At 40.4% G+C, this 67,003-nt stretch overlaps 1 protein-coding gene across 3 annotated transcripts; it reads left to right on the plus strand.

Moving 5' to 3' along the window:
• The first annotated feature begins 21,039 nt into the window (after window positions 1-21,039).
• Window positions 21,040-56,220, plus strand: RIPK2 (receptor interacting serine/threonine kinase 2). Of its 3 annotated transcripts, none has more exons than XM_075213756.1 (12): window positions 21,040-21,588; window positions 30,379-30,532; window positions 34,823-34,978; window positions 37,100-37,251; window positions 41,120-41,169; window positions 41,854-42,015; window positions 44,815-44,894; window positions 45,213-45,305; window positions 47,804-47,881; window positions 49,072-49,126; window positions 50,181-50,267; window positions 54,596-56,220. In XM_075213756.1, exons 1-12 carry the CDS (start codon window positions 21,341-21,343, stop codon window positions 54,886-54,888), a joined length of 1,608 nt encoding a protein of 535 aa, XP_075069857.1. In that variant the 5' UTR covers window positions 21,040-21,340; the 3' UTR covers window positions 54,889-56,220. The 3 variants fall into 3 exon arrangements, with proteins under 3 accessions (XP_075069857.1, XP_075069856.1, XP_075069859.1); XM_075213755.1 differs by having other exon boundaries at window positions 21,043-21,588; window positions 54,593-56,220; XM_075213758.1 differs by having other exon boundaries at window positions 21,361-21,449; window positions 54,593-56,220.
• The last annotated feature ends 10,783 nt before the right edge of the window (window positions 56,221-67,003 follow it).

The raw sequence follows: 67,003 nt of genomic DNA on the forward strand, positions 1-67,003 counted from the left end.
AGCTGTATTGAAACATTTATAACCCTCAAAATCAAAGTAAAAATAACATTTATAACAATTCTTAACAATTAATATAATTTAATTACTAAAAATACCTGGCTGGGATAAGTGATAATACCATTAAAAACTATCACAGGTACATCCAATGACCTTCTAGATCATACAACCGGCTAATTAGCCATCACCTGACATCAATTGTAGTGGTGTTGACAAAACCAACAGTTCCTTGAGAATTCCACGACTAGTTGTGCACGGTAAGGCAAAGAATTCACCATGTTTGGGAAGGTGATTTCAAAAGGGCCCTGGGATAAAGTTGTAGAAAGGCACAAAATAGGAGAAGGGTATAAAAAGATTTGAAAAGGCTTTTACTCTCCCACTGAATACCATTCAATGCATTATTGGTACAGTACATGGCCCCTGCCTCCTCTCTGGTGGCCCCTCCTTCAAACATACCGCGATGGGACCATCATTCCTCCATACTTTAGCCACACAGTTTGTCAGGAACAAGGAGAAGCATCAGGTATGTAGGGGTAGAGGGAGAAATAGGAACAGGTTAGTGGGGGTAGATGGAGAAATAGGAACAGGTGAAATGGGGTAGAGGGAGAAATGAGTATAATTGAAGGAAGATACTATTGAAAATAAGGGTGATGGTTATGAAGATTGGGTTTGCTTATGAGGGTGATCTTAATGAATTAAATTTCCATGAAGCAACTGTGGAAGATAATGAGGGGGTTAATGAATATGAATAATGGGGGTTAATAAGGGTAGGGGGGAGTTAATGACTATAAAGCAGTTCATGATTGTGAAGTGGTCAATGATGCTGAATAGCGTTGTTATGATGATGCAGAAGGAGTTAATTATTTTGAGGAGGGGTTAATTAATGATGATGGGTATGATATTGTGTGGCAGTCACAAAAATGTCATTTGTATTACTTTGAGGCTGATGCTCTCTGTATTGTATTGTGGTCACTAGGTTGATCTCTTTATTGTGTGGCGGTCAGAGAATGCTCTCTCTATTGTATTGTGGTAAAAAGAATGTTCTTTGTATTACATAGCGGTCTCTAAGATGCTCTCTGTGTTGTATTGTGAGTACAAGTTTGCTCCATGTATTATGGTCACTAGGTTGATGTTTGTATTGTATTGTATGGTGGTCGCTAGGTTGCTCTCTGTATTGTATGGTGGTCACTAGTTTGCTCTCTGTAATGTATGGTGGTCACTTGGATGCACTTTTATATATTGGTCCCTAGAATGCTATTTGTATTGTCTATAATTTACTAGGATGCTCTCTGTTTTGCATGATGGTCATAAAGATGCTATCTGTATTGTATTTCAGCTCTCTGTATTGTACAGTATATCTATCTCTAATATTGGCCACATTAGCATGCAAAGCAGTATAGTACTTGCAATACATGTTGCCGTTAGGTCAGAGTACCATTGCATGTTGCATTAGCCTCACCTACCAGTGATGTGACTAGGGATAACTGTGTGCTAACTCAACTTACTTTTGTGTTTATACCGCCTACAGTTGATTTGGAACCCACCTACATGAGGACACTTTCAGAATGCTTTCCAGGGCCACTTTAAGTTGCCAATCATTTGGTTGGTCTCTCCCCCTAGACAACAAGGCCTGGTGCTTGGTAAAGTGGGATGTTACAAAAGGGAGGTAGGATTTTCTTTATATTCTTATTTACTTATGTAACCTCCTGTCACTGTGTGTAGTGTGGTGTGCAAAGGGTACACAGTGCACCTCCTTCTCAAGCCCTGGCTAGCTGATGGGCATGGGTGTAAATGATCAGGGGGTCCCTGCACATGCAGGTGTTTCTTTGTAGTTAGTGGGACACAGGGGATGTCACTTTGGTGCAATGTAATAGAAGTCACAATAATTTGGGCGCCAGACCATCTCTATGATAAACTGAACTTTTATTTACACTCCTCTTCCTCCAGCACGATAATCATAATGGTTGCAGCAATAAAGAAATATATGTACATCTCCTCACTCTCTTCAGCACAGTTCTTAATGAGCAATATGAATATGGTTGCAAATATCTTATTACTCCTCCTGCACAGTTCTTAATGTTATCCAGATGTTAAATAACATAAATCATAGGTCTCTTACACTCCATACTCACTGCAGATCACCCTCCTCTGCAGGGGCACTCACATGGATGCTAATAGGCAGGCAGCTTCTCCTCCATGCAGCTCTGACACACGCTGTGTACCTCTCAACTGCAGCTCACCCCTCCTCTGCGGGGATAATGTCTCCTGTGCTCTGACACTTCACTCTGTGTACTCTCAGCCTCAGGATCTGACAATACAGCTACCATGCCTCTTGTAGCTACCCTCCTCCAGGGTGTCTTCCATGCGAAGTGTCCCCACTCTCTTTTGGGTTCTCTATAGTGACATGGAGTTCTCCCCCTCATCCAGGGCACACATTCCTTGCCCTGGCTCAGTCACCACGCTCAGACTTCCAGGCAATGCTAGGTGATCCTGGAGCTTCCACCCCACACTCTCCCAGGTCCCCAGCTACCATCTCTCCTCTCCTGTGTCTCCTCTCTCTCTCCCTGTGTCTCTCTTCTCTATCCCCCCTTAATGACAGCCCCTCCTTCCTCTCACTCAGTCTCACAGGCTGGGCTGTGTTATCACCATGGTAACCAGTTTATGTAACTTTTTATAAACTTCTAGCTTACCCTCTAGGTGACCCCTCCTGTATTCACTGAAGTGCAGGGTTTTACTAGAACACCACTAGGGGGGTGTTACACTTATTTATTCCCAATCTGACGGGCAAGATACCTCACACAGCGTGCAGTTTGAGCTATCTTGCCCCTCACAATCACCTCTTTTTCTTACAGTATTTTTGTCAGGTTTTCTGATGTTCGGTAAAATTTAGTGCAATAAGTTTCACACTTTGTATTTTTTACTTATCAAAAAGTTGGGGTGGTAATTTGTGTCGCTTTGTAAAGCAGAGTTTTTTCACCAGTTTGGCCTGTAGTATGTTGGACGATTTGGAAACCGCAAACAAAATTGCATAAATAATGCAGTACAGTAAATTTCACTTGCAGTGTTATCCAATAAGCAACATGCTACAGACATCAAACTATATTACTGTTTGTAATATGTAACAAGGGAGATTGCAAAATTTTGTTGAAAACAAGAACCAGGAAAGAAACTTCTACCTATATCAAAATACAGCAACTTCACTCTAAAGAAATAATATCAGTTGTAGAGAAAGTACTCAATATTGGGCAATAATGTTTGCTATATTGATAGCTGATTTAATATTTTTGCAATATTGCCATTTTAATGTCTTCGGAAAAGTAAATTCTTCCAAATTTCCACTAGATGGCACTTGAAGCCAAGTACATTTCTATTAAAGAGGAATTAAATTGTATTCTCTTATACAGTCAAGGACAATTAGTTATGTCTTTATACACTCATCAGGAATCTTGGGATGACTCCAAAAATAAACATAACGCTATGATTATTCCCATATTCCGTTTCACTTTGTTTCCTAATCACAAACATAGATTGTACATTGTCTGGTAACACACTAGACACTTTTCATGTTTGGCACTCATTGGTTTTACTATGACACTGTTGCAAATTTTGCAATCAATTTAAATTAACAGCTTTACTTGTATTACTTTTGCTATCTGATAAATTTACGATTTAAAGGTGTCTCATTGCAACAGAAAATTGATGTGTGTAATGTGAATGGCAGATATTAAAATAATAGGAAACAAGGCCTTGATTCCCCATATAGTGGTGAAAGTCAGATTTCTTTTCATGATCCGAATTGGATCTTAACTTGATAAACTTCTTACTTAAGATTCCCGGACAAAACCATGTTACAATGCAAGGGGTGCAAATTAGTTTTCTGTTTTGCACATAAGTTAAATACTGACTGTTTTTTCATGTAGCACACAAATATCAACTTTACATTTCAGTGTACAAATAAGCTATCAAGTATTTGTGTGCTACATGATAAAACAGTCAGTATTTAACTTATGTGCAAAACAGAATACTAATTTGCACCCCTTGCATTGTAACATGGTTTTGTCCAGGAGTCTTAAAGAAGAAGTTTCTCAAATTAAAATGCTTAATAAATCAGGCCCGAAGTGTGGATATTCATAATGTCTACATCATAATGTTGACAGTCATAGTGTCTATGCGCCCTGTATTCACATATATCATCATCTATGAAAACGGTGCTACTAATCACAGCTTTTATTCAAAATTATCCTTCTTTGGGGATTCTTTCAGGCCCTCACCCAAAGTCCCGTCAGATAAAAGGTGAAACCTCTCTGAAATCCTACTTGATAAATGACCAACACTTTCCATAATTGCTATGTAGATCCTGAGGGGGAGGAAGGAGAGAATGTGGTGTCCACTTTTATGGTCAATATGATGTTTAATACCAAATATCTCAATACTTATGAGAGAAGACAGTGCCATAAACAGTGTATTCCTTAATTGAGGTGATTGCTGATGAACCGTAACATAAAATATTAAGAACATTGTGTTCACAGCTATAATGAGGTTGATAAAAAGCCTCCAATAGCCAATGACCAACAAGGAAGTCCTGCCGTAAAATAATTGATAATATTCAGATGTGAATGGAATTGTTTTAAAAGGTAAAGGAAGATAAAATGACTTTCCCACTTTTCCCTTATGTCAGTCCTGCAGGAGACAACGGGACCCTCATAGGTGAAATAACTAGTCTTGGCCTGAATATTGATGTCACGTTACTGTATAAACACCCTGCAATAATATATGTTACTGTTTCTTTAAATGATCACACTCCCCTGCTTGTTTTCTACCCAATTAGCAGTCCTGAACAATGCAAAGTGGACAGAGACAGCAGATTAATGACATGAAAAAGAGGTGATAGGAGCTGATTGACATCAGATGGAGGAAAAGGGAACTTTGGTGACTTAGGACATGGTAAAAGCACAGACCTGGAATCATACGTAACTAGAGATAATTTTTAATTTGTGCGCTTCCCCTTTATGGAATGTAGAACATGAGTGAGGTCATGTTGTGATGTCACAATGGTAACTGCTGATATCAGGGCTCTGCCATTGCTGCCTCACTAATACACAGCCACTGACAGACAGATGCCAGCTGAGGTAAGTATCTCATCAGAGACATGGGCCTCTCACTTGGATGTGCCTGCAGACTTGGAGCTTGACTACCCAACAATATGACCTTGAGCTTGTTCCTATCATTGGAGGTTCTAGCAGGGGAGCGCTGCTATTGCGATACGTTAGTCATTCGGGTAATGCGGTGCTTCACAAAAGGGGATGACTGTCCTCTTCAGCACATTGCGCAGCTTTGCAGGGGATGGGAATTGGGTAGGAGCGAAGAAGGGAACACATGCTGTATAGTATAATGTAAATGTCATATTTGATTATGTTTGGTCATTTAACTCTGCATAGCCTCTTAGTGTCCAGAGGGAAGGGCGGTCCTTCCAGCCATGGTTCCCCAGAGGTTTCCTCCACAGGGGGTTTTTCCTCTCCTGAGTGCTGAAGGACGACTCTTTGTGAGTCCAGAGGCTTCCACCATTTTGGTCCTCTTATAGGACATGTTTGTAAGAGCCACAAGGCAGTTTTATAATGCAGAGCAGAAAAATGACATTTTACTTGTGATAAAAGCCCTTAATAAATTAATTTAAAAAAATATTTTGCTTGATTGTGTCTTTGTTTTATTAATGACTGCACTCAAAAGGTGATGAGACGGCAATGAGGTCTAAGAAGGTAAATAGGACCAGAGCTGGTAATGGAAAGTAATACCAGGGTGGGGGAGGTAAAAGTGATAAACCTTCAGCTGAGAAGGTCTGAGAAAGGGGAAAGGGTATGAAATCTGTAGGCTGAGAAGATAAAGACTAAGATGATGATAACAATGAGATGTGATTATAGAGAGATGTGAGAATGGATGGATGACTGAGCAATATGTGGTCAAATATTGGTAAGTAAATGTTATGTCTGTAGGTATAGGAGAGATAAATGACAGGTAATAATAACAATATCATATACACCTGTTACATTCCTGCTCCTTACAGAATGGAGAATATGGTTCTTACTCTGCATTTGCTTTTATCCACTTTTCTCCTCTGTTACAGTTTCAAAGTGAGTTGGATGGAAAGTATAAAAATGGATCTAGTCACATCTTACAGTAATTCACAAAACACAAGATCTGAGCAAAACATAAGAAAATAAAAACCAAAACATAAATATGTTAGTTTTTTGATACTTACAATACGTTACAGACATTGCATTCTGAATTGTATAAAATATGTGAATGAAGCCCACCTGGATTATGTGGCCCCTCAGGAGGAGTGTGATAAGGGTCCCAATGACGCATAGTTTCTTAGTGTGTAGCTACGGTCAAGATTTTAAAGGGACTTCAAACCTGTATTTTGTCCGTTTTACATGTTTAATATAAATCTTAAGGAAATAATTGAATAGAAATATTCTTGTTATAGCACTTTATATAACCTCTATGATGGTTCGGCTACTTGCCCATCTCACCATATAGAACAGTTCCATTGTTTTTCTTTCTTTACTCCAGAACCTCTTTGACATCGTTCAGATTTCCCCAACCAATAGAATTGAGGTTTGAATATCTTCTCACAATACAGAAAGTTAGGTGTGTGGCCTATTGGTAATGTGTGACATACTTGGAGGTGGGATATGATGTTATTGGTGGTGTGTTCAGGTCCAGAAAGGACAGAATACAAGGCAGAGAACAGGGAAACAAGAATCAGATACATCCGCCTATAGTTGCTGCACAGGGAGATAATGTAACACTTTGTCTAACATATATATTCTGCTGGTTATAGTCCTTTTAAAGGCTAATAATTAAGCTGCTTTTCAATGTTTTCCTTAAAGGGGATAGATACACTGTCCATATCACATTATTTACCAGGGACGGTGGGTGTACCTGCAGAAGAGGGAGTCACATGTGTAGAATAAAATCACATTAACGACGCACATCCGCTCACAAAACCATCCCTTTGGTCTGGTACACCCCGCTGCTGCCCCCTGGACAATTGCTCATAGATGCTATACCCGTCCTTTATACCAGCTGTAAAATAAGAATTCCTGTCTGTGCTGGTCTATCATAGGTCAACCGAGGGTGGAGTTTCCTAGTACCTGGAAACCCCCTCCAAGCCTGAGACACTGTATAATTGAGGTGGCTGAACCCTGCTCCTGCTTCACACAGCTCTACTTGAAAAGGGAGAGCTGCGTGCACCTAACAGTAGTGCACGCAACATAGCCCATGTATATTATGGAGATAGGAAGAGTTGGAGAGCAGCCACGCCCCCATGCATGCTGGTCACGCCCACTTGTGGTGTGGTGTGGTGTGGAAACCCCCCTCTACAAATCCTGCATTTGCCCCTGTCTATACCCACCAATGAGACCGCTTCCAGTCTGTGTTTAACTGCATTAACAAAATAGTGGCTGAAAATTTAAACTCAAGCTAGAGATGTGTGAGGTGTTCATTAGTAAATAGACTGTAAATGAATGTTAATGATATAAATACTAAAGTAGGAAGAAAAACAGTTGAAAACTACATGATTTTACCTGTTTTCACTATTTTTCATGTAATCCAAATCCAAAACCAAAATCAAAACACATGGGGCCTGAGTCATTAAAGGAATGTAAGGCAAAAAGAAAGTAAATGTTCTTGGGGACACACTATGTTACAATGCAAGGGGTGCAAATTAGTTTATTATTTTGCACATTAGTTAAATACTGGCTGTTTTTACATCTAGCACACAAATACGTAATAACTTTATTTTTACACTGAAATTTAAAGTTGATCTAGGACATGCCCTACCCCAACTATAAATCTGTCCCCACATTTTAAATTTACCTCCCCCTCCAATGCAACATGGTTTTGCCTAGGTGCTAAGTTACTCCTTTTTGATGCTTTACTAACATTAATGACTCAGGCCCATGGAGTTTTTTGGACAAAGCCAAAACATGAAGATGGTTTTAGAGTCAAAACCAAACCTCAAACATTAGGGTCAGCACACATCTCTAATGATAATAACATGCTGTTACACCGACCAGCTATTTTCATAAGCTTACAGAACTATCGGCAGAGGTCTTCACCTATAGTAGCCTCCTTTCCCGTAGAGCTGGATATGCTCACAGGTGCTCAGATGCCCCCAGGTTTTTAACTCAACGTAGTGCAAGCTTATGAGTAATGCCGCAGCACGGGAATAGGAGGTAATGACAGCAGGTAACGTGGTCAGGAACAAGCCAGGGTCCAAGGGCAGGAGAAATCAGCAGTCGGGTTCAGCCTACGATTAGGGCAGCAAACAGGGGTATCCAAGTGACAAGCAAAAGTCAGGGTCACAAGCAAATAATCAGAAGTCCAGGAACATAAGCCAAAGGTCATACACAGAAAGCAATCCAGGAATAAGCACAGTAGAAAGGAGCAGGTCAGCAGCCAGGAACTGAAACTATAACCAGCAGGGAGGCTAAGTTCTCCTTGCCTTATATACAGTAATGGACCAATGGCAGCCTAGGAGCGAGCCCTGATACCAGCAGCCACCTAATTAATTAGACAAGCCCCTAAGGGCTAATGAATATATAAACTTAACCTGCGCACGCAGCCGGCACTGACAACCACCAGGACGCAGCGCTACAACTCACTGGAGTCCCGACCGTTGCCTACGAAATGGTTGGGATGACATCAGCGGAAGTGACGTCCCGGTCGTCATGACGACGGTCGGGACATGTCCGATGACCCGCCACGAGCCATAACTCTGGCGCACAGTATTCACATATATCTTCATCTATGAAAATGGTGTTTCTGCTCTCAGCTTTTCTTCAAAATTATCCTTTAAAATGACATGATTTTACCTGTTTTCTCAATTTTGTCATGAAATCCAGATCCAAAACCAAAATTAAAAACACATGGGTTTTTTTTTTGGACAAAACCAAAACATGAGGATGGTTTTAGAACCAAAACAAAACCACAAACACGGGGGTTAGCACACATCTCTAATAATAACAACATGCGCCCAGTATTCACATATATCATCATCTATGAAAACGGTGCTTCTGCTCTCAGCTTTTCTTCAAAATTATCCTTCTTTAGGGATTCTCTCAAGCCCTCACCCAATGTCCCTGCAGGTTAAAGGTGAAACCTCTCAGAAAGACTACTTGATAAATGACCCACACTTTCCAAAGTTGCTATGTAGATCCTGAGGGGGAGAACGGAGGAAGGAGAGAATGTGGTGTCCACTTTTTTGGTCACTATGATGTTTAATACCAAATATAGTGCCAATAGTATATATATTTTATAGTATAGTATATTCCACTAGTTTTTCTTAATTGAGGTGATTGCTGATGAACTGTAACATAAAAAATTAAAAACAATGTAGTCAGTGCTAAAATCAGGTTGATAAAAAGCCTCCAATAGCCAATGACCACCAAGGAAGTTCTGCCGTAAAATAATTGATAATATTCTGATGTGAATGGAATAGTTTTAAAAAGAGAAGGAAAATAAAATGACTTTCCCACATTTCTCTTATGTCAGTCCTGCAGGAGACAATGGGACCCTCATAGCTGAAATAACTAGTCTTGGCCTGAATATTGATTTCATGTTACAGTATAAACACCCTGCAATAATATATGTTACCGTTTCTTTAAATGATCACACTCCCCTGCTTGTTTTCTACCCAATTAGCAGTCCTGAAAGTGGACAGAGACATCAGATTAATGACATGAGAAAGAGGTGATAGGAGCTGATTGAAATCAGATGCAGATGGCGGTTATGGAGACATGTGAATCACATGTGACTAGAGATGTTTTTTAATTTGTGCGCTTCCCCTTTATGGAATGTAGAACATGAGTGAGGTCATGTTGTGATGTCACAATGGTAACTGCTGATATCAGGGCTCTGCCATTGCTGCCTCACTAACACACAGCCACTGACAGACAGATGCCAGCTGAGGTAAGTATCTCGTCAGAGACATAGGCGTCTCACTTGGATGTGCCTGCAGACTTGGAGCTTGACTACCCAACAATATGACCTTGAGCTTGTTTCTATCATTGGAGGTTCTAGCAGGGGGCGCTGCTATTGCAATGCCTTAGCCATTCATGTAATTCGGTGCTTCACAAAAGGGGATGACCGTCCTCTTCAGCACATTGCGCAGCTTTGCAGGGGATGGGAATTGGGTAGGAGCGAAGAAGGGAACACATGCTGTATAGTATAATGTAAATTTCATATTTGATTATGTTTGGTCATTTAACTCTGCATAGCCTCTTAGTGTCCAGAGGGAAGGGCGGTCCTTCCAGCCATGGTTCCCCAGAGGTTTCCTCCACAGGGGGTTTTTCCTCTCCTGAGTGCTGAAGGACGACTCTTTGTGAGTCCAGAGGCTTCCACCATCTTGGTCCTCTTATAGGACATGTTTGTAAGAGCCACAAGGCAGTTTTATAATGCAGAGCAGAAAAATGACATTTTACTTGTGATAAAAGCCCTTAATAAATTAATTTAAAAAAATATTTTGCTTGATTGTGTCTTTGTTTTATTAATGACTGCACTCAAAAGGTGATGAGATGGCAATGAGGTCTAACAAGGTAAATAGGACCAGAGCTGGTAATGGAAAGTAATACCAGGGTGGGGGAGGTAAAAGTGATGAACCTTCAGCTGAGAAGGTCTGAGAAAGGGAAAGGGTATGAAATCTGTAGGCTGAGAAGATAAAGACTAAGATGATGATAACAATGAGATGTGATTATAGAGAGATGTGAGAATGGATGGATGACTGAGCAATATGTGGTCAAATATTGGTAAGTAAATGTTATGTCTGTAGGTATAGGAGAGATAAATGACAGGTAATAATAACAATATCATATACACCTGTTACATTCCTGCTCCTTACAGAATGGAGAATATGGTTCTTACTCTGCATTTGCTTTTATCCACTTTTCTCCTCTGTTACATTTTTAAAGTGAGTTGGATGGAAAGTATAAAAATGGATCTAATCACATGTTACAGTAATTCACAAAATAAAAACATAAACATTAGAGATGTTCGCTTACCCCCGTGTTTTGATTTTATTACTTGCTTTGCCCAAAAATCCTGAAAGATTTTGGTTTTGGATCTGGGTTAAATTAAAAATTGTGAAAAATAGGTAAAATGATGTAGATGTGAGATGTTTTTACTCCTATATTACTATTTATAGCCTTAACATTAATTTCCAATCATTCCCCCTCTATTTTTTAATGATCTCTTAACAAATGTCCAAATTTTCAACAATTTTGTCCAATGTCTGCAGCGATCTGGCTGGCTCACCGTGTGTGCCCCCCCCCCCCCCCCCCCACCTTTCACAACACCTTTACAGCTTACCCACTTAACTAAAATAAAAACACAGAATCATGTATAAGGTTGGCAATAAATGGAGGGCATATTTTATTAATTTAAGTAACTTTTACATAACCTTTGGTGGTGGAGAAAGGGCCCTGTGGGACAGCTACCAAGCTGATACAACGAGATAAATGTGGGAACTGGTGAAACCGCCGTACATCCAGTAACAGGGGATCTCATCTCAAAACTATCATTCGCTAAATTGGCGTCAGAGTGACTGTACCCCTTTTAAACTCATGCTGCCCTCCCTCACCGAGCCGGACAGGGGACCCTCCTCACCGAAGGACCAAGGAGTTACTGGTGCCTCTATGGGAACTGTGACCTGCGGCCAAACAAACACTAGCGCCTAACTAATCAGCCGCTGAACGCAGTGCCTTCCTACCGCGAAAATTGGTTAAAAACATAAACCACTACCACCGTAAACAAGGAGTGGGTGGGCGGGATCTTGTGATGAAGAGTGAAGAAACCAGGGAAGTGCAGCCACCAATATGAAACCAGGACCCTCCCACAACAACTATCATTGGTCGGGCCAGCACTGATGTTAACCCCTAAACTTTAGGGGTTTGTAGCAGAACTTACACTTACCTTTAGGGCCTACAGGTAAGTGTAAGTTCTGCTACAAACACTGTCGCCCTTTAAATGCGTTCGACCTAAGAGGCCTCACTTGTCATAGTGGCAAAGTAGCATCAATAATACATGGCAGTTTACTAATTATATTTGTTTGGGGGGGGTTGTGCTGCTCACACTCAAATACAACACCCCATTTTTTGCCTGTGTAATAATGATGTCACTGACTGCCCCTAACAAAATTACTTTGAATCCAAAAGCAAAAAACTTTACATTTTAGAATAAATGGAAGGACTTTCACTTACACATAGCTATTCAGTCCAGTAAATTATCACAGCATTAGACTGATAGCAGAATTTTGTTGCTAATATAAGAACTGTGATAGCAGCTTTAGAAAGTGTTGCAAGAAATAATAAATAAAATAGTGTCATATTGCAGCCATAAAGAAGGCACAATATTGCTGAAAGGGTAATTATATGCTGCTAATAATCAATGTAAGACACCTTTATATAGAGAACACATAGGATCAATAGGGGACAATGAATTGTTCTCCCTATGAGATTCTGGTTTTAATTCCCTGTTTTCCTACTTACTCATTTATTTAAATTAATATTTCGCCTTGTGACAATGATATGACCATATTGATTAAATTTTAATTTTATACAATAAAGCTTATAACTTTTAATGTTGTAATTAAGGATAAGATTTGAGTCCATATACTGGTTTATATACGAGTGCCTCCAATATCAGGAGTTTCTTTTCTTCCAATTTTTGATGTAACACAAGGTCATTGTTCTGGGGGAGCACTCCCTGTGCATTAATAAAGGGATTGTTATGAATAAAAATAAAATAAAACATATAAATACAAATAAGGGACATATACCAATATCTAGAAAGTTGTGGTCTCATTTGGATGCAGATATCTCACAACTTCTATTTAGATTTTAGAAGAAAGAAATATATTGTTTTTCGGGGGGGTCCTGCTACACTGCTGCTCACATACAAGATGTCACTGACTGCCCCTGACAAAATTATTTTGAACTCAAATAGAAAAAAACTTTAGATTCTAGAAGACAGAAATATATTGGGTTTTTTTGGACGTTCTGGTGCACTGCTGCTCACACTCAAACACAACACCCATATTTTTGCACGATTAATAAAGAGGTTACTGACACTGCCCCTCGCCAAATTTAAAATTAGTTTCATAAGATTTTAAAAGACATAATTGTTCTTTGGTCAATGCTGCTCCTGTTTTTTGCCTGCTTCATAACAATGGGCCTGATTCATTAAGGATCTTAACTTAAGAAACTTCTTATTTCAGTCTCCTGGACAAAACCTTGTTACAATGCAAGGGGTGCAAATTAGTTTTCTGTTTTGCACATAAGTTAAATACTGACTGTTTTTTCATGTCTTTGTAGTGTGAGATTAGTGGGGGTTATATCAAGAAAGTGATCACACAACTCTGTGTCCCTACTTATTCAACATATAGAGTCTGTGTCAGCCTGTGCTAGCCATTGTCTATTTGTTACAAGTGTTTGCACAGTTTTGTTTAGCATAGTAAGAGTTACACGAGAGTTGAAAAAAAGGTGAACAGGAGGGGAACATTCTACCTGGAAACACCGCCAGAGGAGGACATGAAACATTCACCTGAAACTCCGTATTTTACTTGTGATGTTTTCATGTTTCCCTGACTGCAGGCTTCACACCTCAAGACGTCTGTTCTGAGCTCTTATTTCCTTCTCACCTCAAGAACTTTTGGTTTTATCTGTCTGTTTAGTTCCCAGCAACATCCCCTCTGGTAATCAGCCTGCTGTGCAAATTGCTCAGCCACTCCCTCCGCTTGCAACGGCTTTTTCAGTCTTCTGTCTAATCATTGTATGTTCAAACCTTCTCAAGATTTTGCCTGGCATCACAAGTATGAAGAGTTGAAACTGAGTTTTAACTGGATTTGGACTGGACTTTGGCCCACTCTCCTATTTCATGAGTCTACAAGGACTCAATTCCCACATCTCCTGTACCTTATTGCTCTCTATTCAACACTTCCACCCATTTCCTCACATGGCTTCCCACATAAGTACTCTGTACTACATGTCCAAGCCTATCCCCTCTATCCACTGTCACCCCCCCTCCATCACATATTACCTTGTCCCGCCCCCCTGAGCATCCAATCCCACCAACCTTATTCCTCTCACTCACTCTGGAATACAAGATCTGTCTGCAATAAGCTTACTCCCACTCATGACCTCTTCCTCTCACATTCCTTTGATCTCCTGGCCCTTGCTGAAACATGGATATCCCCCTCTGATTCAGCTTGCCCTTCTGCATCTCCCACAGGGGTTTCTTGTCCTCCCACACTCCTCGTCCTGGGGACCGCAAAGGAGGTGGTGTAGGTGCCGTCTGTCTCTTGGCTACACCAGTGTTATCCCACTGATCCCTCCCTCTCCTTCTCCACCTTTGAAGCTCTTTACATCCGCCTCTTCTCCCCTCTCCACCTTCGTGTCTCTATCATCTATCATTCCTCTGGCCCTTCCTCACAGTTTCTTGATAACTTAGCCGCCTGGCTTTCCTATTTCCTCTCTTCTGATCTTCCCACTATTATTATTATTGGCAAAATTTAACATCCCTACCGACTCTCCTACAGCTGCCTCTAAATTCCTAACTCTTACGTCCTCCTATGGCCTCTCTCAATCGACAACTTCTGCCACCCACCGTGATGGTCACTCCCTGGACCTAGTGTTTTCCATCTCTGTGACATCTCCAACTTTTCCAATTCTGTCTCCCCCCTCTCTGACCACAATCTCCTTTCCTTTACCCTCTCTTTACCCATTTATTATCTTTATAGCATTATTTTTTTATTTTGTTATTCATCATAACAATGGCATGACAAACTGATTTTTTTGGGCGTGTTTTGCCTCATGTATGTATAATGCTAATATAGCAATCAACCACAGGATGGCTTTGTATTGATATGTATAGTATGGTCACTGACCCCCGTGTTTTGGTTTTGGATTCGGTTTTGGATCTGGATTACCTTCGTGTTTTGGTTTTGGTTTTGCAAAACCGCCCTTGCGTGTTTTGATTTGGTTTTGGTTTTGTTTTGCTTTGCTATTTTCGAAAAAAATACAATTTTTTTGGTCTGAAATAACCTAATTTAGTGCTCCACCAGCAGACTGCATAGACTGTAGAACTAGAAATTCGAATATACAAAGAAATAGACAAAGGCGGTTTGGTATCTGTCTGCATCAGATCCCCTCTCCACTAGGAGTAAAATAGAAAACTATTCAGCCGTTATATAATCTAGAATATAAATAGAAATTGAGAAAGGCAATTTGGTATCTGTCTGCATCATAATCATCAACATCCTCATTAGCGCCCTCGTCACCTCCACAAATCTCCCCCTCATCCTCTTCTATTTCCAAAGTGGCATCCTCAATTTGTGTATCAGCGGCTACACTCGGGTTGTTCAGGTACACATCAGCAGAACTGCTGAAAGGGCCCTTCTTTATGGGTACACTAACAGAATGCTCACGATTAGACATCCCACTGTTGGATGGACTCTCCACAGGGATTGGTGTCATTTGTGAATCAGAGCAAACATTATCCTCTAATGCCTTACTGTTATCTTGCAGCTCGGCTTTGACGCGTAACAGTAGTTGTGCACTAATTGTAGACTCGGTTTTTGGGATCTGCCACTAATAGGCAAAGGTGAAGGCCTCATTCTCTCTTTGCCACTGCGTGTGCAGAATGGCATGTTGGCAATTTGTTTTTTATCGGCACTTAACTTTTGCTCAGTAACACTTCTTTTTCGCTTCAACACAGTAAATTTTTTGGGGATTTTTGTTTTTTGGACTGATTTCGAAACACTGTGTAGTTTGACATCGCCTTGCCCCGATGACGTACTGGAAACACTAACATCAGGACTGGTGACAGAACCTGGTTGCTCACTCTGATCATATGTGGACTGCTTTGAATCCATTCTGAGTGCAAAGCACTTGTAGTGGAAAAATTATTTGGTAAGATACTGCTGACAGATATGACTTTTGACAGCCAGAAATATTTATGCACAATTATGGGGGAAACCCCAAAAGCACTGGGGAGTGCTAAAAATTATTTGGTAGATACTGCTGACAGATATGACTTTTGACAGCCAGAAATATTTATGCACAATTATGGGGGACACCCCAAAAGCACTGGGGAGTGCTAAAAATATTTGGTAGATACTGCTGACAGATATGACTTTTGACAGCCAGAAATATTTATGCACAATTATGGGGGAAACCCCAAAAGCACTGGGGAGTGCTAAAAATTATTTGGTAGATACTGCTGACAGATATGACCTTTGACAGCCAGAAATATTTATGCACAATTATGGGGGACACCCCAAAAGCACTGGGGAGTGCTAAAAATATTTGGTAGATACTGCTGACAGATAGTAATTTTGACAGCCAGAAATATTTATGCACAATTATGGGGGACACCCCAAAAGCACTGGGGAGTGCTAAAAATATTTGGTAGATACTGCTGACAGATATGACTTTTGACAGCCAGAAATATTTATGCACAATTATGGGGGACACCCCAAAAGCACTGGGGAGTGCCAAATATTAAAAAAGTAAAATACACCTCTATCCTCCTCTCTTCTCTAGCGATTTTTGTTACAGCAATTGGAATAAGAATATTGTATTCTCTGTCCCTGCTCTAATCAGCCTGTGACTACACCCTGCTCTCTCCCTCTGTCAAATGGCGATGGATTGCTGTGGAGGCGTGTATTTATAGTCTTGAAGTATCGCGAGAACTGAGCCACGAGATCCGACGATGTCACGATGACGTTCGGCCTCGATTTGGATTCGGAGCGGGCGGGAGCTCGGTACTCGGATACCCAAAGTTCGGGTGGGTTCGGTTCTCGGGGAACCGGACCCGCCCATCTCTAGTTTCAGCCTAGCCCTCACAGGGCATGAAATGAAAAGCATACAGCTCCCTATATTTAAAATCACAGGGTCACATTGTTTAATAGAAATATACACACACTCTAGCATTCATAAACACACATGTACCTTGGAAGACTTCTGGATGCAAAATTACAATGAAGTACAGTTTGTTTCACACAGCTATAAACACTGCAAAGCAGAGTGGATGCTTTTATAGTTTTCTTCTCGGGAAGCTAATGAGGGAATATATCTATACAGATTTATATCAGACTGGGGATAACAAGATTTATTTACAGAACAATAGAAGATTATTTATATATGACATTTTCAGCAACCGTCACAAAATTTCCTTGTTCCAACAACCCCTTTAAAGTTACAGTACATTAAGTTGTGGTGCACAGAATACCATACATAAGCCAGCATCAGTTATTAACGGAACTGCATTCCCACTTGCTTACACCACTTTTAGATTAAAAAGAGTCATCATTTGTAACCAGGGGGATTATGGTACAAAATATGTAGTGCCTGATTCATTAAGGATCTTAAATGAAGAGGATTCTTATTTCAGTCTCCTGGACAAAACCATGTTACATTGCAAGGGGTGCAAATGAGTGTTCTGTTTTGCACATAAGTTAAATACTGACTGTTTTTTCATGTAGCACACAAATATCAACTTTAAATGTCAGTGTACAAATAAGCTATCAAGTATTTGTGTGCTACATGAAAAAACAGGCAGTATTTAACTTATGTGAAAAAAAGAACACTCATTTGCACCCCTTGCAATGTAACATGGTTTTGTCCAGGAGACTGAAATAAGAATCCTCTTAATTTAAGATCCTTAATGAATCAGGCCCGTAGTTATTAGGTAGAGAATTATTATGACTTTATTTTTCATGAAAACCTACTATTAGGCTGTTCTTAATGTGTACTGTACATACATTTGCACAGTTGCTCCTGATAGCAAACATGTGTTTTAACATGCATTCTCAGCCGTCATCACTGGTATTCAGGACTTAGACTAGCCCTGTAGCTGGAACATACAGCAGAAAACCTGGTTAGGTCTTTCTGATAGGGTTAAGGATGAATTAACCTCTCAAGACTACCATCTACCCTGGACGATCTGATTTCCCTCTTTAAAAAGTTGGCATTTGCTTTTGAGAATGTACCCAGGAACGAGAACCGTCTCGTCGTGCTGCAATTAAATTAGCTCCCTGATTTCACCCCTACAGTTGAGAAGGAGCCTATGCAGCTAGGATGCTCCCATTTATCTGCTGAGGAGCATGATAGAATATTTAAAAATGATTTCTGTCTGTATTGTGCAGAAGCTGGTGATGTTATGTCCAAATGCCCAAAATGTCCAGGAAACACCAGAGCTTAACCCACACAGGAAAGGCTGGGTTAGGAGTCATGAGCATCTCTCTTATTTACAATGTCAATTAATTCTCCATTCCAATTACTATATCATATTCCACCTGTTCCATCTCCTTTCCAGCTTTTTTGGAGTCTGGTACTGTAAGGGTTCCCAGTATGCAAACCAGTTGAAAATGAAAACAAGAGTTCTTCATTTAAAGCAACAATCACACAGGTAAATAACTTGATGCAGACAATGGTAAATACAGATAGCACAAATCCATAGGCACTATAGATAACAGATGCAAAGAAATCGATAATACAATGGCAGCAGATATTGGCAGTAGTCATTGTAACAATAGGAAACAGATACTGCACTGAATAAGCAGCAGGAACTGAGTGCTGCACCGGTAGCAGCTATGGCAGACACTGGATAATCCACAGGCACTAGTTAGTAGGGGACTCCACAGAAGAAGTACACACGAGGCTAGTTAGTAAGCCAAGGTCAGAAACTGGGAGATCCACAACGGTACCAAGGAGCAAGCCACGAAATGATAAGCCAAGCAGAAGTTTGATATGAGGAGATCAATAGGTACAGTTCACAGAAGTACTCAGAGTGAGACCAGGAGCAGCAAACATTTGATGAACTGGCACCAGTCTGTTGGAAAAGGCAGACCATAAAGGCCAGGAACAGGTGTTCAGGGTCCGGGACAAATGATGAGGGCTTAACACCTTGCAGGCAGGATCTAGTGCAGTCAAAGCAGCATTCAAAGAGGAGATGAGATACAGCAGACAAAGGCAGATCATGACAATCTGTCTGCTCATCGTTTCCACAAAAAGGATGTACTCTCTCATCTTTGCAAACATGATTTATACTGGAAACTCGAGAAATGTATCTTTGAACAAGAAAAAAATTCTTACCTTGGGTATATTGACACTGGAATGGTATTGAAGATGTATCCAGATAAAGTACAAGCTATTATCAGTTGGCCCTAGCAATCTGGTTTGAAGGCGATTCAACGATTTTTTAAGTTCACCAATTATTTTCACCAGTGTATTCAAAGCTGTTAAACCATAGTGGCACCCATTAACACTGTCTCCAAGAAGTGTGCTAACATAATGGTATGGTCTTCTGAGGGGGTCTGATACATATGTTCGACAGTTACATGATCGACATTCATATGGTCGACTCCATAATATAGTCTGGGTTGAAAAGTTGACAATAAGGACATTGACTGTATTATTACGTTGACAATTTGAATTTAGACAGTATTATTAGGTTGATAATAATAACCCTAACCCTATCTTTAACCATAACCCTAACCATATAATACTGTCTACATTTCAATTGTCGACCTAATTATACTGTAAACATTCAAATTGTTGACCTGATACTGTTGACATTTGAATTGTCGACTTAATAATACTGTCGACCATGTGAATTGGCGACCTTCTAATATTGGCGAAATTAGAATTGTCGACCTAATGTTGTCGACCAAATGAATGTCTAACCCGTGGACATCTGCTTTCTGAGTCAAATCGAGCTCTCCACCTTAAAAACAGCATTTGTTTCAGCTCCTGTACTTAGACAACTGGATCCCTCACTTGCATTCTTTTTCGAGGTTGAAGCCTCTACGGTGGGGTAGGGGCTATTCTCTCCCAGCTGTTTTCTTCAGGAAAATCTCATCCATGTAGGTTCTACCCCATGATCAGAGATGCAGATCTTGTGCAGAACGGAGTTGCCGAGTTGGGAGATATTTTAAGACAAGAGAGGAGATTTATGTTGATGCAGCTTTGCTGATGGCCTTGTAGGTTAGTAAAAGTATTTTATATTGAATTTGGTAGAAAACAGGCAACCAGTTAGAGACTGACAGAGTGATTCAGCAGAGGAATAACGATTTGCAAGGAAAATCAATCTTGCCACTGCGTGAAGAATAGATTGTAGGGGTTTGAGTCTGTTTTGGGGAAGACCAGTAAGGAGGGAATTGCAATAGTCAATGCGGAAGATGATAAGTGCATGAATTAAGGTTTTTGCAGTGTCTTGTGTGAGATATGTGCAAATTATGGAAATGTTTTTTAGATGTATGTAACATGATTTAGATATAGAGTCAATGTGGGGAACAAAGCATAGATGTGAGTCAAGGATTACACCTAGGCAGCGAGCTTGTGGGGTGGGATTTATGGTCATGTTATCAACAGAGATAGAAATGTCAGGTATGCTCTTGTTGGTGGGTTGGAATATTATTAACTCTGTTTTAGAAAGATTAAGTTTGAGTTGGCGTGAGGTCATCCAAGATGAAATGGCAGAAAGACAATCAGTTACACGGGACAACACAGATGCCGAGAGATCTGTAGTAGATAAATTTGGGTATCATCCGCATAGAGATGATACTGAAATCCAAAGGAACTTATTAGATTTCCAAGAAAAGCGGTATAAATAAACTGTAAAAGGTGTTGGTAACTAAGAGGTTTGTCTATGTGTTTTGAATATTTAATAACAACAGGAAAAAGTATCCTACTTCAGCTGCGTCACAGTCTGGGGATTTTTAATAATTTGGGGCATTCCAAGTGTTGATAAATTTAGCCTAAGGAATATGTCACTTGGTACAGCAAGCAGTAGTGATGGGGAAATTATCTGACATTCCCTTAAGTTGCGAAATCTTTGTTTAAAATAAAATTTGCATTTCCTGCAGTCTGACAGTGACTGTTGGGTTTCCTGTATTCGGATTAGGAGAATACAATCTGCCTAGCACAGACACACCTATCAGATTAACAGCAGTGTCTTGAAGCTGCACTTTGTTTTCATTATTGCAATTTACAATCTATTCTCCCCCCAGTCTCCTACTCTCCCCCCAGCCTCCTACTTTCTCCCCAGTCTCCAAGGTGTGAGAGTAGCAACAAATGTGGCAAAACAGGAACTGCTAGTTTTCTTGTTTCACTTTCACCTAGTGGACTTGCTGAATGACACAAGGGTGTTGGAGAGGGAGGGAGCTGTGTAGCTTTTCTAGTTCTATCAGGAAGAGGATGTGTTTTATATCAGTGTAACAAGGCTCCTCTGATACACTGGACTGGTGTTACTGACCGTGCTTTGCATAAAGGAATTGTTTCACAAGATGGACAGCAACAGTAGTAGTAGCCAGGAACTTGGGTCTTCATCTTCTGGACATTACCAAGGGGACAGCTTGTTTACAGAGGCTGCGAATATTAGCAGCAATCTACAAGGTATTTCCTACCACAAGCTGACCGATCTAAAGTTTATTAACAAGGGAGCTTATGGGACAGTATACAAAGCCTTTAATTCAGACTGGAGGATACCAGTGGCTGTAAAGTTCTTCCCAACAGAGCGCCATCTAGTGGAAAGGTGGGTGTTATGCACTACTACATTTCTGTGATCACTGTAAATGCCTCAAAAAGGGAAATGGGGAATTTATTTTAAATTGAACCGGAGTCTAAACTACAGTGCTTGTAAGTGAAGCGTTTATATTCTTAAATGCTTTAAGTTTTGGGTAGGTGGATGTCAGTTCTTTAAAAATACATTCTTAAAAAAAAAAAACAATGTAAGAACTAATATGACATTAAGGGGTAAATATATCAACCCTGCTAAAAAATAAAAGTGTGCATTGTACATTCTAGAAAATGATAGAGTGCTAAATCTGATTAGTTGCTATGGGCAACACCTCCACTTTTCCTTTTTTAGAAAGTTTGATTAAGCTACCCTTTAATAACAGCCTTATGTACATACATATATTTGTAGAGGTTCTCATTGACACTCCAGGTGTTTTTAAGTTTTTCTTGATTTAATAATATTTTTATTATAATGCATTATTTTGTTCAGTCACTTAAAAAGACAGGCATATATTTTGTTGAAAATGACTAATATTGATACACAGATGTTAGAGGAAGGCCATATTATTCTCCAAGAACAGAGTCTCAAATTCTCTTGAGTCATTATGTGCTCTGCTATGGTATTTAACAACAGACTTTGATAAATGGGATAATAAAAATGTGTTTTAGAGAAAAAAAAAAATTTTTTTTTATTAAAACCTATTTAACGTTCTTTACAATATCAAAAGACAAGTCCAGCCTTGATCGTCCAGGAAGTGTGAATAACTGTGGTTGAAGAACAGGAAAGTGAGTGGTGACACAATTAACACACTGGTGCCCATACATTGCTGTGTGCCCATACATTGCTGTGTGCCCATACATTGCTGTGTGCCGATGGGCTATATGATACTCTGACAGTTGTTAGTGTAGCTTGCAGAGTATGCAATGAAACTAGTGCCATTACAAAGACTGATGACCAGACCCGTACAATTTTTTTTTACTCCCCTAAGCCACCTTCATCCCTGAAGAGCTCCATGGCCCAACTCAGTACATCCCAAAAACTAGTTATAATTGAGATGTTTGCCTAGCTCACGCGGAATTCATTTCTGTGGGTCACAATGCTGAAATGAAGCACAAGAATTCAATAACTGCAACAAGTGGTTAGTGGTGGAAAGCAGTGGGACATGCAGGATAGGTTCTGATGGAGCCAGATTATAAAATAGGGTCAGGCTGAGATGAAGCACTTAGTCCAAGATCCAAAAATTCAAGACCAGTACCCAGATGAAATTGCATCCAAGACCAGCCAAGCCCAGTTAAAACCAAACTGGTATCCTCAGGAGACAGGAGATTTATCTGTTTTCCTAGGGAGGCTCATAAGGGTGCTAAAACCCTAGCAGAATGATCCTGGAGACGAACCTCCAACTCAATGCCATTATCCTGTAACGGGATGTGCGGGTGGGGATCTGGTACGGAGACTCACATACAAATGCTAGGGGAGCAAGCCAAGTATATTGCCATGGGTCAGATAGTTCCAGGGTGGATGGAACAATTGCATTTACTAGTGACAGAGTTAACCCACTTAATAGCCAAGAAATGGAGTAGCAGAATTCGATTAGTCCCTCAAACCCTCTCTTAGGAAGCTGCTTCAGTAGAGGCTCATTGCGGAGTGTCCCAGGAAAAATACTTGATGCCCGGGAATAAAATGGAAGCAGCCTTTTAATTGTTACCAATTCTCCATAGTTGCTTTCATTTGTTGAGTATCCAGTGTAATCGGGTTTAAAACTGGTTCAAACATAATTATCCATTACTTTGATGATTTCTTCTTTGTAGACCTGGTAAGGCCTGATTCTTGATACATAAATATATCTTTTTCTGGTTTTCTAAGAAATATGGTATACCTCTTTCAACAATTATACAATTTCTAGGTATCAAAACGGTTCAGTTAAGATGGAATTTAGATGGCAGAATATCAAAATTGGCAAACTTAAGTGGTGAATTAATCTTGCTTTAACTACCAGAAAGATTAGACTTAAACAGCTGCAATCACTAATTTGCTACTTGAACTTTCCCGTTAGGGTTATGCCCATGGGCAGAGATTTTTCAGAAGTCTGGTAGCTCCCACGGTAGGCATTAAAAATTAATTAACATAGTAGGAATTCATCCAAAGCAAAAAATGATTTCAGAGAGTGAGATTCCTTTTTAAAGTGTAGAATTGTGTATAATGATTGTTGCTGTTGGTAGCAGAATTTTGTGATGCTCTGCATCTGTTCATCGGGGCTACTGGACCAGTGGTTACCGTATTTATTGGGGAGGACACTGGAGTGTTCATTAGCTTGGTTGAATCTGGATTGATGAGAATTTAATACTTTATGGGGGGAATCCAATTGGCTGCGTTACTTTCGTCAGTAACGTTAATACAGTAATTTTAATGTGGATTTCTGCTTCGAGCAAAGATCAGCATTACAAATTACCATACTAGCAGTAATAATGCACACTAATACCATAATAATGGTAATAGTGCGCAGCCCGCGTTACTTTCGGCAGTAACGCAACCAACTGAATTCCCCTCTAACAGGTATTTCCAATACTAGCGACAATAAAGATTTCGTGGCGTAAACTGGCTAATAGATAAATATTTTTCAATTAATATGGGTGTTGTTTCAATGATTAATCATTAAACCTCTGATTCTCCACAGTTGTAAGATTACTCAGACATTTAGGGGCAGATTCAATTAGCAGCAACGTTGTGAAGAACATCGTGACTGTGGGATTTCTACAGAAATCTCTGCTGAATTTTCCTTGCATAGGTTCGAGGAAAACTGAGCAGATATTTTACTATAGTAATGGTGAAAACGCACAGCTGCGATGTTCTGAGGAACATCGTGGCTAACTGAACTCTCCCCTTAGTGCTGAGAGCACTACAATATAATATATGGTGGAAAACGTTTGCCTAGAAAGTTTTACGTAATAGCTGTTACTATGTCTACCCTACAATGGTATGCGTTTTGGCACTTGGGGGCACATTTATCATGTATCGGAAAAAACAAGAAATACTTATCAATCCTTATCGCATGGATAAGGATTGATGTATTTCTCAAATTTATTAAAAATAGAACACAGAAACAGCAGTTCCGAAAAACTGCTGTTTCTGTGATAAAAAAAAAAACATACTCACCACTGCCTCTTCGGTGGCGCTGTCTCCGGATCTCCTCCTCTTCGTGCACTTTCTCTTCTTCATGCTACTGCGCATGTGCCGACCGGAGAACTTGAGGCTGTGACAGGGAGGGATCACAAGATCACTCCCTGCCCATGCGCTGTCCAGCTCTGCTCTCCGGAGCAGAGCTGGACATACCGAAGAACAGAAGTTTTACCAGCATTTCCTATGATGTACGCCAGCTTCAGCTGACGTACATTAACTCAACAAGTTCCCGAAAAAAAGATTTTTTCGGGACTTGTTGGATTGCGGCCAGGAGCAGTCACCATTCTGTTGAATGATGACTGCTCGCAAAAACGATCAGGAGTGCAAAGCAGCAGATATCGATGATATCTGCTGCGATGCACCTTTAATAAATTTGCGGAGAGCACATCCTGGCCTAATTTACACGGTAAGTGCACGATAGTGCACTACCGTGCTTTCTTAAATATACCCCTTGGTGTATTAAGTGGACAGACAAGCCATCAGTTGTCCAAATCATTCACAGAACTAAAATATTGTTTGACACCTGAATTCACTTTCAAGAGTCACTTGATCAGCATATTGCCAGGCTGTGTATGAACCGCTTCAACTGCATGTATTAAAGCTAGCCTGTCAGTCTCTGTTCTTAAAAAGAGAATTTTCCATTCATTGTAAGCATTGACGGAACAAAAAATATTTTACAAAATCCAATCACATCAGGCAAATCATGAAGGGCTTACAAATGCAAAAGTAAACTGCATTTTAGAAAGAAAGTGATGTGTTTTGGAATCCATTATATGGAACATATATTACGAAAAACTTTCCGCCAAATCACATAGGTTTACAGACAAGCAGAATTTTGTACTAACTTAGGAGCACATCGTCATTTCCATACTGTGACAAGGCCTGAGTTATGTACATACTCAGGCCCGGCGCTCCCATTAGGCAAGGTTAGGCACTTGCCTAGGGCGCCGGGCTCTGGAGGGCGCCACAGAATGGTAAATGACTTTAAAACTGTGCGGCGACCGCTGACCATACCTGTCACGGCCGCCGCACAGCATTCAGATGCACGGGGAGAGGTGAAGAGGCTATTGCTCACCACCGCCGCCTCTCTGCTCCGTCTCCTCCCCTCCACTTACTAGTGTCAGTGAGTGAAGGGGAGGAGACGGAGCAGAGAGGCGGCGGTGGTGAGACAAGGTAAGGAAAGACGGGGTGAGGGGGGAGGAGGGCGCCGATTTTTGCGGGGGGGGGGGGGGGGCGCCGATTTTTGCGCAGAGGGGCGCCGATTTTGTAAAAATGCCTAGGGCGCCATGGACCCTAGCACCGGCCCTGTACATACTTGCCAACATTTGGTATCTTCCCTCCGGGCACTGGACTCTAGGGAGACCCTGGAGCCCATTGCAAGGGGATTGGCTGCACATATTGTATCATCGTGGTCCTGCTGCTCAATGCCGAGGTTTATGGCATAATACAGGGGGAGGGTGGGACACGATACTCTCTGAATCACGTCATTAACCCCCACCCCACCCCATATACTTCACTAGGGAAGTGGGCAGTGTGCATGACAGTGCACTGCTCTCCCGGAATTCCTAGAAATGAGTCTCCCGCACATTCTGAGAGTAGGTAACTATGGTTATGCACCAGCTTGAACTGGTAGAGATCAATTTGTCCTTTTAATGGGAAGCATCTTGTGCCTTCCAGTAGTAATTAAGTGGTGAAGTGTCTTTTAGGCAGACTTTGCCCAATGTAAATGTAAAGCTTTAAAATACATAAGTGCCTTATGTTATTAAATCAGCCTCAATATCTTCTTATTCTCATTATTAATTTAAGCCATTAATGAATCTGAGCAGAAATGAATTTTAGGAGAAAATGGCAAATGTGAATTTAGTGAGAATGGTGGTTTTAGTGGTAGGCAGTTTGACTTTTACACCTTTCTACAGTGTGATTCATGAGAATAGACATAGTCCTTAGTATTTGCTGGGCAGACAATCTACACACAGGTGCACAAGCAAAGTGTTTTACTCATGGTATCTAGAGAACTTCGGAAATCATCTTCACAGACAAACTGTAGTTGATGCTGTTAACTGAAACTCCCAGGATGTTTGTAGTATTTCATGTTTACGAATTCCTCTAAAGAATCCAGTGACATAGTGATTTCTCAGCGTCGCTTCATAAACCATAGACTTGTTTAATGTGCTGTCTCAACCGTTTGAATGGGCAGCTCCCTTTTCACTTGAGTACTAAGTGTTTCTCATAGATGGTCACATTCAGGGCTGCCATTAGAATGCCCAGCAGCTTTACACATACACATTCCCCCTCTGCCCAGCAGCGTTACACATACACATTCCCCCTCTGCCCAGAAGCTTTACACATACACATTCCCCCTCTGCCCAGCAGCTTTACACATACACATTCCCCCTCTGCCCAGCAGCTTTACACATACACATTCCCCCTCTGCCCAGCAGCTTTACACATACACATTCCCCCTCTGCCCAGCAGCTTTACACATACACATTCCCCCTCTGCCCAGCAGCTTTACACATACACATACCCCCTCTGCCCAGCAGCTTTACACATACACATTCCCCCTCTGCCCAGAAGCTTTACACATACACATTCCCCCTCTGTCCAGCAGCTTTACACATACACATTCCCCCTCTGCCCAGCAGCTTTACACATACACATTCCCCCTCTGCCCAGCAGCTTTACACATACACATTCCCCCTCTGCCCAGCAGCTTTACACATACACCTTCCCCTTCTGCCCAGCAGCTTTACACATACACATTCCCACTCTGTCCAGCAGCTTTACACATACACATGCCCCTCTACCCAGCAGCTTTACACATACACATTCCCCCTCTGCCCAGCAGCTTTACACATACACATGTCCACTCTGTCCAGCAGCTTTACACATACACATTCCCCCTCTGCCCAGCAGCTTTACACATACACATTCCCCCTCTGCCCAGCAGCTTTACGCATACACATTCCCCCTCTGCCCAGCAGCTTTACACATACACATTCCCCCTCTGCCCAGCAGCTTTACACATACACATACCCCCAGCAGCTTTACACATACACATTCCCCCTATGCCCAGCAGCTTTACACATACACATACCCCCTCTGTCCAGCAGCTTTACACATACACATTCCCTCTCTGCCCAGCAGCTTTACACATACACATTCCCCCTCTGCCCAGCAGCTTTACACATACACATTCCCCCTCTGCCCAGCAGCTTTACACATACACCTCCCCCTTCTGCCCAGCAGCTTTACACATACACATTCCCCTTCTGCCCAGCAGCTTTACACATACACATACCCCTTCTGCCCAGCAGCTTTACACATACACATACCCCCTCTGCCCAGCAGCTTTACACATACACATGCCCCCTCTGCCCAGAAGCTTTACACATACACATGTCCACTCTGTCCAGCAGCTTTACACATACACATGCCCCCTCTACCCAGCAGCTTTACACATACACATACCCCCTCTGCCCAGCAGCTTTACACATACACATGCCCCCTCTGCCCAGAAGCTTTACACATACACATGTCCACTCTGCCCAGCAGCTTTGCACATGCACATGCCCACTCTGCCCAGCAGCTTTACACATACACATGCCCCCTCTGTCCAGCAGCTTTACACATACACATGCCCCCTCTGCCCAGAAGCTTTACACATACACATGTCCACTCTGCCCAGCAGCTTTGCACATGCACATGCCCACTCTGCCCAGCAGCTTTACACATACACATGCCCACTCTGCCCAGCAGCTTTACACATACACATACCCCCTCCCCATTACCCCTTCTTCTTACCTTTTTATCCCCCAGTGACAGCACAGGAACAGAAAGATTTCCAGCAGCTCCTGCATGGTGTACCATGTGACTCCTACAGTGATTCTATGCAGAAAGCCTGTGCGGTGTATGCAAGGCTGTCACATCACATACTACTCACTGCAGCCGCACAATCCATTCATAGAATACTGTACTATAAGCTGTAGTATATCTTTCTATAAATGAATGATGCAGCCACAGTGAGTAGTATACAATGTGACAGCCAATGTTCAGATCGCACAGGCTGTCTGCACAGCATTCCCACTGGACCACCAGGCATAAAGAAGCATAAAAAAAAAATGGTGGTGTGCATCGTGGGCCCGGGCCCCCTGGTGAGCTTGGGCTCCATAAGCTAGTACCCCTGTACCCCCCTGATGGCGGCCCTGATCACATTACTTCCTCATATCTATACAGTAACAGAGATACAGTATTCAATATGCTTTGGGGTTATTTCCTATTACTACACAAAGTATATGCAGCCATTCTGTGGACTAAACCAACTCATAAAAGTGCATAATGTCTGTGCACTAGGAACCCAGAAGCACCTCCGTTATGTTACTGATTCATAATGCATTGATTGGCTGCAAATTTGTGGGCTGGACCAATAGAGGTAAAAAGCTGCATTCTCATGATCATTGAGTGGCTTCCTCCACTGTACCTTATTGACAACATGCCTGCATGCTCACCTCAGATCACTGCACACCACAGATCACTTTGGTTTTACTCTACTGCACTTCTGGTCATCCCACCACACTTGTAGGTGCTTGATAATATTACAGTCTTTGGCTCTGCAAACTAATTGTGTGCCTATATTAGCAGGAAGATAGAAAATTTAGATGTGCTCTTACCTCACCTTTCATGTAACAAAACTTTTTCAATCTACTCCTAAAATACTGCTTGGATTACAGTGAGGAGACACTGGCATACCTCCCATCTTTCTGGAGAATCGAAGCAAGACTCTTACCGAAGGGAGTGTGGCCATGTTACAATAGGGGTGTGGCCATGTCATGATGGGTCATGAGAGGGTGAAGGGGTGTGATCAAACCTCTAACTATCACAAGGAGGGCTCCTGGAGATCAGGGGCAGGAGGGGCGTGTTGGGGTGGGGTTCATGGTGTTGCATCATCTGGCCACACCCCCTAAACAGCAACCACCCGTTCTGACCAATTGTAGCAGGGGGCGGGGCCACAGTGGCATGTGATTCCTTCCTAAGCCCCGCCCCCGCCACATTAATATTTAGATTATTAGGATCCGGGAGGTTGACCTGCTCTCCCAGGAGTCCGGGAGAACTCCCAGAAATTCGGGAGAGTACCGGACATTCCGGGAGACTAGGCAACTATGTCTAAATTACTAGGAAGCTCTTAACTCCCTCTCCTCAAAAGACCCTTTCATTGGCATTTGAAACAGGGGCAGCTGTGCGCGGCAACCGTTCACCACTGCAGCAGTGAATGGGGACAGGGTCCTCACATCAGGACTGTCCCGCCTAAATCGGAACAGATGGGAGGTATGCACTGGGATATTTAATGTCTGTTTGTGTTTTTAACATATTTTATACATTTGGTAAAGTGTTGTTTTCCACAAAAGTGCAGCTGGAATGTGCCAAATGTTCGGCATTAAAAGTAAAGGGTGAGATGTGATCTCCCCCAGCTCTGACATAGCGCTAAAGCATGAAGTGCCCTAAAAATAATCACTCCTCAATACTTTATCTATGGCGTCTTATTATAAATCATATAGAGTTTATACGACACGTATGCAGCATGTTTTATTATGATTGTTTATTTTATGGACTTTTGCTGTTTTTCTGCAGAGAAAGAAACAAGATCTTAAAAGAAGCAGAAATATTGCACAAAGCCAGATTTAGCTATATTCTTCCGATTCTGGGAATATGTAATGAGGAGGAGAATCTCGGCATTGTGACAGAGTACATGACCAGTGGATCATTAAACCAACTGCTACATGAGGTAGGAATGTCTTCAACTTACAAATATATTTATATATATATATATATATATCACAAATAATAACAGAATGGCGCTCAACCCATCACCCAACATTCACCTGATAACAAAACACGCTGAAAACAATAATGGTCACACTCCCATGTGTATAGAAGGTGGCTGCCAGTCTCCAGGTGACTAGATGGTAAGTCTGGTATAAGTAATGATCTGAAAAAGGAGAGGGTGGAGAGAAGTGTGCTTAATACTGTAGTTTTTTGGTAAATGAGACCAGTAATGAATAACTATAAGTATTATGCGTACCCGGAGTAGGTGAAAGATAGGTACATCAGTATAGAAAACTCTTGTCGCCGTAATACCAACAATGCTGGATTTTGATAGTTCCAGTGTGTGGGTACCTGTGGCTGGATCACGTAGAAATAACTTATTGTAGATACCTATTTTAATTAGGAGTGCAGTGCACCTCTGTATATGATTGAAAATGTACTTATATTTTTATATTGGTATGTGTGGAAATGTATTGTCTTCTGAGACAGTATGTCATATTTGGATTTTGCAAACTGTCTGGAGACACGTAATCTCATGTTAAGTAGACCTTTCATCGCTGAGAGGCAAAAACGTTTGTTGAAAGACAGGAGGAGGTAATTATACTTGCTGGAAGACTTCCTATGTAAGTGATCACAGATGAATGTGGATTTTGCAAGTTAAATTGCATTCAAAGCAAGATTAGAGAAATGTTATATCCTGATGTTAAACATTTAATAGAAAACCTCAGACTTAGTGGTGCCGCTAGCAGCAATGTAAATAGGTGCTAAACCCCTCCAGGCTGATTTTATGGGCAGGCTGCATGAAGCACCTGGATTGGTTAGAGGGACAGGAGGCTGGATTACCTCCTGCCAGGGTATCTGTGTAAATCTGTATAAAAACTGCACTATTTGACCATGTATCAGTAATGTTATACCATCTGTACTTTCTGGATATTACTAGTACCTCAAACTATTGTGTAACTGTCCTTTTTAGGACTTCCTGAGCTAATAAACATTACTGCTTAAGGAGCATGCTTTGAAGGCTACTTATTCCTGTGACCTGCAGATTAGACCAAATCTAATCCGTTATCCGGCTGTTCTGAGGTTGGAACCCTGCATCTAGTACCAATGCTCTGCCTGCTACCTGCAAGGGAGTACCCTAGCAGCGAGAGTTACCCAGAAGGATGTGGTCCTAGGTGCCAGTGATGGAGCCTAGTGGCGACAGCAGCAAAAGCCCCTCCTACTGCAGTTAGAGGGAGCATTTGGGATAAAGAAAAGAGGACGGTGGCAAGGCAAGCCCAGCCGGTCCCCAGCAACACAACAGACAGGATGGCATAGGAGGTCCATCCTGTCACAGTACCGAAAGAGCAAAACAGAAAAACCAAAGATAGTGTAGTAATTCTTTGCAAGTTAGGTGGTAAGAAACACCCCAATACCTTATGTGCTTACCAGATATAAAAGAAAAGGAGGCTTATCTGTACTGGATCCAGTGTGATGCTGATGTCCATGGAAACTAAAACAAGTGATATTAGAATTGCTTATCTGTATAAACAGTCATCTTGATTATATGTCTTAGATTTTCAGGAGTAATCAGATGAAACTGTAGTCCTTATGCTGTGGTCCAGATAGGAGTTAATCAGTCCCATACACATTGGCGATCAGTTTGTAGAGAGTTTGTTTCCGATTTCTCTCAACCCGTTTCGTCCTTGTTAAGACTTCATCAGGAGTATATATTGTATGTATAATGTTATCATTATATATCTGTTAGGACCCCTCCAGCCAGTACGACAAAAAACCGGAGTCTACTCAGAAGTCAGAAGACTTGGCCGCAGACAGCTGAGGGTCGTGAGTAGTGCACTGACTGGGGAGAACCCAGCGATAGCGTATAGGAGCAAATAGCAGAGTGAGGTCCAGGCAAGGGTCGAGGCCGGCAGCAGACAGAATATCCAGTAAACAAAACCGAGGTCAGAGGTCACAGGCAAATCAGCAGCGTAGGAGTCCAGGCAAAAAGGTCTAGGGGCAGAGGCAAACAAACGTAGTCGGGTATCAGGCAAAGGTCGGCAACAAATAATCAAATCCAATGGTAACGGGGAACAAGGAATACAGCAGGCTAGTATGCAGCAGAGCAGGAACTATAACCGGCAGGAAGGCTTTGCCCCTTCCTGCCTTTAATACCAGCATGGTCCAATGGGAGAAAGGCAGCCCCGGGTTAGATAATTAGCCAGCTGGCTCCTTTTGTATTTGCGCACGCGCCCGACTGTCCTGAATGCCGGAGCGCGGCGCAGCACAGTAAATGCGTCCCGACCGTTGCCTTGGCAACGGCCGGGACAACCCGGAAGTGACGTCCCAGTCATCATGACGACGGCCGGGACGCGAGGGCAGAGAGTCGCGGTGGTGCCTGGAGCCGCCGCGGCTCATGACAATATCACCATATCAACATCCTGTTGTGTTGCAGACATATTTACCTAGCTACTTCTTTTCCGGCCATATAACACCCACTATCATTGACTCCTGGAAGAGAGCTATAATTAATGGTAGACGTAAGCCCTGCTTCCCATTCAAGGGTCTAGTACTGGGAGTGTGCAGTACACATGGCTTCTGGCTAATCTGGGTACAGCCTCTGTTTACCCAGGAGCTGCATTACTATATACTGTATTAAACCATAGTTTCCACCTGTCTCTTATATCCAGGAATAGTCGTAGGTTTTAAAGATTTGTCATTGGAAATTACCCTCTTTAAAATCCTCTCCAAAAAAGTACACAATTACCAAAATCAATAAACATGACAAGAAGGGAGTTTGTAATTGTAGCAGATTGTATTGTGCATCTCCTGCATGAATGCAGCGGTTCAACAGCAGTCTTGACAACTATACTAAATAGGGGGTTTGAATCCCCTATTGAGTTTTTACTATATTTACTGGCGGTTCATGGGCACAGTCTCTCGAGTGTGGGGGGCCCAATGGAGGGAATTCCTATTGATGGTGTACATGAAGGGTGTGACTAAAAGCAGGGATGGTCCACAGGTGAATAACCCCATTAATCTGTCTGGTCGTATTTCCCACCTAATGCTAGGACTTAATATGCCAATAAGCAGAAAGAGACAGACTCAGCAGCATTATAGCTGCAACCAAGTAGGTGGACCACTAAAGATTTGGGTCATGAAGGAGGTAATTAAACAACCAAATCCATATGAGATGTTTTATATACACCATTGTAGATTGTGTGTATAATTTTCTCATAAGCTACCTGTTCAGGATTTTTGCTTTATTTTGTTAGAACAAACACATGCTTATTTAAAAACAATGTATATGAATTATTAGAAACATTTTGGAAATGTGATAGGTCATAGTGCTTAATACCATCTTGTCCAACAATGTGTCACCCTTTCATTACCAAACAAGGTTAGTTACACTATAAATAACTTTGTAATACTTAGTCTAACCAACTGACTAATTTATTGTTTTCCTCCCCTAAACAAATGGTTAAATTTGCAACCTGTAAATTCAGTTTCCTTAATGGCAGCACAGAGAGAAGTAATCCCTCACCCCTTGTGTCTAGCTTCTTTGGTGGAAAGTTATAGGTTAAACTAAAAATTCCAAATCCGTGCCAATGTCTGTGTTAACACGTCTGCTCAGTTCCTATTCCTCTTAGTAGATTCTTCCCCTCTCGAGAAAATTTTACAGATTACTTTACCTTGTCCTTGATGTCAACTAAATAGGCAAACTGTGCGTTCTGATTCCAAAAAGCATCCATTTAAATTATTAAAATTAGATTGCATTTGACTGTGTAGAACCAAAAAATAGGTTGTCCAAAGACAACTATTGGTGTGAGGCGATTGGCTGACCCCAAAGTAGAGTGTAGTCCTGTTTAGCAGTGTTTCTCAAAGCTGGTCCTCAGGACCCCTAACCGTGCATGTTTTCCATATCTCCTTGCTTTAGCACAGGTGTATTCATTACTGACTGACACATTTTTAAAGATCCACAGGTGGTGCTAATTATTTATGATCTGGAAAACCTGCACTGTTAGGGGTCCTGAGGACTGGATTTGAGAAACATTGTTGTATAGCAACTCTGCTATTGCAATCAGTTCATGCAACCCAGAGAACAATGTGTGCCAATATTGCCTATAAATCCATTTGTCAATTGAACCAGCTGGGTCACAGTATATGTCGGGAGCTATTACATAAGTGTAGGTAGGTAAATGTGTCCTCTCTATGGAATAAAAAAAAAAAGTAATAAATGTTTGTTTCTTTTTTATTATTGTTATTTTAGGAAAACCCTTTGCCAGAGATTGTGTGGCCACTAAGGTTTCGGATTCTGTACGAGATTGCTTTAGGTGTAAATTTTCTACATAATATGAGCCCTCCATTGCTGCACCATGACTTAAAGACACCAAATATTTTGCTAGACAACGAATTCCATGCTAAGGTAGGTTTTTAGCTACTACAGTAAATCTTCTTAGTGATTTTGGGCCTGATTCAATAAGGAAAGTTAAGTTAAAAAAATTGAGTAAGTAGTCTCCTGGACAAAACCATGTTACAATGCAAGGGGTGTTACATGAAAAAACAGTCAGTATTTAACTTATGTGCAAAATGCAAAACTAATTTGCACCCCTTGCATTGTAACATGGTTTTGTCCAGGAGAAAACGTATTCAATTTTTTTACTTAACTTTCCTTAATGAATCAGGCCCTTCATATGAAACAACCTTCTCCATTCATAAAGTGGCAATTCATTAAGATTTGTTTATATTTAATCCTCGTACCTTCTTCAGTAAACAATTTACTATGAAAATAAAAACTATTTATCCATGGTTCTGCGCATGCCCCCACTGATATCATACCCCACCCCATGATATCCTGCTTAGTCCCTGCAACAAAGTCATATCCTCAATCTATTGTATGTGAAGATGATTATTAGTCATAAATAAAATAATAGGAGTAAGATAAAGATAAAGCAATGACGGGGAAGATAAAACAAAGAATGGCAACTCTATTGAATGTTGAGCTCTGCAAACAGCCTTACTATAACAAGAATACTTTTATACATGCATCACTTAATATTTACATTAGATATATGTAAAGGGAGAATATAAAGTATATGATTAGAGTGCCTTTAAATAGAGATAGCAGGTAAAAGCCAGGAGAGGTCAGCATGTTGTTTTTAGATGTGTTTGACTAGGTCAAAGCAACAACTGAATTCATTCTTCAAAACTGGGAACATATAAACAAGCAGGAGATAAAGTTGGTAGGGCTAGAATAAGCCAATCCGATAACTGCAATGTGTACAGCAGCACAGAGTATTTAAACCGGGTGTCCATGTGTAGGCAAGTAGGAAATGAGTAGGAAATGGGAGGACTAGGATAATCTGACATCTAAAAACATTAACAACATCACATAATAGTGATGTGAGGCTCCTATACAATTGGCGCAAATAGATCAAACACATTTCTATATGATCATACATCAAACTTGCTTTTTTTTAAAGTAATTAATGAGCTTCCATTTCCATTAACCTCAATCTGGCTAAGAATCGGGGCAGCTACAGTACTAGAATGGCTGGAAAGAACATTGTAAAGAATGGACATAAAACAAACATGGGCAGTCATATACTACTTGTATGATATATCTCTATGCTAAATACACTCTCAGTCTACACAAACATTGTTTGGGTGATGGTAATGTTAAAACAATGGACTATGAGTAATAAATGCTGTGTTCAAGACCCATTATATGTATCTTACAGGGATTGTCCACACTGAGGGCCTGTTAAACATAGAGAATGTTTATTTCGGCACTCTCTCCAGCACAATGGACATAAGGAAAGTGGAAAGTTGGACCTGTCAGACAGACAGCTGTTTGCATGTGATAAGATCTCGTTTGATCAGTTTGGTCAAGTCACACAAATCGACCAATAATATGTGTTGGCTCATCATACCTACTCAAAACCACCAGATTTAATTGACCAATAAATTGTATTATGTGCGGGCTCCTTATATCTGATCAAAATCCAATGTGACGGAATTCAATTGATCCCGCATTATAGAAATTTGGTTGAACAATAACTCCTACAGCACTATGTGTGTGTGGTTTAGCATGACACCTGAACAACCACATCAACACAAATTGCTACACTTGGGTGTCTTAATTGCACACTGATCTAGTTCAAAGGTCATGCCAAACAGCCAAATTACTGCATGTCTGAGCAGCTTAAAATTAGCTTTAAGACTAATTGTCAGAGCAGCAGCACAATTGTTCAAGTCCTTAAAAACATGAACATAAAGACCTACTTTTTCTTAATGTTTTGTTTTGGCATTTCTAATATGTGCAAGTCCACTGGAGCTCTTCAAACGCCTTGCATAGCAATTGGGTCTTATTTCATGATATCTTTTGTTACATTTACTCAATTAGTCTGACTCACTAAGTTTTTGTGCAAAAAATGAAAGTGCTGCAGCCCATTCCATGAGGAATATATGGCATATCAATTAAACACTAGAATAATGAGGATTATATGTATGTTGGTTGTAAATCAGATGCATGTTTTTATTTCAGATTGCTGATTTTGGGCTCTCTAAATGGCGCTTATTGTCACAATCTTTCAGCGATCAAAATCCACCAGGGGGAACTATTATTTACATGCCCCCCGAGGTGTATGAACCAAGCATTAAAAACAGCCGAGGAAGTGTTAAACATGATATGTACAGGTATTTTTGTAACCATTTTAATAATAAAAAACTTAACTTATTAAACTTATTCTTGCTTATGCTATTCTAATAATAAATGCCCATACTATATGTTTACTCTGAAAATGTAAACCTTTCAATCTGTTTCATAAGTCTTTTTTTTATGGCTTACGTAGAGCCCTTTTTGGTGTAATATGTAATAATTGTTTCTTACATACAGCGCTGCTCTGATGTGGATTTTGTTGTGTAGAGTGGAGGGAGGTAGCAGCGTACTCGCACCGTGACAATGATAGATCTCATCACCATCCATGCGTGCTGTAGGTCCACTGAGCATTACCCCTCTGGCTGATGGCTGAGTGAAGGAACAGAGAGGAGGCAATCATGGAGGAAAGTGGGGAAATATATCACAATTTCCTCCATATTTTCCTTAGTACATAGGTCCTATAATATTTAGCTAATCTGTAACATTTAAGATCAAATAAAGTGTTAGCATTTTTTTAAAGGGTCAGTAAGCATCGTCATCATCACCATTTATTTATATAGCGCCACTGATTCCGCAGCACTGTACAGAGAACTCACTCACATCAGTCCCTGCCCCATTGGAGCTTACAGCCTAAATTCCCCAACACAGACACAGAGAGAGAGAGAGTGACTAGGGTAAATTTTTTATAGCAGCCAAAGCATACAGTATACGTTAACCCAAAAAGCATCTTATAACTAAACAAAGGTAAAACTCTAATGAAAGGACAATATCATATTTCTATCAGATAAATTCCATTTGTCTGATATAAATATGCTACATCTGATCAACCACATATGGCAGGTCTACCATACATCACAGGCATCCTACAACACAGTCCTGTCCCCTTCACTCGGGTCTGGGATCCTTGGACCAAATACCACGGTTCCCCTCCACCCTTGGCGTTCTGATCATTCTTACATAGCTGGCGCAACGTTTGTACTGCTCACTCCTACACATAGACGCCATAGCGAACAGTGACTTCCCCTTTAAATTCCATTCTCTTCTTTTTTTCCTCTATCTTCTCTTCCCACCCCCTATCACTTTCTCCATTTACAACATTGTTTAAGCACAGCTATGTTTACTCCTCTCGATGCCTTACATATGTCTACATCTGCTATCTTACATTTCCTAAAGTGCAATTCCCTAATGTCATGTGTGCCTGGCTCAACTGACCAATCTGTATCCAGTTATGCTGTACTTACTGTTGTAAAATGTACTAAAAATAAATATATATATATATATATATATATATATATATATATATATATATATATATATATATATATATATATACACACACACATATATATACTACATCTGTATACTGAATATTCACTTTGTGTATGTGTTATGGTAAAACAAGTGATGTGCAGAGCCTGTTCTGATCAATGCAGACAAAATACAGGCCTTGCTCTGCTGGCTCCAGTACAGTTCAGATCATACTCTGTTGACCCCAGTGCAAGATTATTCTGTTCTCAATAGCAGGTAGACCCTATGTGCTGGTGACCCCAGTACACCCACATGTTCATGACCCCAGTACACCCACATATTCATAAACATAGACTGCACGCCCACCCCATATAACAGAGAATCAGATGACCCAAAAAGGAATAAGGAGGAGAATAATGATAAAATTCCTTTACCGCTGCTTTATTTTGGATACTTTAATTCTACTGCAAAAGGCATTCAAGTTACAGATAGAACAGAAATGAATTTCTTGCTGACCCCTGGTCCCTACAGTCCCACTTTACCTAGCTTCATATTCCCAAAAGGAAATCCCCTCTCGCCCACTCCCAGCGTGCTCCAGCTGTTGTTGAGCAACAAGTTCCAGCATACCAGGCACGGTAGGGCTTGTTCCACAACAACTGGAGGGCCGTAGTGTATATAATACTGACTAAACCAAAGTGCTCCCCCATCAAGTGTTATTAAACATGCTCTACCTACCATTACTTACAGGCTACTTACTGTCTCTGCAGATCATATAGTCCTAGTGGCTGATTACAGTCAGTTATAGATGCCCATTCCATGTGCTCATTGTGTGTCAATCAGAATTAGTCCTTCAGACCTTCAGAGGAGCGTGTGCTGAGCCCTGATTGGAGGAGCTCATCACATAATAACAGTGACATAGGGGCGATGCAACACAAGTGCATGGTCTATCTGCTATGTGCTACATTGGAAAGTATATCCGCCGACAGGGGGGTGGTTTGGTGCAGAGCAGCGTGAAGTGGGTCATACCTCGCAACTGTACCTGTAGTTGGGACAAAGTTGTAGCAGTGCAAGAGAGTCCCCAAAAATCAGGATTGCTCCAACCAAAATGCGACAGTTGGCAAATTGCACTGCTCTCTCTGTTGGTTTTTGCAACTTCACTAATTGCTGCTGATGGTTACTTTACCTCTGTTGCTGCTTTGCTGGATCCTAGAATATTGGCATCCTGTTTGAAACAATTATAATTATTATGCATTTTCTGGAAAGCCAAGCAACAAGTGGACATTCTAAACCTCCCTCCCCCACAGAGACTCCATATTAAATTAATATCAACCATGTTTAATAATTATGCCTTCTTATCCACATCCCCACGACAAGCCCCTACATTAAATTAATAGCATTTACGTTTAATGATTAGGCATCCTACCCCCAAATTAGTTCAGACATTAAATTAACAGCAATTACATTTCATAAATAGCCTATAATGAGATTCCACATTGCATTAATAGCACAGTACAGTATATTAATAGCTCCACCAACCCCACATTACATTAATAGCCCTCACAGTGTCACATTAGTGATCCAAACCAACTTCAGTATTTAATAAAGAGCATCCACATAACTATAATAACCTCCTTAAAGCCCCCACATTTATAAAGAGTCCCCAGATAACATTAATACCCTACACCACATAACATTAATACCCCCACACCAGAACCACATTATATTAATGCCCTTCCAAGACAACAATTCTTTTATGCTGTCACAGCTGCCATTTCTACGGGAGGCAAACTCATCTGTCAGCCTTCCATGTGGTCTCAGCACCAGTCACATGAGTACAGCGGAGGAAAGGGGTAGAGTGGACAGGAAAGATTAAGGCTCAAAGCAAAGAAGAGGACAAGGGGGGAATATGGGATGAGGGTAAGGCAAGATGAATGAATCACTGATCCACAGCAGAACACATAGTTGGTCCTGGGCCACCCAGATCAGGGCCCCATGGTCCTCCCCAGGCTCCCCCTCCTTCCTACACCTCTGTCTCAGAGCCCTGGTTGGGCAGGGCTTCAGTGTAATATTAAAAAGAAAATGGGTGCCAGGATACTTTCATGTGTATGCGTGAAAGAGTATTATGCTTACTTTATTATATTATGCCTAATAGTGAATGTTTTCTCACTATCAAAACAAATGTTAACAAACTTTCCTTGTGCTTATAACCTTGTTGTGTGTAGGTGTATGTAAGTGTGATGTAAGTGTGACGTATACCTGATTGCCTCTGGACATGCCTATGAGCGTAAGGGAATAAATAAGCTATTTTTAGGTGCAGCTTTTTTTGAGTGGAATTTACGCCCAATATGCATCCAACTAAGCATGAGGACCAAGGTATTTTGTTTTAGGTGGAAAGTCAGGTACAGTGGTGTAAGGTCGCTAAATCCCCTAATTTGTTATTATGTCCTACAGATTGTCACAATGCTGATATTATAACTGCTATGACAAAGAATTAGACTTTTGGAAGTGATTAATCCATATCCCATACCTACAAACCACATCCCACCCTGCAATGTCTAATGTGGGTTTATCAGAGTTATTATATTACTGTAACTTTGTCACATTTAGATATTGTGCTGTTGTATGTAACTGATACAAACAATATGTTTTATATTCTAGCTATGCCATTATTATGTGGGAAGTGCTATCAAGAAAACAGCCATATGAAGGTATCTATTGTGCAGGACTTCATAAACTGTACTTTGTATTTGACTAATACAAATGTAGATTTACTAATATATTTGATTTGTAGGCTTCCTTAAATGGCAGGGGTCACAGAACCCTGGGGGTTCAGCAAGTATGGGGAAGAGGGTTGTTATAGTGTTATTTTAGTTATAGGTATATATCTTCTTTACAGCTGTATAGAAATATTAATTTTGCCCAATTACCAAAAGGTAGGGGTTTTTTACATTACATTATTATGCCTCCCATCTTTGGTAATTGGGACATAGTGCACATGGGTATGGAAGGGGCGTGGTCACGGCACAATGGAGGGCATGGCCATGTCTCACTTGGGACATGGCCACACCCTGGGGGAGTGTCCAGCAGTTCTGAAGAGCAGAACATCAGCCCCCTGCAGTTGATGTACCAGTATGACTGGGCCCCCCACAATTCTTGGCCCCATGGCCATCTCCCCACCTGTGAGTTCTACCATTAGTTCATAGGTCAAATACAAAGAATGTTATATAATACTATTAAAGTTAAAAGAGAAGGTGTGTGCCATAAGAAAGCACTGGGGAGCCACCAGTCGGACAGGCCTGCTCTGTGAGTTTTATTTATTTTAGAGGAGGAACCAAAAGGCCGGGTGGTGTATTCAGTTTATTAACATTTTTTCCTGATGATTATTTTACCAGGAGCCATAAACCCAATGCAGATCATGTTCAGTGTGGCGAACGGAAGAAGACCAGACACTAGTGAAGAAAGCTTGCCCTCCGACATTCCCCACCGGGACTTATTTATGTCATTAATGCAGAGCGGGTGGGCCAGTGATCCAGACAACAGACCAGCTTTTCTAAGTAAGTACAGCGAGTAGAGAACCGACTGCCTCCTTTTTTGATAAGAATAAGGTTAAAGTGCAACTGGGTCTAAGAATTAGCTCTGTGTATGTGAAGAAAGCAAACGCACACATATGTAAGCTTGGAATCTGACACCTACGACTACTTACGGCTGGAAAGGAGGAATGGGGGAGGTATGAGGCATGTAAATGCAAGCCGAGTGCAGTAAAGGGGTGTTCATGCAAATGCGGATCTGCAGAAACGCATATATATGCCTGCTAGGAGGTATATATTTTGCACCTGCCAGAGGGCAGCTACAAATACACACTGTTGATGATAACTTGGCATAGGTCATGCGCATACTTACCAACTTTGAATAGTTGGTTTCCGGGAGCCTGTCATGGAAGTGGGCGTGACGGGGGCTCCAAAATGCACGTCATTTTGGACCCGCCCCTGTGACGTCATGACGCAAAACGCGTCATTTGATAGCAGGGGGCGGGGCCAAACACAGCGATTCCCCAGGAATCCCTTTACTAGGAAGTGGGGCACTTCCTAGGGAAGTGAGCAGAATTCGGCAGATTGCCACACTCACCCGGGAGTCCGGGAGACTCTCGCAAAATGCGGGAGTCTCCCGGATATTCCGGGAGAGTTGGCAAGTATGGTCATGCGCACATGCTGCTGATACGGAGCCGGATAAGATGTGTATGGCTCTGCATATTGGTGGCTATTTTTGCGCACACTTATTTTAAGAAATATTTACGCCCATTTTGCGACCAACTTTGCACAGCCTCAATATCTTTTAACTCCATGGTTGTCCATATTCTGTTTAATGTAGCATGTCACATAACTGGTCATACGGTTGTTTTCTCCGGCAAGATTGGAGACAGAAAAGCTGTTAAAGACCATTACTTTATACTAGTTATAAAGCCACATAGCTACCAGCTATATGTATGCACAATTATACCTCTTTCACAGATCTACTCATACAAAGATTCACTCACACATGGGTTTGGGGCATCTGTGTATCCAATATGCATTATCTATTTTTAATGGTGTAAATGGGACTGAAATGGACCTGACTTTATTAGTCCCACCACTTTTTGTCATTTAAACATTTTCTATTTTACTTCTAATATACTACCCATTTCATTCTCATTGATGTGTAAAGAATTGCCTTTATAGCAATTGTCAATTATATTCATGCAATTTTGTTTTGGAAATATACTGGTTTAAGCATAAAATTTTAATTTTATGCACTTTGTGCCTCGTCTGTTACATAATCAAGCATTGTACTTATAAAGTTATTTTTTTTGTTTTTCACCACCTTAAATGTGTTCACTACTAACAAAGAACGCCTTTGTAAATGTGAAACCTCTTACCCTGACAGCCCATTCAAATATCTCAGCCTGCAAAACAAAGACTATTTTTTGCAGCTCTTAAGTATAGTTGCACTAATAAAAGTATAACTGTGCCTATCCCGCTGTAGTGAGAAGTGTCTATGTACACGCAGGTCTACCCAGCATCCTGTGCAATATGAACTCACTCCACATTTCGCCACATGCATTTATGAACCGTTCTGTTTTGGTAGGCACATAGGGCCTGATTCATTGTGGAACGCAAATGTAGGGGCAACTTAGTCAAAGTATATGCGTATCTATGGCGTATTCAGAGTTGAAGAAGCGTCCAGGTCTGAATGAAGAGCAGATACGTCCACTAGACAACAGACACTTCTCAGACATTTATGTCCAACTTGCGAACATGTACAGAAACCTTTTATTTTATGTTACAAACGCATTTGCTATCAAACATAATTTAAATTTGAATTAATCTAGCTAATGCAGCACTAGCAACTTCCCGACTTGTGTACAAGAAAACCCCCAATTTTTTATCTACAATACGATCCGCAAAACATAATCTATGGTCAAGAGACTACTAACATTTCAATAAATATCTGCAAATCATTCGCAAATCTCTAATTACAAGCGATCTGCTAGTTTGGGTTATCATCATCATCAACTATTTACCCCTGCCCCTGACCACTTGCAAATAAAACCACTTTATTAGCCGTATCTGCAACTATGTCCCAGTCTGATTCCGTACGCAACGCCCTTACTGCACATTGTCTACGTTAGAACACGCTGTCACGTCTCTTCTTGCTTCAGAAGTTGTAAGTACCAAAAAGTCGCACTGAATAGGCACAGATGAGTTTTCTAAGAAACCGCAAAGCTACGCTATGCAAACAGGTGTACATCTCACTCTGAATCAGGCCCATAGCCTGCAAATTAAGTTTTGGTTCAGCACAAAATAAGTGCCCATTACTAACATGATCCAATTAATTCATACCAACCAAAGAGACATTTGTCTTCACTAATCTAGCTGCACCCGACTGAACACAGCTGATGTCTGACTGGTTTCTATTTGCACCATCATCATCATCACCATTTATTTATATAGCGCCACTGATTCCGCAGCGCTATACAGAGAACTCATTCACATCAGTCCCTGCCCCATTGGGGCTTAGAGTCTAAATTCCCTAACACACAGACAGACAGACACTAGGGTCAATTTTGATAGCAGCCAATTAAACTACTAGTATGTATTTGGAGTGTGGGAGGAAACTGGAGCACCCGGAGGAAACCCACGCAAACACGGGGAGAACATACAGACTCCTCACAGATAAGGCCATGGAATTTAATGGAATTGAATTGAACTCATAACCCCAGCGCTGTGAGGCAGAAGTGCTAACCACCATATTATTAAGAACTGTCTGCTGTATTTTACCAACGCCTGTAAATACATTTTGTTTGTCCCTTTCACTAGAATGTTTGTTGGATCTGGAACCAGTGATCAATAATTATGATGAAATTTCAATACTTGAAGGGATACTGAAAATTAAGAAGGCAAGTAATCTCTTTCTACATGTATTTTATGTGAAAGTACTGACATCTTATACCTATACCAAGATGCTATTTCATTAATAATGTAACTTTGAGCAATAACTGAATTTAACAAATAGAAAAGTAGAATAAGACAATAAGGTGTATAAACTTTACAGCCCTAGTCATCTATCAAGCAGTTGTTAGGTTACTAAAGTGAACACACCTAAAATATATTAGGTTAAGCCTTTTATTCCACTAATTAAACTTTTTTTTCCACTCAATAGTTGAGTGTCTATATTATGGTTTTGTTAAGTAATATGCTATCTCTTTGTTTTTCAGACAAGAAGCAATATGACCTGCAGCTCCACACCAAGTGTACCCGTGCAGGACTGGAGAAGTTCATCAAATTTAGCAATACCTGACAAACTTAATGTATGTTCATAATTCTGTGTTCAGTATGATTGACAACAGTCTTGATAATGACTGGAGTTCCACGTGGCTCCAGTAGCAGGAGGGGTCATTGGAGTAAAGTGCCCCATTACCAGTAGAGGTTCTCTTGTAATTTTGTAGATTTCTATTTTGAGGTCTGCTATAGGGGTGAACACAGCACACATTGTGTAAGGCATAACTGCCTGTGAGTAAAGGTGGAGCTTTGGGTAAATAGCGCAATAAAGTACTCATTTTGGGAGGCTTCCGATTGCACCTTTCATCTAAATAAGTCTTGCTCAATCTGTATACATGCAACCAGGCGCTGTTATCTTCTGCTAGCTTGTGATATAAACAGCAAGAAAGGCAATTTAGGGTCTCCTTTACAGGAATAGAGATGCCCTAATCAGTTCTAATCTGATCGAATTTCAACAGTTCACAGCCACGAACATGTTCGAGGTACAAACGCCAATTCATCCCAATACGAATTTATTAGAGATGCTCCGGCTCGGTTCCTCGGAGAACTGAACACACCTGAATTTAGGGGATCCCAGTACCGAACCGAGCCGGCTCGGTATTGTCATGCGCCCTCGGAATCGAAAACGAGGCAAAATGTCATTGTGACGACGTCGGATCTCGCAAGTTTTTAATTCCTTTTTAAGATCCAACATAGCGAGGGGTGGGAGGGAGGGCGGACCCCCATTTTTCTTTTCTGCCACTGCTGTGTGCCAATGTGTCCTAGATGTGGTAGGAACTGCCGTGTGTTTGTGTCATTGCTCTGTCGCTTACTATCCAGCCAGGTCGCTGCAGTATTTGTCTGAAAGTGTATGAAAATAATATTGTGACCTGTGGGGTGGTCTAAATTGACTGCAAATGACTTGAAATTGGTGCTATTGAGGTTAATAATAATGTAGGAACAAAAAAGAGCAAAATTATGTGATTTTAGCATATTTTAGCATTTTCTAAAATAATCCAAAACCAAAACACACGAGGGCGGTTTTGCCAAAACCAAAACTAAAACACGAAGCTTATCCAGATCCAAAACCAGTTCATGGGGGTCAGTGAGCATCTCTAGAATTTATAGTTAGAAAGCTCGCTTTCAGTTTGATGTTCGAAGTTCAACTATCACGTTCGAGGATTGCATTTGCTGTGCATGCTAAAATTTGTATTTTTTTCAAAAGTTTTATTTTTAAACATTTAAATAAAATTTTAAAATCGTTAAAAAAAATATTTTAACATATTAACAATATTTTGTTTTATGTTAACAGTATATTTTTTATTCTAACTGCGCACACTACTGTGTTTGAAGTTCACGATTGAGATGTGCCATCGCCAATGAAAACAGTTAAATTTTGTCAATTGAAGTTTAAACACATTCGAACCAGTTTGCACATATGTGAAAGTAGATGGTTTGCTTTTTTCAAATTCCATCAAAAATTTAAGTAATTCCGATAAATGTTCTCATTTTTGTACTGATTTGTCAAACTGGGTTGAGAAACAATACGTGGGTGGTTCCTGCACTTCTAGTTCTGAGTAAATACAGGCAAAACCATGTTGGCCTGCAGGGGTGAAAAATTTAAAATGTGTGGAGAAATGTAAGGTTGGGAGGGGGCACGTTCTATCCTAACTTTAGATTGCCGGCTAAAAATAAAGCTGTCTGGTATTTGTGTGTTACATGAAAAAGAGACAATATTTTCGTTGCGTGCAAAAAAAAATCAAAAAGTTAAAATTTGCATTTGCCCCTTTTGCATTACAACATGGTTTGTCCGGGTGAAAATGTTACACCCTCTGGCTGGATTTATTCCTAACGCTAAATGAGGCCTTAGGGCCTGATTCATTAAGGATCTTAACTTGAGAAACTTCTTATTTCAGTCTCCTGGACAAAACCATGTTACAATGCAAGGGGTGCAAATTAGCATTCTGTTTTGCACATAAGTTAAATACTGACTGTAGCACACAAATATCAACTTCAAATTTTAGTGTACAAATAAGCTATCAAGTATTTGTGTGCTACATGAAAAAACAGTCAGTATTTATCTTATGTGCAAAACAGAATACTAATTTGCACCCCTTGCATTGTAACATGATTTTGTCCAGGAGACTGAAATAAGAAGTTTCTCAAGTTAAGATCCTTAATGAATCAGGCCCCTAGTGTGTAATTCAAGTACAGTGTGTTTTTTGTATTTTATTTTAGTGTAATTCATTTAATTCAGCACAGGATACGGCTGTGGGAAAATCGGAATATGATCATTGTATACCCATGCCTAGATGCCATTTCTTTCATAATACTAGCATGGAGACAAAAACTGAATTTAACTAGCTGTATATAAACTTTATGGCCTTCGTAATCTTTCAAGAGCAGTTTTTGTATTCCTAAGATGAATGAACCTAAAATATCTTCGGTTAACTCTTAAAAATTCTAAATTGAAACTTTGTTTTCAAAATCAGTAGCTGAGAATCTATAGCATAATATTGTTAAGTAATTACATGTCTTCTTTTTTCAGATAACAAGTGGCACACAGGATTTACCAATGCCTGTTTGGAGAACTTCATCAAATTTGTCTGTAAACGACACACAAAGTGTATGTTTATAATATGCAACATTCTGTGTTTACTGTGACTAATCAGTCTTAATGAAGGCTGGCGTTCCATGTGGTTCACTGGAGTACGGTATCACCCCCCCGCTTCCGGTACAGGAAACTTTTCCTGTACCGACTGCCAGAGAATCCTGCCTATTCTATTTGCCGTGTTGAAGTCATAAATACCCTTTCTGTGTGTGTATGTAAAGACATTCCAACTGAGCCATGTAAATGTGGACATACAAGAAGCATCCATCATGCATCGCTTAATTGCAATAATTTCACATCCATGTGGCATACCTGCATAGTAAAAACTGTGGTCATGCATGAAAGCCAATCACCTATGCAGCATGCTTATTTCTCATGTGTCTAGAATTACATCACTGATCTGGTAATCCCAAATTAGGGATACTGTGAGGATTTCTGTTTTTGCGTTAATGTTTGGGCTAAATAAGTTAATGAGCTCCTAGCCCTGACCAATTTATTGCCAATAACAACAGGCACCATTGCTACAAAGCTGCAGGAGGCTGCAGTGGACAGTATGGACCATGGCAACGGGTTTTGTAGTAGAAGCCAAAAGAGGAAGGGCTGGATCTCTCTATTATCAAACTTAGAACGAACTTCAGACATACGATTTAGCAGTAGCAGCAATTGGCTGAATATATGCTTAAAGATATATTATATTCCAAGGTAACCAATGCTGCATCAGTTGTGGGAGTGCTCAGTAAAAGATAAGATAATAATGCTGTGTCATCATGTGGCGTGGCCACACCCCAGGGGAGTGCCCATTACTCTGATGGCGCTAGGCCACGCCTTCACCTCCTTCCCTATCCATAAATTACCCTTTCATTGATGCACACCAGTGACAGTTGCGCATGGCACCTGTTCAACGCTGCAAACTTTCACTGAAGAGGGTGAGTGGGCGGACTGATCAGAAGCAGGCTGCTGATTGGTTCTCCCACTCACACACACCCCAGAATGGCTCTTTGGTTAGGGTGAGTTTTTTACCCTACCAGCGAGTGATACTTTATGCCCTCATACTCACTGGCATTATTCTATTTGCATGTGTGATTAGCAGTGCTGCCACACTGGTTCTATATTATAAACAGATAAAGTGTTACTGCATTTTAGAAAGATTGTCAAATTCATTTTTCCTCAAGTAATTGTACTTTTGCTTTATTTGTGTGTATTAGGGGAACAGCTTAATTTCTTCTGCTTCTTGTCTCAAACCTCAGTGTTGTTGTGAAGGTATGTACCTTAGAATGATTATATCAAATTAAAGGTCCACGGGATTAGCAAACTTCACATAAAGGGTAGTGAATAAGTGGGATAGTCCCATCAGAGGTGGTAGAGGCTAATACAGTAGAGCAATTTCAACATGTTTGGAATAGACGTAAGGATATCCTTGAAAAGAAATAATGATGAAATAGGGTTGGAGGTCACCATAGGTTAAAAATTGGGCAGACTAGATGGACCAAGTGGTTCTTATCTGCCGTCAATTTCTATGTTTCTCAAGGTCAGTCAGTGCCGGTTTGTCATCGAACAGCCATCTCAATGGACCTATTGTTACAAGCTTGTGAAACACCTGCTCACAGTTTGTAAAAAGATTTTATATAAGTAACGCGTTACCAATACATTTTGTGGACTGAAATAAAATCCGATCAATATTTTTTTTAGATAACTGAATGCTCAGAAGCTTTTTTCCCACTTTGTATATTGCATTCCCTTGTATATCCTATATATCCATACCTAAATCATATGTATTGTGGTAGATTTTCAACCCTTCTAAAACAGATAAGTGGAGTTGTTGACCATAGCAACCAATCAGATTCGGAAACTATCATTTTCTAAAATGTACTAGATAAATGATAGATTAAAGGTGATTGGCTGTTAGGGGCAACACCTCCACTTTTCTGTTTTAGAAGGGTTGACAAATTTACCCAATTGAGTGATTTGATCTAAGAAGACTAGACCCAACAAAGGCGTAGATCTGTTCCCATTGCGAGGTCTATGTCGGCAGGCGCATTGAAGAATGACCTCTGTATATGACATGTGTCAGCACTGATTGGTCTGAACAGCTGCACTGGTTCCACACTGTGATAAAATGAGTGAACAGATCCATTTATATTTATTTCTGTTATACTATATTTGTTTTTCTGTATCAAGCTTATTTCTTATTATTTTATTTTACTTTGTATTACTTTACATTTATAAACATATTCATCTATTTAACGTTATTCATATATTTATGGCAATAAACAAGACAAAAGCATTGTCAACCTTTGCCTGTTTTCTGTTGCAGACAAAGAGATCCCAGAATTCACACCGAGCTGGACAAGTGATTCCATGAACGGATTAAAAGAATTAGTGGACTATGTCCCTAGTATATGTAAGTATACAATAATATGAGTATGGTATGAATATTTCTACATGCTCATTGTTATTATTTCTCTTTATAACATCAGCAGCTATTTATATAGCGCCACTAATTCCACAGCGCTGTACAGAGAACTCATTCACATCAGTCCCTGCCCCATTGGAGCTTACAGTCTAAATTCCCTAACACACACACACACACACACACACACACTGACAGAAAGAGAGTCTAAGACCAATTTAATAGCAGCCAATTAACCTACTAATATGTTTATGGAGTAAAAGTATTATTCATTGCTACACAGATATGAACTGTCATTGCTACCTTTTCAGGTGGGGTTGTAAACACTTAATCAAATTGGTGCTATAATCATGTTTTAAGATCTTATGTATTCAGGTTTTAGTCAAATGTAACAATTATGTGCTTTCTAATAACTAAAAGCCTCATGGGGAAGCAATTGCAATTCACTGTGAGAGGTATTCGTGTACATTTCCAAATAGTTACAGCATTATAATTCCCAGCTGACTCGACTTATCGTTACTTAATCTATAAGAAAGGTGCACTTGATTGACATACAATTACTACAGATGGAACAAAGTTTATTGCAGTGAACAGCGCACAATGGCATTGCCAAAGACTATTAGACCAAGCTGTTCAAAGCTAACCTAATCAGAGGTCTGTCACTGGGGAGCTTGCCTTGATGGTGCACCATGCATTACACTACACTCTGCTCCAACTGTATGGAATGTGGAATATTTAATTTCCCTTTGAAATTAATTTCTAACGCAACAAATTAGTTTAATAATAATGTTAGAGACAAATATATCAATATTAGAAAGCAAAACAAAAATCCATACAAAAATACTTCAGCACATACATATTGTTAAAAATTGGATGCATCAGTAACCAGGGGGATTTGCATGATGTTTGGGTTTGCAAACCAGCAACTTGCCACAAACCACGTTTGGATCGTTCTATACTGTATGCTTTTTCCGTCATTTTAAAACCACCACATATCAAATGCAATGTGATTAATAAATAATGCTGTTTGTGTTTGAAAATCGCACTACAAGTGATGGTAGTTAAAAATTCCTATAATAATAAATTGCAAATGACTGATGAAGTAAGAGCATGCTTGCCTGTTCTCCCGCAATTTCCAGGAGGTTCCCAAATTTTTGGGAGTCCCGCCGGACTCCCGGAAGAGTAGTCCTCCTCCTGGGTCGTGGTGGAGGCGGGGCAATGGTGTCGTCACGCCCCCTCATACACTTGTCACATGAAAAGTAGGCACGTACGGATGAGAACATGTAAGGTGGCTCAAAGGCTTCTAACCTAAACTATAGTGGCAGAATGAAAATGTACTGTGAGGAGAAGACACTGTGTAAGGAGGACCTGCTCATAAATAGTAGAACTGCCTCGGCAGAAATGTAACGAGGATATTGGAGCTAACTACTTAAAAATGATTCATGTGCAGTACGGTCTAAACGACATTACAGCATCTGAATGTGGGAAGCCCCCCTGTCGTGTAAAGTGATCTGTGGAGAGGAACTTCTAGGAAAGATTCTCCTTTGGATGGGTAATTGACCATGGGCCTCATAAGGACGGAATGTTTCAAGCTGTGGATCGCAAATGCCACACTTCGGATGCAAGGTTTAATATATATATCTATATATATATATATATATATATATATATATATATATATATATATATATATATATATATATATATATATATATATATAGATATAGATATATATTGTATCCATCTATATATAGATCTCTCTCTGTCTGTATGTATGTGTGTATGTATATATATGTGTGTATATATATATATATATATATATATATATATATATATATATATATTCATCATCATCACCATTTATTTATATAGCACCACTAATTCCACAGCGCTGTACAGAGAACTCACTCACATCAGTCCCTGCCCCATTGGGGCGTACAGTCTAAATTCCCTAATATACACACACACACACACACACACACACACACACACACACACACACACACACACACACACACACACACACACACACACACACACACACACACACACACACACACACATATATATTATTGGGTGACTGTTTTATTTTGTAGTAGTCAACTTTTATTGGTCAGTATTGTGGCATTGTAGCACTACTATGCCACTACTCATATTCAAGCTGGCGGTTGTAGAACTACAACAGGTTGTCGGCATGCTGGCTCTTATAGTGCCACAATAGGTTGACACTAATTTTAAGTGTATTCATTCTGCTAGTAAAGCAGCCAGGGGCACCAGGAGGGGCCCTAGTGCTATTCAGCATTGAACCAATACTTTCTATGTGAGGGGGCCCAATGATCTCTTCTGACCTCCCCTAGAGGACTGAGCATGATGCTGAACAGGTTAGACTGTTTTATGCTATGACAGGGAGTCACACGGTTGCTGTCTATCTGTTAATTGTGTGTAAACAGCCCAGGCTGTGTAGTCTGGTGTCGGTTGCCACTAGGACGCCCCTCACAGTTCAATATCACAATTCCACTCAAAATTAGTGGGGGGGGGTAAAAAAAAATATAATTTGAAACATGATTCAAATAATAATATTTGTAATTGATGCAAACACATATTTATAAATTCCCTTTAATATTGTTTATTTATGATTGGCAAAACCAGAGCTGATGAGCCCAAACCTGTTTCATTGCTGACTGACCGGGTGAATACAAATATTTTGACACTTGGCAGATTCGGGGCGTCCATTACTGGTGCTTCTAGTAAAGCCAAACACACAAGGGGTCTGATGCCGAGTGGGACGTGCACCAGTGTGAGTAAAGTATCTTGCGTGAAATGGCTCTAGGTGGAGTGGGATAGGGAAGGGACGTTCAACGTGTCCCGGGGACAGTGAAGGCATATTTACACAAATACTGCTTGTGCAGTCCTGCATTTACACACATATGGTGGTGGAAATGGTCGCTGATGGTGATGACTTGATGTAAGCCAGGGGCATATCCTGCTGATGTGGGGGTGGACGTATCTCCAGTTGTGGGCGACTCTGCATATGGGCAGAAGAATCCTATTTATCTGTTACTCCCATTTTGCTACCAACTCTTCATTATCCCTATAGAGCAGAAAGTGGACCTAAAGCACAATTGCCCCCATTTACAGAAGGGCAGTGCATTATTGTCAGAGTGAGGCTCCATCCGCAGTCCCTACCTGTCAAGGTAAATGTGTCCAACTTACTGCTATAGGCATCATCTCCACTTATTCAAACCCGCAGCTTGATAAAGTTACCCCAAAAAGTCTGACTGTGACTCTCCAGCTATTAACCAAATTTACAACATGGCCTATGAGATTGTGGTTTAAAAAGTTAGTCATTCAGTAAATGTATGTGTTAATGCCAGTAAAATAAATCCAAATATAGGGCCTGATTCATTAAGAATCTTAACTCAAGAAACTTCTTATTTCAGTCTCCTGGACAAAACCATGTTACAATGCAAGGGGTGCAAATAAGTGTTCTGTTTTGCACATAAGTTAAATACTGACTATTTTTTCAGGTGTACAAATAAGCTATCAGGTATTTGTGTGCTACATGAAAAAACAGTCAGTATTTAACTTATGTGCAAAACAGAACACTCATTTGCACCCCTTGCATTGTAACATGGTTTTGTCCAGGAGACTGAAATAAGAAGTTTCTTAAGTTAAGATCCTTAATGAATCAGGCCCATAGACTTTTGTAAACCAGAAAACTCTACTAAAACACTAAAGATTTATAAAACAATTATCATGCAGTTTCAGTGCTATTTTTTACAATGAAATGATAGGTTGTAGTTATGAAACTGTTGCTTTTTAAGAAAATGTTATGTTTTGCATTATACTATTAAAATACATACTGCTTATTTTTATTTCCTCAATATACTCTAGTGGACATTTCTCAAGTGTTCTAGTAGGTAGAAAAGGTGGTTTTGCCCATATCAACCAGATTCTGTCAACAGTTTAGAAAATGAAAACATCTGGTTTGTTGCTATGGTTAATAGTTTTTTAAATAGGTAGGTAAAAAAATAACTAAACACTTAACTAAGTGCAACAAAAAATACAACAAAAATATATAAAATGTTCAGCTGGAATAATATAATTATTATAGAATTGTGTAACTTGATACTATTACTCTTTTTTTTATTGTATATTACTTTAATTTTTTGTTCATACTTTGTCATGATGGTGACATCAGTACTCAATAGTGGAACAAATAAATGTATAACAATACAGCAATTTTATTTCTGTTTGCTGTCTGCAAATACCCTACCTTTTATCTATTTAACACTGGGTGTCATCATTTAACATAGCAGGTCCTGTGCAGGAGTCTCCTTCTTCAGCACTGATGTGGATTCAACGCAAGCGAGATCAAATAGTACAGCAGATGACCGATGCCTGCCTGAATCAGTCCCTCGATGCTCTCATCTCAAACATGGTCATTTTCAGGGAAGATTATGAACTGATAAAATCAAAGAGCACACGGAGCGCAAAAGTCAGACAGCTGATTGACACGTGCGACATGCAAGGAGAAGTTTTTGCCAGGATCATTGTGCATAAACTGAAAGATAACAGGCAAAATGACCTCCAGCCTTTTCCAGAAATATGACCGAATTTGCAAATATCTTTTGTTTTTTTTCTGATTTTAAATGTGAAAATATGTGTTACATTTGTACTTGCATATGGTATTGTCTATTAAACTGAAAGTAGAGCCACTATATGACATTAATACCTATCCAAACCTATGTATTACACAGCTGACTTATACCCCATTCATACTGCACCAAAATCCCGGGTTTTTGCCGGGGTGAGCTCAAACGACCCGGGTCTTGGTGCAGTATGAATGGTACAAGTCAAAAATCCCGGGTCTAAAAACCCGGGTCTTCAACCCGGGATTTATCGAGGGGTAATTCCCGGGTCGGACCCGGGATGCCTGCACTATGAATGGTGCAACCCGGGTTGCACAGAAAACAAGCTGATTGGCTGTCTGCCTGTCTCTATATTAAATCTAACAGTTAATAAGAACTGTTCTTATTGCTCTAAACAAATTCACTGTCTGTTTAGAAGAGATAGATTGCTTGGCTGGGTTGACCCCTTAGATACCAGTGTGTGAAGTGTTAACTGTGTAGCTACCAGAGCACAGAGTGTGCACAATTGAGCAATTAAGTCATAGGTTTGTTATAGAGAAAAAAACCAGTCACCTTTCAATGACATCACCATTTTTCAGCCAATGAAAACTGCTCTGGTGATGACTTCCACAAATTGCCAGGGCACAGACTTGTGCAGTATGAATGGGGTCAACCCGGGAAATTCCCGGGTCCGAGGTGCAGTATGAATGGTGTTTCTGAGCTGGGACGCTCCGAGCCCCGGCAAAAACCCGGCTTGAAAAACCCGGGATATTGCCAGGGCGGCAGTATGAAAGCGGTATAATATACATAAAATATCTGGTGTGTTTGTACTAAATATGTCCACTGTGCTCTCGCTCACTTCTCTGCAGCAGATTACACTGTTAGGAAGGAGGTTATTTTCTAACAGAGCAGGCAGAGAGTGGCTGACAGTTTTGCATACTTGATTGTCAAAAATGACCGGATTTTGTTGGTTGCGTTGTAAACATGGGCTGTGGAAATGATACCATATTAATTTGGATGACTGCATTATCAGCTTTTTGACCTGCATCAGATCAAGACACTGTTTTTTAATATAGTTGCAGTTTGATGTCAGGTTATTAGTAATCAATTCATTTTACCTTCATGGTTCATATCTAAACATTTACATTTTTGGTCTACTGTGGTTCTAAAGGGCTGTGTTCTTCTAGGTTCTATTCAAGAGTTCTAATATAAATATATATATATGTATTTGTAAATTAATAAAAATCATTATGTAAAGATTATAATTTTTATGTGGGTGTGTGGTTAAATAAATATAAATAATAATGACAAGATGTTGAAATGTTAATTTTTTTAATTACTTATTTTTACCTGCTGATTAATATAACTTGGTCTAATATACATAAGTATACATATATATTATATATAATTTCTGCTGAAGTCATTAAAGTATTTTTACAGACATGCTTTCTCAAAAAAGAATACAAAAGTAAATTCTTCCCTACATACTTTACAACCCAATGTCTTAATATTAATCATGAGTACAAAATGGCCAGTTTGTAACTGGAATTCAGTGAGTTTACTGTATATAATCTACATTTTGCAGTATTACCGTTTCTTGTATCTATATTTCTGTATTTGTTTCTTAGAAGTGATTTTCCAAAGTATCAGCGACGTCTCTTTTGTACCAAAAACACATTTTCCTTATTTCTCAAGCATTGATGTTTTATATAGATTTTTTTATTTTATTTTATGTGTATGAAATACACACAACGACATATATTGTAACGAATTATGTGATTTTGCAATGGAAGTTGCTCAGCATGGAAATGGTTTCATCATCATCATCACCATTTATTTATATAGCGCCACTGATTCCGCAGCGCTGTACAGAGAACTCACTCACATCAGTCCCTGCCCCATTGGAGCTTACAGTCTAAATTCCCTAACACACACAGACAGAGAGAGAAAGAGACTGGGGTCAATTTTGATAGCAGCCAATTAACCTACTAGAATGTTTTTGGAGTGTGGGAGGAAACCGGAACACCCGGAGGAAACCCACGCAAACACGGGGAGAACATACAAACTCCACACAGATAATTCCATGGTTGGGAATTGAACTCATGACCCCAGCGTTGTGAGGCAGAAGTGCTAAACTCTAGGCCACCACGCTTCCTTTCATCATGTTCTGGTACACTTAGTCTAGTACTGGTGGTATAGTAGAGCTGTATTTTGTGAGACAAGTCTATCTTGTCCGTCAGTCAAAAAATACCCATCAGAATTTGTTAGCGTCAAGACATGACAACTTTAATTCAATGCTGAACATGTCCTGTAAAAGACATTAGGCAAAGCATGACCTAATTGGCCGGTAACATGATCAGTGCCGGCGTCAGCCATAGATTGCCAGAATGCCATATAGTGCTCAGCCCAACCTGGGAGTCGAAATCCTGACCCTAGCGCTGAGGCGCAAAAGTGCTACCCTCTAAGCCACTGAGCTGCCCATGTGCTATCATTTTTTTTTTTTTTTAAAGCCTGGGAACGTGCAATCAAAAACCCAATGTGCCCAAAAAAGGTGCGAAACCATAAAAAAGTGCACAAGGGGTGCGGTACTGGCCCCTTCTTTAAAAAGAAAGGGCCCTGGTCCCCGACCCCCGGAACCAAAAAGGTCCCTTAGGGGGCAAGGGTCTTCAGACCCCCTTCGCTGCGAGGCTAGGGGGGTCCCTTTAGCCCCTGGGATCCGCCAAAGCTTCACCCAGGGCTCAACAACTAGTCCACCCCCTAAGGGGAGGACCTACGTAGGTGTTCAGGGGGCCGGAGCCTAAGGGCCACACAACCCCCCCTAGATCGTCTCGGGGACAGGAGCCCAAAAGGGCCTACCCGCACCCAATAAAATCCAGAAACGTGAACACAAAAGAAAAAGTGCCAAATGTGAAGAAAAATAAATAGTGCCGAGTGGGTACGGCCCCAGCCTTTATTAGCTGCCATACAGTGTCAGACAAAGCCCTGTGATAGCATACAACAGAAATGTGGCAGCATTCCCTAGATATTAAACTATGTAAAAAGGGTTAAAGTTGCACTCTATGGGTGTGAATTAAGACTACCCAAGGTGGTCTTAATTCACATTTTCAATGGGCAGATGTTTGCACGGCTAAATGCATGCTTCTCTAACATGCACTCTAAAAACTAATGCAAGTACAACATTAAAACTGGCAAACACAAAGTGCTTGATTCATTAAAGAGCGTAAATGCTGATCTATCTATGCTGAGATTGATCTATTAAGAGATTTATATGTAAAAGGCTGTATTTGTGTAGATCGGCATTTATATGACATCTATACTGAGTACAATACTCAAACTCATTTAATTAATTATGATTTTAATTATTTATTCACTAATTGTACATCTAGTTAAAATCTATATTTTTCAAAGTAGATATTTTTCTATTAAAGATCCATCTTATCGTATATATCAGAGATATGCAAAGTGTGTGTGATTATAGGGAGTTCCCAGGTCATCCTTGGTGGTGATTACATCTACGTCCATACATACCCATAAAGAGAAGACTTGGTGGAGGCACAGATCAAGAAAAAAGTAAGTGATACAGACACAGAGAGATTACAGGTACACCCTTTAGCTGGAGTAAGGGGGTGTTATACATGCAACACTTTCAAGGTAGTCTTCATACCATGTAGACTGGAGAACTATGGGGTAGATGTGTCAAATCTTCTAAAAAGGAAAAGTGGGTGGTTTGCCAGTAGCAACCAATCAGATTCTAGCTATGATTAATCTACAACATTCTACAAAATGATAGCTACAATCTGATTGGTTGCTATGGGGCAAACTCTCTACTTTCTCTATTTCGAAGGTTTTATAAATCTACCCATATGTCTCTTTGTCCATCAGAGAGATTAGCTCCCAAGTCTGCAGTCAATGCTTTCTCAAGTTCCATATAACATGATTCAATACTGATTAAAGACAGATACAATACTAACTTTGGACAGTAGATGGCAGTAACACTCTATAAAATATGTGAACAGTAACACTACATCTATTGTTTATATTATAAAACTATATTGCTTAAAACAAAGAACAATAGTAGTCTATTTGTTAATGGTTTTATATAAAAATTCTAATCTATATGTTTATGGATGTGCAAACATTCACTTATATTTCTATGACTTGTCTAGGAATTGCAAACATTCACCAACCTTTTTGTATGAGTTGCAGAATCATCATGTATTCATACATAGTTACAATACATACAATCGTCAATAAGAGACGATTATATATTTATGCATAGATATATGTGCTTCAGCTATTATTAGGTAAAGCATGATAAACACATTAAAGTCTCCTGTTATAGATATAAGATTATTATTATTTTTTGGGGCTTTCATATAGATATACCTTGTGCGGTATCTGTTGGAGTAAGTCTGTCAATGACCTGTTTTTATCAATGACTATTTTTTGTAGTTGGTACCAGTGTTTTAGTTTTCCCTGTCACAGTCATCGCCCAATGTTGTGCTGATTTTTTCCTTGTCTGGTCAATTTCTGTAATGTTGTCTTCCCTGCCTATGGCATATTGTTCAGTAATGTCAGAATCTGTGGGAGCACTTTATCCCAGTGTGTGGGGTGTGTGAGCTTAATTATCTATTTATTTAACAATCCATTCACTTGCTCAACCACACTGGCAGCTTGTGAGTGGTATGAAATACGGAAGACCAAGGGGGCTCCATCTTATTGTCACATTCTCTGATCCGTGAAGATTTTGCCATTATGGGCCTGAGTCATTAAGGAAATTAAGGAGTAAATCTTCTAACCAGGTTACAATACAAGGGGTGCAAATTAGTTTATTATTTTGCACATAAGTTAAATACTGGCTGTTTTTTCATGTAGCACACAAATACTTGATAGCTTTATTTTTACACTGAAATTTAAAGTTGATCTAGGACATGCCCTAACCCAACTATAAATCTGTCCCCACATTTTAAATTTACCTCCCCCTCCAATGCAACATGGTTTTGCCCAGGTGCAAAGTTAGTCCTTTTTTATGCTTTGCTCTCCTTAATGACTCAGGCCCTATATGTTTAAATTATCATCGGCATCCTTTACTGTAAAACAAGTCTTTGCTAGAAGTATTCCTGAATAAGTGGTTATCGCAGTTGAATAATATATCACTCTTCCTCCAATTTTTGGCAGGACACCTATGGAAATGTAGCTTTAACTCCTGTATGAGCGAATATAGTTAAAAAAAAACATGTCCAATACGGCCTAATTTTTTAAAAGAACATACAATTAAAAAAAAAAACACGTGGGCGTGCGTCTCTTTTCACAATCAAACTAATGATCAATAATATAGATGGATAATGGGTTTGTTCATAATATTATAACCGTAAATCTGTGTTCATAAATTGAATTGCAAGTCCATAAATTTACCAATTATAGGCTCAAACAACATGTTGTTGGTGTAGAACGTATTATGCAGTTCTTATGCCTCTTTTGATTTATATTTTAGAATAGTAAATAGCATGTACATCCATAAAGATGTTATTAAATCATCCAACTTGTGAATAAACTTGAAATACCATAAAGCTCGGTTACGGCTCTTGGGGACCCGGTGCACTTAAGACAGGGGGCCCCCTATGGTCTAATATGGCTATTATTTTAGACAAATACACGTGCAGTACTGTGTGCACTATTGTTAGGTGAACGCTGCTCTCCATCAGCAGAGTGTAACAGATACTGGATACACTACTAATCTTGATTAGTGCTGGCTTACCTGAGGTGCGTAGTCTAATGATCTCCCCGGTGTTCACCAAGAACCGCCGCAAGGCGGAGTGGGCTTCGCTGCCAGGAGTCGCAGGTCGCGGTCCTCAGGTTCGCCCCAAGATGTAGTACAGCGGAGTGGAGCGGAAGATGCGGAGTCAATCAAGCCGGGTCGGTACACAGGAATGGAGGCAGGCAGAATCAGGAGGCAACTCGGAGTCAATCAAGCCGGGGTCAGTACACGGGTCACAAGGATAGAGGGATGGTCAGCAAGCCGGGTCGGTACACGGGTCACAAGAATAGAAGGATGGTCAGCAAGCCGGGTCAGTACACAGGGGTTGGAGAGCCAGGACAGTCAAACAGGCAGAGATCAGAACACAGGAAGACACAGGAGACTGGAAGACACAGCAATCCACGAAGCACAGGAGCCAGGAACAGGTAAGTGTTGCTCTGACACTCAGCGAGTGTCAGAGTGAGATTTTTATACTGACAGGGATTCAAAATCCCCGCCTCTGGGTTGCGGTCATGTGACCGCCGAACCCGGAAGTGCGGCATCCGGACGGAGCGGCGGAGAGCATGAAAGTTCGTAACACAGAGCAAGCAGGATGTACCTCCCAACAGTCCTTATACCTCCCAACAGTCCTTGCAGTTGGACCAAATCTTAACTAAGCGTCACTCAAATTCGGGACTACCCCCACTAGATTCAGGACAGTGGGCAGTTGCCACAACATTAATTTAATAGCCTACACATTTAATAAATCAAACTATCCTCCCCAATAAGCCCCAATATTTTTACAATTAGTAGTATTTTCATTTAGTAAATAAACCTATTTCCCTCTCCCCCAAAAACCATAAATAAATGACATATACATTTAATAAATTTATCTATTTCCCACACCCATCCTCGACATGAAATAATTCATATTCACATTTAATGAACAGCCCTCCTTCTACCCAAGTTTAGTTAATAGCCCCCAAACTACCAGACTACTAGAACAAGGTCAATATTACAAAGAGGATGAGGATATAGGAGGTAGAGAGGGTCACACTTGTGAAAGTTAACATTAAGAGTCTTAGGGTAGTAAACGGAGACAACAGAGGTGGAATAAAAGGGGCAGGGAGTGCGTGAGGAAGGAATTTTCGTAGAGTGGGGCCAGGTAGGCAACTGTGAAATGTGAGTTTTGTGTGAGTGTTTGAAAAATTTAAGGTTGGCAGCGGGTCTATTTGGGCAGGGCAGGGGGTTTCAAATGTGGGGAGCAGAATTCAAGGGATAAACAGGTGTTGTACAAGATTTTTAGGAAAATGAGTGTTTATTACTCTTAGGGGGTATTTAATTGTCCGCGGGTTCGAGCGCGGAAATACTATTACCGTTAATACGGTAATCTCTCAGGGAGCTGCGAGCTGAAATCCAGCGAGTAAATTACCGTATTAACGGTTTTTCCATGCAAGATTACCGTAATAATGGTAATCCTGTGCGGACCGCGGGATTTTTGCCAATCCCGCCGACAATTGAATATGCCCCATAGAAGAGATGTTACATATCACTGTAGAGGTATGTGAGAGAGAGTGATGATACACAAAAAGATGGTATACAAACAGAATATATGTTACACGGGGCTTTTTACATAGATGTTAGTGGGGTAATCCAGCCCCATGTCCATTTAACCAGCTCAAGTTGATCTTTCACGTGATTCAGCCTGGACCTTTTCAAACCTTTAACCATACATGCCAACTTTTAACATTTCTCCCCCGGGAGATCCAGGGGAGAAGACATGTCACAGGAGGTAGGAGGGGGCGTGGTGACGTTGTTGCGTCACCATAGCCCCGCCCCCTATAGAAAATGCCGAAATTGACGGCATTGAATAGCAGGGGCGGGGCTTAATGGCACAGTTAAGCCACGCCCCCACCATTGAATGCCGTGCATTTCTGCGAAAACGGGAGCCTCCCAGGAATTCCGGGAGAGTGGGCAAGTATGCCTTTAACATTGTACTAATGGGCAGTCCACATGCTGCCAGGGTGAAGTGCCCTCAAGCCTGGTCTGTGAGATTTATATTTAAATCTATAAATCTCCCACCCAAAATACCTTCCAGGAGACCTGCTTCGAAGTCTAGTGATTTCTCCTATGACAAATAAATGTTTTGCAGAAGAAACAGACCACCGACGTGACACCCAATATCAAGTCTTGGTTAATGGTATACTTAGAATGTATACTAAGTTCCCAACTCAGGCCCACCAAGCAAGCAGTGAAGGTAATAGTTAGCATTGGTAGTAATAATCTTAATCATCACCCAGTGTTCTGGATACAAGGTATGTCTTTGTATAGTTCAGGTATATTTTAGAAAGATGTTGACAGGTTTTCACAGTAATGAAGCAGTAGTAAGTATTCCTGGAATACACAAGTAGTGCATTGATTCTTCAGCAGGAATGCAGTGTTCATATAGTGGTCAGCACAATTGTCAGAGAACTAAGCTGTTTCTGTAGAGGTCACAGTATATGCAATTCAGGGATGGCAGATAGCGACCAAAAGCCATGGTCAGATCAGTATCCAGCAGTATACAGACAGTGATCAGGAGCAGAAGCCAAGGTCAGATACACAGATAATCAATAAAAGAGGACTGCCGCACCCGACCACAAATACTTTAAAAGTTTGTGTTACACATACAAGCTTAATATCACTTTTATCAGGTTATGTATATAAAAATTTACTTTCACTTTAGTTGTATATTACTGTAAATCATTATTAAATAAATGAAATAGCACCATTATCCTGCAAGACTACTTATGTCCTACAGCAAACATGTAAAATTATATATTTTATTTAATCCTCTGTTTTTAAGGTGTTCTAGCCCATCTATCCAAAAAGGTTTCTTTCATAAGAATTTTTGTTTAAAAAATAACACAAACCTGGGGTCAGACTGTTACTATGTTCATAAAATTCTTTCCTAATGTGAGTTCTCCCAGAATTCTTTTCTTGTTCTTTATCTTTATTAATACATTACTATATGTGTGTGGAGGAAGGGAAACCTGAGCCCAATATAGCAAAGAGGGGTCTCGAAAACAGTCCTCTTACTGGAAGTAGGAATGAACCACGGTCCGCTCATGTTCATTGCTGCTATGCTGCATCTCAGAACCAAGTATTACTCTATGGAGCTCTGTTGTAGAGGTGATGGATTAAGTCTTGAATAGTGAGTTACAACGGGAGCCAATTCCTAGTTTCAGTTATCAGGTAGGGGATGGAGGTGATCGGAGTAAGGGGAAGTTATATGAAAGGGCGGTTTCCAAAAGTGGACAAACCCTTTCAAAAGTTGATCCAGAGCCATAAAAATATATAAAAAGATTAGATGGCAATTTATATTAAATTATGACTTGCTTATCACACATTATTTATTAGATACAACCTATTAGTTACAAATACTTTTCCAGCAGTTGATGTTGCTTCAACTGGAAACCATTTAAAGTGTGGTAGAACCAATGTATATGGCCTCAGCCATGTCATTCTTTAGAGCTCATCTGATGCTCTACACAGTCAGCACCAATATCTATGTATATGGCAGGGCTGCGGGGTACATCTTTTATACCATTCCACTAGACAGTGAAGAGTAGCTTCTTCCATCACAAGAGGTTATATCTAAGCAACATTTCTTAGTGAATAAGTCACTGTTTTATATAAATGATTAAGTTATATATAACTCAGTGGCGCACGCAGGGGGGGGTTTCTGGGTCTCCATAAACCCCTCCCCTCCGCTAATGAAGTGCCCCACATAGCGGCACTGTACTATACAGCAGCCGCGGCGCTGTCAAAGAAGCGTCCGCAGCGGTGCTGTATAGTACAGTGCTGCCGAAACGGAGCTGCTGCGGCTTTTTTTTTTTTTTCTTTTTTTGGTGGGAGGGAAACCCCCCACCTAACAATCCTGCGTGCGCCCCTGTAACTATATATATTTATATTATATATAAAGCTTAGATCTTAAGGATCATTTATTTAAAATAATGACTTACCAAATAACTTTGGAAAACTGATCTGCATGAAAATTAGCATGCACAGAGCTATTGGAACGAACAGTGACTTATTTTGCTTTCAGTACCATTCGTACAGTTTAGGGGGTCAGTCTGCTACTGACGAACTTTCCACTTTCCCCCGAGGCAACAGATTACACGAAAAGCATGAGAGCGAGTTTTCTGCTTTTATTCCTGTTTAGTTTCAAGAAAACAATTTTGCATTTCTATTTCTGTATGACAATTTTCGATCACCATTTTTATCCAGTATTTCTTGTGAATTTTTGTCACATTAAACTTCATTTAACAATGTTTTGTCTTTGTGTTCTTGAAGGGGGGCATTACTATGCCTCAATATGAATATAATATTAAATAACAGATTTTTGTCAGGTAAGGTATTCTTTAATATTTTTTCTTTAACGTTTCAAAACTCTTTCTTATAGGAATATAGTTTTGTGTATCTCTTTTACTGTTCTTATTTGAGTATTAAGAGCATGAAATATTAGAATACCTTTTGGTATATATTTTTGCATACTTTAAATGGTCATTAGGGCAGAGAACCGGTTGTTAATTTATTTGAATCCCACCACTGTGTATGTATGTATGTAAAATATATATCATACGTTTGCAAATATGTGTAACAGAAATCTTTCAGTAAAGTGCTAGCCACACCCCCACATTAGGTTGGCCACACCCACTCGGCAAATGTCACTCCCACTTAGATGGGGGGCGCTAGTACCCTGTCTCGCTCAGGGCACTAAAATGTCTAGTTATGGCACTGAGTTGATCTGTGTTCACTTAAATGTGTTTCAATAAGCTTCTTTGTACTACTTAATATAGACCACATGGCACTTTGAGTGCTAATTTATATTTATATTGTAACATGTTTCACTAACATTTTCGGCGCCATATTTTGGATGCATGACATAAAGTCCTTAAGCAAACTATGACAGTCTCATAATGCTGCCGGATACAGGAACAGACATCGCTCATCGATTGGACAAAGTCATAAAATGTGAAATACACAAAATTGACAAGTGGAGCAAACAAGCATTAGAGGATGGTGTGGTTATACAAAAGGGGTATGGTCAGCGCCGGTGCGAGGGTCCTTGGCGCCCTAGGCACAGTCTGAAAATCGCCGCAGGTAAGATTCAATAGCCCCTTCCCTCCTCTCCTCCCCGTGGATTTCCGTTTTTTTTTCATTTGGAGGCGCCCTGCAGGTCCCGGCGCCCTAGGCAATTGCCTAACCTTGCCTAATGGGAGTGCCAGGCCTGGGTATGGTTTTATTAGAGAGGCTGATTCTGTATTTTGTAATATAAATATCTACTTAAGGTGCTCATATATGCACCACATGGCATTCTAAGTTTGCAATATTTAGCATATTGCGGCAGAGAATTGAATTACATTGTACAAGTGAAGCCGCTTCTGTTGATTAGCAGATGACAGGTTGTCTAGACTTCTGTTGCGGTGCAGCTGCTTGTGGAGTTAGTGCTTCTTTCCGATAGGACTTTTTCTTGTTTTCTCCCTCACAGATAAAAAGAAGAGGATCCCCCTGAATTTAGGTGAGCATAAATTGGTGGGGGACAGTATTTTTTTGGCAATGCACTATAGGTGCCATCGGGCCCTGGAGTCTAGGGCATGCTGGCACATGTAGTTCTACAAGCGCCAGTATACCCAAGCAGTTTAGGGCTGCCAGGGCTTGCTGGAACAAAGTGAACTTGTACAGTGCCATTTTTGTTGTTTTATGCTGAACCAACAGACTTTCAATCAGCCCCAACAACTTTTGTCCTGTCTATTTAAATGTTACTAAACTACTGGTTTATGTAAGGAATGTATCCATTATTGTTTAATGTAAAATGACCTTCTAAAGTCATAAAAATATCACCTCTGTATCAACCTGCAAACAATGCAAAGTATAAATAATTAAAGGCATAGACAACCATCCCAACTACTTTACTTCTTTCTCCCCTACTGTTTAATAACCACTTTTGTTTCCCTGGTCAGGAATTCTCTATTTCTATTTCTTGTGCATGTTCAAGTTGGAATGTATATAGCATAGAATTTTATAGTATATAAATAACGTTTTTTCCAACCAATGCTTTTTGTTCCGGAACAAATTTTGAACAAGTAAACCTATTATCTAATTTAGAATATATCACACTGACATAGAACCACTGCAAGAGCATTCTAAGAATTTCTGGCAACTTAAAGGTCAGATTTGTCACATGTGCAACTGAGATTTAGTTAAGCTGAGTTCCATTAGTTTATGGTGCTTGTTTTGGACATAGAATCCATGTCAGTATTATTTACAGCTGACATCTCTTTGCCACAATACATTGTTTTGTTGTTGTCAGTGTC

Source organism: Mixophyes fleayi, chromosome 5 (genome assembly GCF_038048845.1).
Source record: "Mixophyes fleayi isolate aMixFle1 chromosome 5, aMixFle1.hap1, whole genome shotgun sequence".
NCBI classification, from domain to species: domain Eukaryota; kingdom Metazoa; phylum Chordata; class Amphibia; order Anura; family Limnodynastidae; genus Mixophyes; species Mixophyes fleayi.

Coding starts and splice junctions, on each gene's coding strand:
- RIPK2 (XM_075213755.1), top strand. CDS start 21,341: ATGGACAGCAACAGTAGTAGTAGCCAGGAACTTGGGTCTTCATCTTCT. Junction 30,533..34,822: donor TAAACCAACTGCTACATGAG/GTAGGAATGTCT, acceptor TTGTTATTTTAG/GAAAACCCTTTGCCAGAGAT. Junction 41,170..41,853: donor AAGAAAACAGCCATATGAAG/GTATCTATTGTG, acceptor TTATTTTACCAG/GAGCCATAAACCCAATGCAG.